Source organism: Panicum virgatum, chromosome 2N (assembly GCF_016808335.1).
Source record: "Panicum virgatum strain AP13 chromosome 2N, P.virgatum_v5, whole genome shotgun sequence".
NCBI classification, from domain to species: Eukaryota; Viridiplantae; Streptophyta; class Magnoliopsida; order Poales; family Poaceae; genus Panicum; species Panicum virgatum.
Window position 1 is genome coordinate 38,943,165 of NC_053146.1, and position 60,948 is coordinate 39,004,112.

At 42.1% G+C, this 60,948-nt stretch overlaps 2 protein-coding genes and 1 long non-coding RNA gene across 9 annotated transcripts in view; all 3 read right to left on the reverse strand.

The window, feature by feature from the left end:
- The window catches only part of LOC120662591 (UDP-glycosyltransferase 90A1-like), a 2,596-nt gene extending 2,159 nt beyond the window's left edge, over window positions 1-437 (reverse strand). The window contains exon 1 of the mRNA XM_039941707.1: window positions 121-437. Within this exon, the coding sequence (XP_039797641.1) occupies window positions 121-354 (234 nt within the window). The 5' untranslated portion in view covers window positions 355-437. The remainder of the gene's footprint in view (window positions 1-120) is intronic.
- A 25,924-nt stretch (window positions 438-26,361) lies between these two features.
- Window positions 26,362-40,537, reverse strand: LOC120660397 (pre-mRNA-processing protein 40A-like). Of its 7 annotated transcripts, none has more exons than XM_039938916.1 (30): window positions 40,378-40,522; window positions 39,540-39,592; window positions 39,388-39,456; window positions 38,997-39,305; window positions 38,761-38,886; window positions 38,557-38,618; window positions 38,361-38,430; window positions 37,883-37,935; window positions 37,735-37,792; window positions 37,346-37,653; window positions 37,175-37,247; window positions 35,491-35,589; window positions 35,334-35,402; window positions 35,191-35,268; window positions 34,992-35,078; window positions 34,881-34,915; window positions 34,649-34,754; window positions 33,872-33,952; window positions 33,699-33,791; window positions 33,568-33,621; window positions 33,363-33,479; window positions 33,180-33,278; window positions 32,344-32,391; window positions 32,164-32,256; window positions 31,980-32,087; window positions 30,883-30,947; window positions 30,237-30,339; window positions 29,069-29,380; window positions 28,071-28,225; window positions 26,362-26,502 (listed from the first exon to the last, which is right to left on the reverse strand). In XM_039938916.1, the coding sequence occupies exons 2-29, from the start codon at window positions 39,573-39,575 to the stop codon at window positions 28,094-28,096; spliced, it is 2,943 nt and encodes a 980-aa protein (XP_039794850.1). In that variant the 5' UTR covers window positions 39,576-39,592; window positions 40,378-40,522; the 3' UTR covers window positions 26,362-26,502; window positions 28,071-28,093. The 7 variants fall into 7 exon arrangements, with proteins under 7 accessions (XP_039794850.1, XP_039794845.1, XP_039794849.1 ...); XM_039938911.1 differs by lacking the exon at window positions 26,362-26,502 and adding an exon at window positions 26,525-26,944 and having other exon boundaries at window positions 39,540-39,642; window positions 40,378-40,537; XM_039938915.1 differs by lacking the exon at window positions 26,362-26,502 and adding an exon at window positions 26,525-26,778.
- Window positions 40,538-51,406: 10,869 nt separating this feature from the next.
- On the reverse strand, window positions 51,407-51,726 carry LOC120658824. Its single transcript, XR_005668859.1, has 3 exons — window positions 51,656-51,726; window positions 51,508-51,565; window positions 51,407-51,425 (listed from the first exon to the last, which is right to left on the reverse strand). It is a non-coding gene; the product is annotated as an uncharacterized LOC120658824 (long non-coding RNA).
- Between the last annotated feature and the right edge of the window lie 9,222 nt (window positions 51,727-60,948).

A 60,948-nucleotide genomic window follows, 5' to 3' on the forward strand; every position in this document is an offset into this window, starting at 1 on the left:
CATACGCACGTTAGTGCCGGTCAGAGTAGCCGGCACTAACGTCTGTCACGTTAGTGCCGGCCATTTAGTGCCGGCCACAGGGACCGGCACTAACACGTCCTGTGACCGGCACTAATAAGCCGTTCTCCAACAGTGCTGGGAAGGTGAGCTGGCGGCGTCCGTGCCGGACAGCCCCTCCCGGACGAAGGAGGCGTTGCCGGGCGTGGTGAAGAAGGTGAAGGCGGCGAGGCCGTGGCGGTGGAGGTAGTGCGCGAGGTGGATCATCGGGATCGTGTGGCCCTTGGCCAGGAACGGGAAGATGGCGATGTGAGGGAGCGCGGCGTGGGTCTCTGGAGTCGAAGAGGCAGCAGCCATTGCTAGCTAACACGACGGAGTCAGAAAGTTTTTGCTGTTGCAATGTAAGCTGATATGATACCACCAGTGTGCTACTATACTTATAGCTGGTGCAGGTACATGTAGGAAGAAGCTCACATTTCAATTGGCTCTAACTAAGTAAACAAACTAAACAATGCCTTGCGTGGTGCAAGAAACAAAACTACTTAAATCAGCCATGGATAGCACCGAGAGCTGATCGATATATATAATGAATTGGAAGGCATCTGATCTGACTATTTCTAAAATAGGACCATTTTAATGGTAGCTTATCGATAAAAAAGTGGTAAGCATAGAGACATCGTACCTGCTTTTCAAGAGAGGCAGACGTGGAAATTGAGAGTCGGGACTTTGTTAACTCGGGGGGAAGACCATGAAGATAGACACGCAGGGGACTACATATTAGAGGTTCATTGAGATGTTGCTGTTCTGCTGGTGAGATTCCTTTTATTTCTTCATTAGCCATTTTTTTTCTTAAGATGGACAATGATTGATTCACGACTACAGATCACGCCATTTAAACTCCCCATTGCCTCCGGTTCGTTGCAACCGATCACCGCCGGTTAGCTTTAATGCCTTAGTATTAATAATCGTCTGATCTCACTGAATTTTAGTTTCGCTGTCGTGGTTGAGTTTTTTTTAACGCTTGGAATATGAAAGGATAAGTAGTTGACTTATCGACAAGAGTGCAAGTAGTCAGTGCATATATGATTCAATGGCACAAGTAATTGTTCTCCAGTCTCCAACCCCACAAAGTTACTGTCACTAACATGAGACAAACAAATCTTATTGTTACTAAGGCTCGTTACATTTATATCTACAAGACTCGCTAGAGAAAAACATATAAACCAAGAAAACAAAATTCAGAAACAACCTGCCATCAAATCCGGTAGTTCTAATAATCATCATAGTCATTTGACCTATTGTGTTCTCTAAAATATTACTCACATCACTACTACAGAAACGCTAATTTATCCCGGTTGGGAAACCCTTGTTGTCCCGGTTTCCCAACCGGGAACGCCAGGCCGGGACAAAAGGGGGGGTCCTTTTGTCCCGGGTCTGGCAACCGGTACAAAAGGTGCTGCCAGCGCCACGTGGCTGGCGCACCCTTTTGTCCCGGTTGGTAACACAAAAGGTCCTTTTTTTCTGTTTTTCTTTTCTCAATTATTTTTCTATTTCAATTATACTTTTGCATTTCAATTAAACTTATGTATTGGAATTCAGTGTGTATGATCTCCACTAATATATACATATATATATATAGTTACTTATATAATATTTGTCCTAGATAGTTTTCATATATAAATTAATTCACTTATATATATATGTATACACATATCTATACATGTGAATTCCTTTACATATGAAAATGTCTAGGACCAATATTATATAAAAATATATATACACACATATATATTATTGGAGTGCTTATATATATAATACATACATACTCATAAATAGAAATTTAATACATACACACACATATATATATTTACATAGGTATATTCGTTCTCAATTACATATATACGCGTATATTATCATATTTGCTGCGATTGTCAATATTAGATAGTCCATCATAGTAGCATTAGCCTTTTGGATCGAGGACTTGCTCAACAATAAATCCGGACAATTGTTCTTGAATCGCCATAATCTTTTCCTCCGGTATGAGTTTATCGCGCATCTCCTCGACCTATGGAAAAAGCGGATAATTAATTTCGACTAATTAAAATACGAGTTGAAATATTAACAAGTTTTTTACTTACTTCCTCCCAATCTGTCCAGGCCCTTGGAGGACCTACCAGACCATGGATGTTCTCGCATACATAGTATGCGCATAAATTAGTGCCTTGTTTCTGCCTCATACACTTTAAGAGAGAAGAAATTATCAGGTATTTACATGAATATATAATAAAACTAATGAATCGTGCAACGAATCATCCAAGTGCGTACCGCAAAATCTGTGTTGATCTTCAATTCCTTGTCAAATTTGCCTGAATGATTTTTAGCGAATTGTTTCCAAATCCTGTGCATGATTAAAACAATTATAGTCAAGTAACAAAGTGATTCAAATTATCGGTCATCGACGGAGTAGTGGTAGAATTACTTTTTCATCATGTTAAGAAGATTTTCGTATTGTTCTGGATTTCTCCTCAATGAGTCCATAACCACGAGTAGGCTCTTCTCGGGAATTATGACAATTAGGACCCAGTGTTCACTACAAGATTATACGGAGGCAGTTCTTGGTAGTTAAGGTTTAAACAATTCGATTACAGAATAGAAAGAGTTAGACGGAAGGAATCACTCACGCAATGTTGTAAGGAACAATAGCATTTGCTTGTTGTGATGAACGCTTATGTACTTGAACAAGTTTTGGTATAGCTCATTGGAAGTGTCGCGTAGAATCCTCCAATAACAAGTAATTGGGTCGATGAAGCCGAGGTGAGAGTATCCCTTTCTCCTGCAAGTTTGTATCTCCATTCTACATGATACCGAATAAATCAAGGGATCAGTATGTTGAGATCATGCAAAACAATACGTAAGGAAAGTAAAATACTTACAGAACCCACAAGCCGACCATAGAGATGTCGAGGTCCTCCTGATGGAATAGTTGGTAAATTTCTTCCCAGTTTATCCATATAATGGCCTCCCCCCATAAGAAATCATCATCTTTAATCTTTGCGCCCTGCATGAAGATGCAATCAGCCATCGCACGCATGTAGTGCTGGTGCAGCTTATACATTTGCGTTGGAAGCACGGACACTACTTCGGGGGGTACAGGAGATTTGCCCAGCTCATACGTCCATTTGACGACCACATTGGCCTTTGGAATATCTTCTCCCCCTGCAATCTGAGCCGCCGTCAGGTTTGATTCTTTCAAAAATGTAACAAAGTCTTGTTGTTGCGTCGTCTGTCCCACTACGAGAGGCTCTATTGATTGTTTCTTTTGGGCTCTGAGCTGTGGAACGTCGGATGACAACGACTTTGATTGTCTCTTCTTTTTCTCTGTAGTTTTGATAATTGTGTGTTCGTAGTCTGAAGGGGGATCTCTCGGAATGAATTTTCTCTTATTTGCTTCGCACATTCCCTTAAAAAATTTCAAATCTATCGGATTTATCACTTTCTCGGGCTCCGGCTTCGGCTTCGGCTTGAAGTGCTCTTTAACTCTTTCTTGAGTTATCCGATCGCATTCTTCAAGGCTCATGTCCCAGGGTTTAATAGGAGCCTCCTTGGTTTTCTTCTCCTTTTCCTTCTTCTTTGGAGGCTCCTTAGCCGGTGCAGCTACCTTCTTTCCCGGCGGCTGTTTCTGCTTCTTTGCCGGCGGCGGAGGGGGTGACCATGGAGGCGACGGTGATGCTTGAGTGTTCATCGGCGCATGAGATGATGGTGATGGAGAATGTGCCGGTGAACCTTGCCGAGATAGTGCTGCCCTTGGGGAGTTCTGCGGAGATGCCGGCCTTGGAGAGGCATGCTGAGATGCCAGTCTTGGTGTTTGATCATCCGACTTTAGGACAATGTAGCGCTTATCCCATAGGATGTAGCCATGAATGGCTTCTGCTAGTGTCCTCTCCCCATCGCCTCCAGGAATATCAAGCTCGAGCGTCTCCCAACCCTGGCACACCTGCTCCACGCCAACTCTTGTGTATCCTGGCAGAATTTGCTGCCCGTGGTACACATCGCCTGGTTGGGTTGGCATGGCGGTACCGTACGCAATAGTGAACATTAAGTTCTTAATGGCAGTTTGCAGGTCACAAGGTGTCCGCTGGGTGATCTCATCCACTGGAAATTGCTGCGGGGTCGTCGCTTCAACTGTGGCCTGGATCCCCGTTGGCTCGACGGCGGCGACGTCTGTGGAAGCGCAGCTGCTTTTCCGCTGAGACAGATGATCGGCTGCGACATTAGGCTCTGGAGGCACTGTTTGCGCTTGCTGTTGCTGGCTCATTGCTATGGCCACTTGACATTGAACCTCTTCCTCCAGTCATTGATCGTGTGACATGAGCCGTTCCACTAGGCTTCGCAAGTGCTCCCGCTCATCATTCTTTCTTCTTTGCCGGCTTCTATATGATTCAATGTAATATCTGAACCCATACTTCCACGGAACCACGCCTTTGCCTCTTGTGCGGCCCGGATGCTTTGGATTCCCAAGGGCGTAAGTCAGCTCGTCTCTCTCTCTCTCTATCCGGCTGGAATGTTCCCTCGGCCGCTGCTTGTATGGCCTCCTGTAGTCTCTAGGCTGCTCGCTGGATGTTTGGCCCATAGATGCAGTCACCAGTCAATGGGTCCAAGCTTCCCTCGTGACCATAAAACCAGGTCCTTGACCTTTCAGGCCAGTTCATGGTCGCAGGTTGGATGCCTCTGTCAAGCAAATCCTGCTCCATCTTCTCCCATTTGGGTATTGCAAGCTTGTAGCCTCCTTGGCCTAGAGTGTGATGGTACACTTTCTTCGAGGCATTGTCTTTGGCCTTCTGCACCTTCTGAAGTCCAAGCTCTGAAGACTTGTATTCCACAAATGCATCCCAGTGACCCCTGAGCTTTTCGAGCTCGCCGGTAAATACGGGTGTGGTCCCGGTCTTGATATATTTCTTCGTCAAAATTTTCTTGAATGATTGCAGCTGTTTGTCCATCTTACTCAGGGTCCAGCGATTGCATATCTCTTTGGATTCAGCTAGAACCGTGAAGTTTTAGATCGCTAATGATTCGGTCGGTATCGGTAACGATCGGAAACTATCGGAAACGATTCTGTCGGTATCGGTAACGATCGGAAACTATCGGAAATGATTCGGTCGGTATCGGTAACGATCGGAAACTATCGGAAACAATTCGGTCGGTATCGGTAACGATCGGAAACTATCGGAAATGATTCGGTCGGGATCGGTAATGATCGGAAACTATCGGAAACTATCAGAAACGATTGTGTGTTAGCGCGAGTTTGTGAGCTCGAGAAGTAATATAAATGACATAATTAAATAATAAATAGATGATAAATTAAAGGCTTCAAATGATATAATTAAATAATAAATACATGATAAATTAAAGGCTTCGAATGACATAATTAAATAATAAATACATGATAAATTAAAGTCTTTGAATGACATAATTAAATAATAAATACATCATAAAAGAAATTCTCTCTAATTCTCTATTTCCTTCTCTATTTCTCTATAAATTCTCTCTAATTCTCACTATATCTCGATAAATAAAGAAAACACTATATCCATAATTGCATTCTAATAATGTCTCTATAAATCAAATCTACTTAATATATAATAAATAAAACACTATATCCATAATATAATTCTAAAAACATCTATATGCATAATTGAATTCTAGTTAATATAAAACATAATTACATAAACATAAAATTTGAAAAGAAAAAAGAAAATGCCGGCGGCCACACTCACACAGGGCCGGGAAACCTAGGGCGGCGGCCCTGGACGACGAGGCGAGGAGCTGGCGGCGCGGTGGCGCGCAGCGGAGAGGGTGGCGGCGCGGCGGCGTGCAGTGGAGGCCGCCGGGGGCGGCGAAGACGAGGGCGCGCGCGGAGTGGAGGCCGGGGCGGCGAAGACGAGGTGGCACGAGGCTAGGGACGGCAGCGTACCGGTGAGCGGCCTGGCGGGGTCGTCATCCATGGCGGTCGGGCGTGGAGGCGGCGGAGCACGGGCGGCACTCGGGGACGGCGGCGGAGCAGGAGGCGCGGATGGGAGACGACGGCGGCGCGGCGCAGATCAGGAATGCCCAAGTTTGGAGGAAGGCGGAGGTTAATGGACATATAAAGGGGGCCTCCCTTTTGTCCCGGGTGAAGCCACGACCCGGGACAAAAGGCCCTTTTGTCCCGGGTCGTGGCTTCACCCGGGACAAAAGGGAGGGCCTTTTGTCCCGGATTAATCCACCACCCGGGACAAAAGGGCCTTTTGTCCCGGGTCGTGGCTCCACCCGGGACAAAAGGTATTTTTGGGCGGGCCGGGAAAATTCCTAGCCCGCGTCCCACCTTTAGTCCCCGGTGGATCTACCACCCGGGACAAAAGGGGCCCGTTTTCCCTCGTCCCCGCCAAATCTCATGTTTGTTTTTGTTTCTTTTTACTTTTCTTTTAAAATAGGCTTTCATTTGTTAATTCAGTTAATAAACTTATGATTCCAAAAATTATGGAACAAAATTTCTTATCTCTATATAAACTTGATACACGCAACAAAAACAATTAATTTTCATTCAAGTGATTGGGTCAACGAAATATCTAACTTTTTTGAAATCATATTTGTTATTTTGACCATGCAAAAATATATTAGGTGAACAATTTTTTTCAAACTGTTGCTTTTCGACAAAAAGTGGATTCTATCACGATATTAATGTTTAAAAAGTGAATTTTACATAAAATTAAGTAATTTCATGATATTAATGAATAGTGTGTGAGTTTGAGAGATAGTGTGTGTGTGTGTTAGTGAGATTGTGTGTGTTAGTGAGAGAGTATAGTGTGTTAATGTGAATGTAATTTCATGAAATAAATAAAATTAGTTGAGTAATCCATTATTGAATGAAAATTATAATTGAGTCTGGTAATTAAGTGAAAAATATAAAAAATGATATATATAACACATAAAGTATAATTGTACAAAACATATATAATAAAAGTATTCGAATTGCGATTAAATTTTTATACAATAATATAAAATGATTCAAGTACATGAAGGATTAGCGGTAATAGACTTTCTCTTCACAAATGTCCCTTGATTATGATCACGGCGCAAGTATGGAGCATCATCATTGGCTAGCAGGATGCATGGATCAGCATTTACTTCGAAAGGTTGAATGGCAATAAAATTATTATATTCTTCTGACAAGTCTGTCTTGTCCTCCACTCCAACGATGTTTATATTTCCTGATAGAACTATGTGTCACTTAGGCTCATCCTTTTGCTTGTTTATCCTCTTCTTTGGCTTGATGGACATGTCCTTAATGTAGAAAACCTGAGCGACATCCTGGGCTAGGAAAAATGGCTCGTCTCTATACCCAAGATTGTTGAGATCAACTATTGTCATCTCATACTCATCTTTTGTTACCCCTCCACCAGATAGCTTAACCCATTGGCAACGAAATAGAGGCACCTTGAAATTGGGACCGTAATCCAGCTCCCATATCTCTTCAATGTAGCCATAATATGTGTCCTTTTTTCCAATATTGTCCGTGGCATCCATACGAACACCGCTATTTTGGTTGGTACTCTTTTTATCTTGGGCTATCGTATAAAATGTGTTTCCATTTATCTCGTACCCTTGGTATGTTAAGATATTCCAAGATGGTCCCCTAACCAATAAGAACAGTTGTTCACTTATATCCATGTTATGCATTAGATGCTTCCGCAACTAGCTGTAGAAAGTGTTCATGTGCTCACGTGTAATCCATGCCTCAGACTTTTCCGGGAAATTGGAGAGCAGAATTTTCTTGTGTTCCTCGATATATGGGTCAACCAAGGATGATTGTTGAAGAACCGTATAATGCGCTTTCTTGAATGAGAAATTATCTGTGCAGACATAAGAGTTCTTTCCTAATGTACCCTTTCCAGTTAGTCTCCCCTCATATCGCGATTCAGGGACTCCAATCGGTTTAAGGTCATCAATAAAGTCAACACAAAAGTCAATGACCTCCTCAGTTCCGTAGGCACTGGCGATGCTTCCTTCTGGACGAGCTCGATTACGAACACATTTCTTGAGTACCCCTATGAACCTTTCGAATGGGAACATGTTGTGTAGAAATACTGGTCCGAGGATATCAATCTCTTTCACAAGGTGCACTAGAAGATGTGTCATGATGTTGAAGAAAGATGGTGGAAATATCAGCTCAAAGCCAACAAGACATTGCACCACATCGTTTTCCAGCTTTATCAAATTCTCCGGGTCAATTATCTTCTGAGAAACTGCGTTGAGAAAGGCACATAGCTTCACGATGGTTAATCGGATGTTATCAGGCAGAATCCCCCGCAGCACAACCAGAAGAAGTTCGGCCATAAGCACATGGAAGTCATGGGACTTAAGATTTGTAAATTTCTTCTCTGCCAAATTTAAGATTCCTTTTATATTGGATGAGTATCCAGATGGAACCTTTATACTGCTCAAGCAGTCAAACATGGTTTCTTTCTCTTCCTTGCTAAGAGTATAGCTGGCAGGACTTAAGTATTGTCATCCATTATCTCGCTGTTGTGGATGTAAGGCATCTCGTTCTTCCATACGTTGCAATTCTTGACGTGCTTCTACTGTATCTTTAGTCTTTCCGTACACTCCCAAGAATGCTATCAGGTTGACGCAAAAATTCTTTGTGAGGTGCATCACCTCAATTGCATGACGAACATCTAAGACTTCCCAATATGGTAGCTCCCAAAATATAGATTTCTTCTTCCACATGGGCCCCATTCCGTTTTCGTTCGGAACAGGTTGGCTACCAGATCCCTTTCCAAAAATAACTTCTAGATCTTTTACCATGTTGAAGACGTCTTTACCACTACGGTGCATTGGTTTTGTTCGGTGGTCCGCTTGGCCTTTGAAATGCTTGCCCTTCTTTCGTACCGCATGCCTGATGGGAAGAAACCGTCGATGACCCATGTATACAACCTTCTTACAGTGAGTCAACCATATATTATCGGTATCATCTAAACAGTGTGTGCATGCTTTGTTTCCCTTGTTCGAATGTCCTGACAAGTTACTAAGAGCAGGCCAGTCATTGATCGTTACGAACAGCAATGCTCGTAGGTTGAAGTTTTCCTGTTTGTATTCATCCCACATCCGTACACCTTCATCGCCCCAGAGCAATAAGAGTTCTTCGACCAATGGTCTTAGGTACACATCAATGTCATTTCCGGGCTGCTTTGGACCCGGGATAAGCACTGGCATCATTATGAACTTTCGTTTCATGCAGAGCCATGGTGGAAGATTGTACATACAAAGAGTCACAGGCCAAGTGCTATGGCCACTGCTCATCTCACCAAAAGGATTCATGCCATCGGTACTCAAACCGAACCTTATGTTTCTCGCATCCAAATCAAATTCAGGGTACGTTCTATCTATTTTTCTCCACTGCGACCCATCAGCGGGGTGTCTCAACATCGAGTCTTTCTTGCGTTCCTCTTTGTGCCATCGCATCAACTTAGCATTATCTTTATTTCTAAACAGACACTTCAAACTTGGTATTATAGGCGAATACCACATGACCTTTGCAGGAACTCTCTTTCGGGGAGGCTCCCCCTTGACATCTCCAGGATCATCTTTTCTAATCTTGTAATGCAATGCACTGCATACGGGACATGCATCCAAATTCTCGTACTCGCCTCGGTAGAGGATGCAGTCGTTGGGGCATGCATGTATCTTTTTCACTTCCAATCCTAAAAGGCAAACAAGTTGTTTGGCTTCATACGTTGTGGTAGGCAATTCGTTATCCTTAGGAAGCATTTTTTTTAACAAGTTTGAGTAATTCACCAAATCCCTTGTCGGATACACCATTTGTCGCCTTCCATTGCAGCAACTCCAAGGTGATGCCAAGTTTCTTCAATCCATTTTGACAATCTGGGTACAATAACTTACGGTGGTCCTCTAACAACTTCTAGAACTTCAACCTCTCCGTTTCACTCTCTCACAGTCTGCCTGCACATTGTGCAATGCCTGCCCCAGATCATCGCTGGGATCATTTTCTGCTACATCTACTTCGGGCTCTTCCATGGGAATATCATCATCGAATGCACCGATTCCAGCATTCCCGGGAAAGTGGTCGTCAAAATCTTCTTCTTCATTGTCTTCCATGGTAACCCCCTGTTCTCCGTGCTTCGTCCAACAAACATACTTCTCCATGAAACCATTTGCGAAAATGTGGCTGTGTAGGATTCTTGAAGATGAGTAATCCTTGTTATTGTTGCAATGCACACACGAGCAGCACATAAAACCATTCTGCTTGTTTGCCTCAGCCACAGACAAAAAATAATGCAGGCCATCAATGAATTCTTTCGAACGTCGGACAGTATTGTACATCCATTGCCGGTCCATCTGCATTTTAAATAAATCGATTTGAATTCTTTACACGTATCGAATAAATAAAATATATCAAACCTAAATTAAACTAAATGTAACATAACATGAATAATTAAAAGATCTGCAATATCCATCATACATCTTGATTAATTAAAAGGAGTACTTAATCCATTACAGAACTTAACAAAGGAGTACTATACATGAAACTTAAAAATTCGGACAACAACACATAGGTTTTCAACCGTCCTTGCGTTGGAACGCAGAATGCTCTAACGGATTTCTTGCTAGCGCAGAAGAAGATGGCGGAGTTGAAACCTCCGAGTTTGGTGGTGACGAACCGTAACGCCGCAATAAATCCTCAAGATCAAACAGAGGTTCCACGCCCCTTGCCATGCATTCTCTATATTCTTTTTCCAAATAACGGAGCGCTGCCCTATGAAAAGCACTAGGTTTTTTGGACCGACGACCTACTTGAGTTGTGCCCTTCTCTCCAGAAGGACAACGATCACCCCCACCGGCGCCACTCCCTCCAGCTGCTGAAGCCATATTTTACTGAAAAATACCTTTATTTTCCACAAAATTATAAATTCTTACCATTACAATGCAAATATTATTTACTATTACAATTACAATGATCAGATTAATAACTCTTGCAAATAACAATGAAATCATATAAAAAATACGAAATGTATCATTAATTGAAAGAAATCTCTAATTAATTGAAAGAAATCTCTATAACTTCTAATTACTTTGACACCCTTCAGTTCCAGGAGTACACTCTTTTCAATATCCAGAAACCCTCTAGAAGAAAAAAAACATTTATTTCTGAAAATGTATATGTCAGTAACCTCAACCCTGCGGTGATGACACTGCCTTTCGGGGGGGGACACGGTGCGGTACAAGAATGTCACCAATCGGCCAGTCGCAGCACCAACATTTACGATTAATAGGCACAGCACTTGGCACAGGCAGCGTGCTCGTTGATATGCTCTCAGTACAACAACGGCCATGCTGACTGCGTCAAATTGTAACATCCCAGTTTTCATCACTATTGAAGGAAATGCAAGGCAACCCTCTAGAACATTCTCCACTAAGCAAGAGTGAGATATTTTCCATGGAGTACTCTAGAATTGGTAATAAGTAAAATTTTGAAAATGTTAGAATATTTTGGAATTCTCTAGAAGGGGGACACTTGTCCTAATACCATGGCTCCCCTTGGCCTATAAATAGAGCCCCCCTCCTTGCCATGGCATCCATCCATGAGCAAGGTAGATGAGTTGTGGTAGGGCTAGAAGGGTGAGTGCTAGGCTAGCCACTTAAAGGTGTGTGTTCCTTTGTAACTTTGTTGCTCCAATAAGGTAAGTGTCTTAATAAGTGTTAGTCTCCCGGTTAAATTTAAGTACTTAGTGTATAAGTTGTGATCCATCGAAGGTTGGCTCTGCCACCCGGGACCACAAAAGGGTCTGGGCTTCATCGAAGGTTGGCTCTGTCACCCGGAAGCCAGCTTCATCTGTTGGTAGGCTCTGCCTCCTGGAAGCAAAAGGTGGCTCTGCCATCAAAAGAACCTGGTACACTAAGTAACTAGAAGCTGACCGACTTTGAAGTGAGTTGGTGTGTCATAAGGGTAGATTCTCAACTTAGTAGGTATTAGGGCCACCTCAATTTCCAACAATCACTAAAATAAAACTTATGTTGCAATTAAACTAGTAACGTAAAATAATACTAATGTTATATGAGGTATTACATAACTACTAGGCAAACTATTTTATACTCTTTCCTTGCGTTAGTACATTCATTCCCTTCAGTAACCAGCATGCGCATGCTTGCACCTACGACAAAAATCATCTCGTGGTGGTAGACTGGCAGGTGAGTGCTACCGTGATGGTAGGCTCGAGTTGATATGTTGAGGAATGGTTGCTGCCCTGGTGAACCATAAGGACCGAGTTATTTTGACATCTCACCTAGCTTACTTTAGTACGACCACAGGTTCCGGTATGGGCCGGACTTAGCCTAATCCCACTGGTTAGCCTGACGGTTGCAGGGATGGTTTACGGGTATAGACCATTGGGGTCAGGGCCCGAGGGTTTGTGCGGCCGGGCTGGGGCGTGACCACGGCTGGCTGTCGGCTATGTCGGTTGTTCGTTCGGGCAGTCGAGCGTGTGGGTACAGTGTATGACCTCTGCAGTGTGTATAATCCATTCGAATGGTCCGTGTCCACGGTATGGACAGGCTATGGTGTGGTCCTGACAACTAGTGAGCTACCTACTGTGGGTTGTGTCGGGAAGAGTTGCATACCATGAGTTGCATTGCTAATGCATGGTGCTTAATGTGCGTCGTGCATGTCATTCCCATCCCGTAGGGTGAGGTGGAACTTGCTGAGTACTCTTGTACTCAACCCTTGTTGATTTTTCTCCAGAGGATCCTGACTTTGTGCCAGAAGACTGCGAGTAGATCGTGTCCACACCCAACCTGATCGAGTGGAGCCATGATGGATGAAGAGGTAGTCCTCCATACCGTCATGCTAGTCGTTATCCTATGGTTGTTCTGTGTCGCTCTGTGTTGTCGCTTTATCCCGCGTGTACATGTTGAATAAAGCTCTATATGACTCTGGACTCCACTTGATGTAACATGTATTATGCCAGAGACCCTATTCGGTAATTAATACATGGTTTAGCCTTGATCTTTGGGTTGGGGCACTTCAGGTGGTATCAGAGCCATGTTTGGCTGTAGGACACGAACTGGTAGTAACGATGACCGTAGGAGCCCTAGAATGGTCAATCCTTGAAACCCTATTACTCCTTAAAACTTTATCCTTATTATGCGGTACCTGTGCCAGATGTTTGAATGGAACTTGGGTTCCACTCCCATGAAGTACTTTCCACCGTTGGATCGTAGCCGTCCTGCTTGGGCGGCGAGGATCCGCAACTTGGAAAGCCCCGCAGGGACAGAGAAGAACCCCACAGTTGTCGCTATGTCTGGCTATTTACTTAGCCTCGACAATTTGTGCGACCAACTGCATCAGCGTGTGAGAGATTTAATCCAGCGTGCTGAGGGAGCGGAGTCCCGTTGGCGTAGGGCTAAACTGGCCGTAGCCCAGGCAGAAGCCCGAGCAGTCGAAGCTGAAAGCCGCCTTGCCATGGCCGAAGAGAACCTTAGGGAGCAGGCAGATCGCCACAGTCAGCTCCTTAGGGGTGTCTACCTAGTGGACCGTGCCAAGCGCAAGGAGCGCCATCCCAGGACTGCCGCAGAGCCGCCAATCCTAGAGGGAATCCCGCTGTGCTCCTCGTCCCAACCACGCAGGAGGATTTGTGAATCAGTGCCGCCCACGCCTCCCACATCTCCCCGAGATCCCGGAAATAGTGACCCCGAAGACCGTGTTGTAGGGTTCAGTAGTCGAGTCATCCCGGCCGACCCTTAAAAGTCGAGCCGTGTTATTGTAATCCGTCATGTCATGTATCCCTGCTTGTTTGAATGAATGTTTGTGTGGTGCTTGAATGATTTGTTTGTGTTGTGTGCTATTATATATATACAAATCTACCCCAGTAATAAATTAGGAGAGCCACCTAATCTTACCTTATCCCTCCTTGACCGCAGATGTCCCGTCGTTCGAGCCGAGTCCAGGGACTCCATGCTCAGGAAGACGGTGACGAGGTCAACCCGAGAAACCAAGCCCCTCTGAATGTAGCCCCAGAAGCACCAGAAAATGGACACCTACCGCCGCCACCTCCCCGTGCTCCATCACCCATTGATCTGGCAGCCATACTGCAGCAGCAGAACCAACTCCTTCAAGTTCTTGTGACCACTCTCACAGCTCAAGCTCAAGGCAATCTTGGCAACAATAGACTTGCAATGCATCATAATGGCAATGGCAGCAGAATTGCAGATTTCAACCGCTTGCAGCCACCTAAGTTTGGAGGATCTGATTGCAGGTGGTATGAATGTGACGGAGTATCTTCATAAGTTCACGGAGTTGTCTCGTTATGCACCAGAGGATATCAATGATGATGAAAAGAAGCAAAAAGCTTTTCTTGGTGGGCTTAACCCTGAAATCAGGACCTTGGTTGAAGTCACCACCCACAGTGACTTTAATGCCATGATCAACAGGGCTATCACCACTGAGAGAAATAGGAAGTCAGAACTCAGTGAGCGCAAATGACGGTTTGAAAGCAAGAAGCCCAGCAGATGGAGAAGTTTCAGAGGACTCAGTATCCGGCTCACTCAGGCCAGAGGAGCTAGGGTGCCTTCTCATTCAAAATGCACCCCGGTTCTTTCTAGAAGCCAGCCCAGTCAGCTCCTGTTATGAAGACCCAGAATACCTTCCGCACCCAACCGACTAGTGGAAGTCAAGTGACCAATGTGAAGACATGTTTCCACTGCCGCGAAGCCGGACACTACAAGACCAACTGTCTGTATCTCAATCAACCCGCCCCTTCTATTTTCTCCAACTCTGTTCAAGGACCAAAGCAGTCGACGGGAGCCGACCGTATAGCACCAGCTAGGAGCCAGCAGCAGTCCTTCGGCAAGGCAAAGGTGAACCATGTGTATGCTGAAGAAGCAGAGGATGCACCAGGAGTGATTTTTGGTGAGTTTCTGGTCCAATCAGCTCTAGCCTCAGTGCTCTTTGATTCTGGAGCATCGCATTCCTTTATATCCTCCCACTTTGTGGAAAAGCATGATATACCTACAATAGCCCTTAAGAGGCCGCTAATGACACGTTCGCCTGGAGGTCATATACCTTGCCACTTAGGTGTCTTAGATATCCCTATAAACCTAAATGGGGTAGTATTCCTTGCCAACCTAGTAGTCCTTACTTCCAAAGGGATAGATGTCATACTCGGTATGGACTGGCTCACCAAGCACCGAGGAAACATAGCCTGTACTGAGAGAGCAGTGACAGTCACCAACCACCAAGGGTTAACAGTCACATGCCTAATCCAGTCTAGCCTATCAGACTCCATGGTGAACCACATTCAAGCAGAATCCCCAGAAGATGTGCCAGTAGTTCAGGAATTCGCAGATGTGTTTCCAGATGAATTACCCGGTATGCCTCTAGAAAGAGATGTAGAGTTCACTATTGACTTAGTCCCTGGAACCAAGCCTATAGCAAAGAATGCCTATCGGTTAGCAGCCCCAGAGCTTGCCAAATTGAAGAAGCAGCTTGAGGAGCTTCAACAAAAGGGATTTATTAGACCTGCTGCATCTCCGTGCGGAGCCCCAGTGCTCTTTGTGATGAAGAAAGATGGAAGCATGAGACTTTGTGTGGACTACGATGACCTGAAAGCAGTTACCGTCAAGTACAAGTACCCTCTGCCTCAGATTGATGACCTGTTTGATCAGCTGAAGGGAGCTAAGTTTTTCTCCAAGATAGATATAAGGTCAGGTTATCATCAGCTCAGAGTGCGACAAGAGGACATCTCTAAGACAGCCTTCAGGACCCGTTATGGCCAGTATGAGTTCACAGTGATGCCTTTTGGTCTAACTAATGCCCCTGTCTTTTTCATGACCCTCATGAATAAGGTGTTTATGGAGGAGTTAGATCGGTTTGTCGTGGTATTCATAGACGACATACTGGTCTACTCTAAGAGTGCTGAGGAGCATGGACAACATCTTAGAGTTGTGCTGGGAAAGCTCAGAAAACACCAGTTGTATGCCAAGTTTAGTAAGTGTGAATTCTGGTTGCAGAGAGTGAGTTTTCTGGGTCATGTCTTAATAGCTGAAGGTGTTGAAGTGGACCCAGAAAAGATCAAGACAGTATCAGAATGGAAGCAACCAACCTCAACCTCGAAGATCAGGAGTTTCTTGGGATTAGCCGGCTATTACCGAAGATTCATAGAAGGTTTCTCTAAGATAGCCCGGCCTATGACCGAGTTGCTCCGGAAGGACACGAAGTTTGTCTGGTCTGAAGCTTGCGAGAGAAGTTTTCAAGAGTTGAAGAGGCGACTAACTTCTGCCCCGATGCTAGTCTTGCCAGATAATCAGAAGAGCTTTGTCGTTTATTGCGACGCATCCCGACAAGGATTGGGTTGTGTGCTTATGCAAGAAGGAAGAGTTGTAGCTTACGCCTCAAGACAGTTGAGAACACATGAGCAGAACTACCCCACCCATGATTTGGAGTTAGCCGCAGTGGTGCATTCCCTCAAGATTTGGAGACATTATCTAATCGGGAACAAGTGTGAAATCTACATGGATCATAAGATCCTGAAGTACATTTTCACCCAGTCAGATCTCAACCTTAGACAGAGAAGATGGTTGGAGTTGATCAAAGACTATGATTTGGAAATTCATTACCACCCTGGAAAAGCTAATGTGGTGGTTGATGTGCTCAGTCGTAAAGCGTATTGCCATCACCTAGTTACGCAAGCCCCAGAGCTGAGTGAAGAAATGAGGAAGTTGAACCTAAGGGTTATACGCCGCTCCTGCAACCACAATCTTAGTGTTCATCCCATCCTGGATGACCAGATCAAGGAAGCTCAGATGGAGGATGAAAGATTGGTATGGATTAAAGATCGCAACAGTGAAGGCAAAGCCCCAGATTTCAGGATAGATAAGGATGGAGTCTTGTAGTTCAAGAAAAGATTATGTGTGCCTAAGCAAGGTCATTTTTGCAGGACCATCTTGGATGAAGCCCATAACTCCACTTATTTCATTCACCCCGGCACTACGAAAATGTACCTGGACCTTAAGGAGAAGTATTGGTGGAATGGTATGAAGGGGGATATCGCTCGATTCGTCGCTCATTGTGATGTGTGCAAAAGGGTTAAGGCAGAGCACCAGAAGCCCAGTGGATTACTTCAGCAGTTGCCAATTCCAGTATGGAAGTGGGATGAAGTTAGTATGGATTTTATCACCGGTCTACCAAGAACCCAGAGCGGCCATGACTCAGTTTGGGTAATTGTCGATCGACTCACTAAAGTGGCACACTTCATCCCAGTGCGTACCAATTATGGAGGTGATAAATTAGCCAAGTTATATATTGAGCGTATTGTGAAGTTGCATGGAGTACCTAAGAGGATTGTGTCAGATAGAGGCACCCAGTTCACTTCGAGATTCTGGAGCAGGTTACATGAAGCACTTGGTACAAAGTTGGACTTCAGTTCAGCCTATCATCCTCAAACTGATGGCCAGACCGAAAGAATTAATTAGATCCTTGAAGACATGCTAAGAGCCTGTGTTCTTACTTATGGCAAAAATTGGGAAGACAGTTTGCCATATGTGGAGTTCTCTTACAACAACAGCTACCAGTCCAGTTTGAAGATGTCGCCGTTTGAAGCCCTCTATGGGAGTAAGTGTCGCACACCTCTCATGTGGACCGAAGTCGGTGACCGCATTATTGAGGGCCCAGATTTTACTAAAGAAGCAGAAGACAAGATAGCAGAAATCAGAGAGAATCTAAAGGCAGCTCAATCCTGCCAGAAAAGTTATGCCGATAAAAGAAGACGTACTCTCAGCCTCGAAGTTGGAGACTATGTGTACCTTAAAGTTTCCCCAATTCGCGGCACGCGCAGATTCCAGGTACGAGGAAAGTTGGCTCCACGTTACATTGGACCTTTCCCAATTATCAAGAAAGTGGGAGCGGTAGCCTATAAACTTCAGTTGCCAACAGAGATGTCAGATGTGCACGATATATTCCATGTGTCCCAACTCAGAAAGTGTCTGCGAGTACCAGAAGAACAAGTGGCGCCAGAAACAATCGACCTGCAGGATGATCTCAGATACCAAGAAGTACCAGTAAAAATTCTAGATACTGTGACGCGAAGAACCCGCAACTCAGCAGTCAAAATTTGTCGAGTCCAGTGGAGTAGACATTCGGAAGCAGAAGCAACTTGGGAGAGAGAAGACGCGCTCCGAGCCGAGTTCCCCAGTCTCTTTAGTAGTGAAGCTGAATCTCGGGGACGAGATTCAACCTAAGTGGGGTAGGTTTGTAACATCCTAGTTTTCATCACTATTGAAGGAAATGCAAGGCAACCCTCTAGAACTTTCTCCACTAAGCAAGAGTGAGATATTTTCCATGGAGTACTTTAGAATTGGTAATAAGTAAAATTTTGAAAATGTTAGAATATTTTGGAATTCTCTAGAAGGGGGACACTTGTCATAATACCATGGCTCCCCTTGGCCTATAAATAGAGCCCCCCCTCCTTGCCATGGCATCCATCCATGAGCAAGGTAGATGAGTTGTGGTAGGGCTAGAAGGGTGAGTGCTAGGCTAGCCACTTAAAGGTGTGTGTTCCTTTGTAACTTTGTTGCTCCAATAAGGTAAGTGTCTTTATAAGTGTTAGTCTCCCGGTTAAATTTAAGTATTTAGTGTATAAGTTGTGATCCATCGAAGGTTGGCTCTGCCACCCGGGATCACAAAAGGGTCTGGGCATCATCGAAGGTTGGCTCTGTCACCCGGAAGCCAGCTTCATCTGTTGGTAGGCTCTGCCTCCCGGAAGCAAAAGGCGGCTCTGCCGTCAAAAGGACCCGGTACACTAAGTAACTAGAAGCTGACCGACTCTGAAGTGAGTTGGTGTGTCATAGGGGTAGATTCTCAACTTAGTGGGTTTTAGGGCCACCTCAATTTCCAACAATCACTAAAATAAAACTTATGTTGTAATTAAACTAGTAATGTAAAATAATACTAACGTTATATGAGGTATTACATAACTACTAGGCAAACTATTTTATACTCTTGCCTTGCGTTAGTACATTCGTTCCCTTCAGTAACCAGCATACCATGCTTGCACCTATGACAAAAATCATCTCGTCTCTTTCCATAGAAGCCTCTCGAGTCACCGTACCACGCCATAATTCCCAGACAATCATGACAGCGCCTACCTCCTTCGCCATAACTTCATCATCCCCTGGAAGCCACAGAGTACCCACACCATTGACCTTGAAATGACCCGTCATGGCAGCACTCACTCCATTTCCTGGAAGCCGGCAAGAGTGCTCACAATATTAAATAACCCGTCATGCAAATATGGCGGCACCCACCTCGCCATAAATCGGGGTCGTCGCGCACAGTGCCGGCCGAGATTTTTTTCTCCGCCGCGTGAACCGCCTCACCTCGTCTATAAAAGAAGCCGACGCCCCCTCCCTGCTATCCTCACCCGCGCTCGCTCTCGCTCGCGCACATGTGACACACCGGCCCCATGACGGGACCACGCACTGCCGTCGGCACCACGCCGTGCCACCCATCTCCGCATCCCCACCTCGCCCACGCCGCTGCAGCGTCCTCGCCGGCTTTGCCGTCTCGACGCTCGCGCCTTTAGCGCTACCACTGTTCGCGTTGACGACGAGCTGCCGTAGCCCACGCCGTCGCCGGTCCCTGCGCGACGCCGCTGCTGCTCTCCTCGCCTATAAAAGTAGCGAGGCCGTGACGAGCCCCATCATCAGCCCAAGCACACCGAGCCGCTTCGCTCCGCTAGCTGAACCACTCCTCACGAGCCCAGCTCACTCACGAGACGAAGCTCCAACAGTTGACCCTCTTCCTCGAGCTGTTCGGCGCCAAGGTGAGATGGTAGGCAGCTCCCCGACCATCAACTCCGCAATACTAATAAAGGCCCAAAACATCCATCAGGCCGTGAGCACTTAATCCAAATCATTCTATTTTCATAATTGAATACCAACCAATATTGTAAACTCAATATCTCCTTCATATCAACTCCTTTTCACGTAACTCTTTTTCCTAAACTCTCCTCATATCATATACTATCTATTCCTCCTATTTTCATCTCCATTTGAGCTTATTTTATAGCTTGCTTGTGTTTGTTTGCCAGTTGTGCCATTTTCGCCCGTAGATCACGGAGTGACCGAGGAGGAGCCTGCCAAGGAGTACGAAGGCCAGTACCGCGAGCCGGAGCCAGAAGACCCGTACCGCGAGCAGGAAGCCGCCGCCGCCGATGCGTACATAAGCGAAGGCAAGTTTCATCGACCCCTACGTGAGCGGTTGCATCCATGTGAGGACGTCTAGTTGTAGCCCTGGTTTAGGATCGATTACATATACCGGTACTTGAGTGATTGAGTGTGCTCATACATGCATATGAGTAGTTATGCATATCCAGAGTTGAGACTAGGATATGAAGGGATTTGGCTGAGGCTAGGGCAGCTGGGTATGCTGGAGCTGGCGCTACCGTGGTGGTAGACTGGCAGGTGAGTGCTACCGTGGTGGTAGGCTCGAGTTGATATGTTGAGGAATGGTTGCTGCCCTGGTGAACCATAAGGACCGAGTTATTTTGACATCTCACCTAGCTTACTTTAGTACGACCACAGGTTCCGGTATGGGCCGGACTTAGTCTAATCCCACTGGTTAGCCTGACGGTCGCAGGGATGGTTTACGGGTATAGACCATTGGGGTCAGGGCCCGAGGGTTTGTGCGGCCGGGCTGGGGCGTGACCACGGCTGGGTGTCGGCTATGTCGGTTGTCCGTTCGGGCAGTCGAGCGTGTGAGTACAGTGTACGACCTCTGCAGAGTGTATAATCCATTCGAATGGTCTGTGTCCACGGTATGGACAGGCTATGGTGTGGTCCTGACAACTAGTGAGCTACCTACTGTGGGTTGTGTCGGGAAGAGTTGCATACCATGAGTTGCATTGCTAATGCATGGTGCTTAATGTGCGTTGTGCATGTCATTCCCCTTCCGTAGGGTGAGGTGGAACTTGCTGAGTACTCTTGTACTCAACTCTTGTTGATTTTTCTCCAGAGGATCCTGACTTTGTGCCAGAAGACTGCGAGTAGATCGTGTCTGCACCCAATCTGATCGAGTGGAGCCGTGATGGATGAAGAGCTAGTCCTCCCTGCCGTCATGCTAGTCGTTATCCTATGGTTGTTCTGTGTCGCTCTGTGTTGTCGCTTTATCCCTCGTGTACATATTGAATAAAGCTCTGTATGACTCTGGACTCCACTTGATGTAACATGTATTATGCCGGAGACCCTATTCGGTAATTAATACATGGTTTAGCCTTGATCTTTGGGTCAGGGCGCTTCACAAATGTTGTCTTCTTATCAATCGGAAGTGCTGGTGATGCGACCAACCGATTCGCGACGTCCTTATAGCGCATCGTGTATCCCTGAAAGGTAGTGCCCTCACCGTTGGATGGAGATTAATGACGTATACTTGTTTCGAAATAAAGATTTTTTAGCTTCTAGATGGTTTCAATGTGAGCCTGAATAAATACATCACTAGAGTGTCAAAATAATCCATTCATAATACAAAAAAGTCTAATATACTCATTTCATTAATTCATTCTAAAAATTTCTACTATCCACATACTCATCTAAATCTAAAAGAAAATCACACCTACATATGCAATCTAAATGTCCAAGAAATGAGCTAGCTACACATTTTCTCTATTTCTAAAGCATGAAATGAGCTATACAAGCCAAGGAAGAAGAGAAAAACAAGCCCCAAACCTTTAGCGCCGATGGATGGACGGGGAATCAAAGATCTTCACAAATGTGGTGAAGAAATGAGAAAGAACTCCTCGCTCCTGAGCCAAGAACAGCAAGAACAAGTGAGCTGAATGGCTTGGGCGGGGGGAGAGGGAAGGGGATAAGGGGGCCAAGGAGTTTTGTCCCGATTGGAGACACCAACCGGGACAAAAGGATGGCTTTTTATCCCGGTTGTGGCTCCAACCGGGACAAAAGGCTGCGCGGGCCTTTTGTCCCGATTGGAGCCACCAACCGGATAAAAGGCCCCCCTTTTGTCCCGGTTGGTGTCTCCAACCGGGACAAAAGGCCCCTGTCCCCCCCCCCCCCACCAACCGGATAAAAGGCCCCCCTTTTGTCCCGATTGGAGACACCAACCGGGACAAAAGGAGGGCCTTTTATCCCGGTTGTGGCTCCAACCGGGACAAAAAGGCTGCGCGGGCCTTTTGTCCCGATTGGAGCCACCAACCGGATAAAAGGCCCCCCTTTTGTCCCGGTTGGTGTCTCCAACTGGGACAAAAAGGCCCCTGTCCCCCCCCCCCCTCCGCGGGCCCAGCTAGCCGTTGGACCCGGGACAAAAGCCACCTATTGTCCCGGGTCCAAAGGCTGCCGGGACAAATGGCCTGAAACAAAGGCCTGTTCTGTAGTAGTGCATCTGCCATATAAAAATAGTCTAAAGTAACCCCCAAATATATATCCAAATCACACACCTCTACCATTATAAAAAGCGACATAAAGTAATCCACTAACGTTAATCTAAATTACCTAAATATTCTATTGTAAAATAATAACTTTCTAAATTTTCATTTAACTTACCAAATTATATCATTGTTCAAAATTTAAGTTACCAAATTATATCATTATTCAAAATAATCTGAAGAAACTAGTAAAACTAAAACTAAATCTAAAAACATTTGTCATGATAAAAAAACATATCAAAGCACACCAATATATTATTCTAATTTACTTATTATTCTATCTTTATTAATTTAGAAAGTGCTAGCTCCGAGACATGCATGAAGTGTGCTAGCAGTACATAGATGTGGAAGTTGATGAGAATGCTGATTTCCATGTTAAACTCATAGCTCAAACTAAGGGTTGAATTAAACATGTGTCAAACACATATATATGTAGATGCAATGGAAAGAGAGGAAAACTGTGAACGTGAATAAAAAGTGTATAGATAATTAATTTTTAACAAAAATAAATAAAAATAAGATAAAGATAGGTACCCATCTATATGAGTATTGTGTTAGAGAATTTAACAAATGATATAGAGAACAAGAGATGGGAAACCCATATAAAAACATATGGAGGTTCAATGTAAAAAATATATCATTATGCATGAAAAGATGTAAGAGTAATTACTAACTAAAAGTATCACAACATGAGAAAGTTAAGTACGTATTTATATCAGTATTATGAGACAGCAATGGTAAATAATCCTAATTGCTCTTCAATTAACTCAAAGTTCGTTCTTTATCTTTAAAGAATTCTACCTTCCTTAAAATATCATTAACTGTTTTTTAGGTTGAGCATCCTTTTCAAGAACATAGAGAATAGTAGGAACATTTAAACAAGTTTGATTTTTATTGGATCATAGAAAACCACTTTTTGAAGATCAGCTATGCGACCTAAATTTTTCTACCTCTCAAAATTATTCATTGTATGGAAGTATGGGTTGATGGATTAGGGAAAATAATCATCATGCTAACAAAATAGATTTAAAATAAGAGAAATTTTACAATGATTGAAAAAATAGGAGCCGTCCATCTGATAAAATCCTATGGTGGTGAAGGTAGGAAGTAACTAGAATACTTCCAAAATGTGGGACCAAGTACCAAAAAGTGTAGTATCACATCTACCCAAAACATGTATCCTCCAATAGTTCATGCAACTTTCAAATTTCCAAAACTTTGGCTACTAATATACACATCCATTTTTTTCACATGAAACTGATTTGACAACACAAGTACTTCTATGTCATTACATCATTTGAATTTAAGATAAAAGAATTAATATGCATGTGCATTGCAATGGTGGATGCGGCAAAAAAACTCGAACTTCGAAACTGAGCTGAATCAAAGTAACTGGTTTTTTCGGTTTCCTGGTATCGTGTCCGGTTCAGATTTTCAATGTGATTGGTGTTCACAATAGTTTGGAGTTCACACAAAAAAAACCATACCATCGAAGAACCGATCGAAGCAACAAAACACCATCCACGCTGCAACCTAGGACAGAACGAGCGCACCATCACCGAGGGTGCAGGTCATCCATCCATTCGACCATTCAGCACGAAGCAACAAATGGTCCAAGACCCATACATATCCTCCGAGCAGAATGAATGAGAACCGTGAGGATCCTTAGCTTATCTGTAATTCTTTTCTCGTCGACTCTTATCTTGCACACCTCTGTAATTCTTTTATTGTGGACTCCCCCTCCTCTCTCTTTTGCTAATGATGGAGATCCATAGGTGCCATGTGAGACAAGGGAAAAGAGCGCTGAGATTGCTCCCCATTTCAGTTCAGCGTCTCGCTCGTTTTCCTCATCTATAAAGCAGTGGTCAAATAAATATATGAATAATGAATTGTTAACAGTATATGTTGATGTCGAAAGGGACAAACAAATCAGATTAGAGGTAGTGGTTATAGTACAGATCTATCAGGAAAGGCATTTAAGTCCCTATCACGGTTGGGCATCTAGGAAGCTGATTGTTTTGTACAAAGTTAGTTGGTATCATAGTTATTAATATGTAAGTGGTTGGTACGCACGTAGGTCCACGCTTTACTTTCCCTAATATATTCCAGCATGCCCATACATATTTTGCAAAAAATGCATTATTGCTTAATAAACTACCTCTGAGTCAGAATCAGCTTCGATCATTTGTAAAAGGGAAAAGTCTTAGTTTATACCCTTGAACAATTACAAAAGTCCGATTTTCAACATTCAACTACAAAATCGGGTAACAAGATCATCCAACTATCGGAACCAAACAAGTTTGACCCTTGGGTGGTTTCAAATTAAAAAAGTCCTATTTAGATCAAAAAATTAAAGCTAATTCATTTTAAATTACAAAATTATGTAATAGGTACCAAAAATTTTCTAAAAATGTATCCTATCTATTATTGATTTATTTGAGTCTTATTTATTCAAAAATAATAGGGATAACTATAACCAAATAAATACTATGAATATAAACAATTGGATCCAAATAACCGAGAAGTAGAGTGCAGCTGATAGGTTAATTTTTTAGAAAATTTGGTACTATTATCATTTTTTCCTAATTTAAAATGTACTACTTATAAATTTTTAGCTTAAATTTGAGTTTTTAATATTTAAAAAAAAAATTAAAAACCATCTTTGAAATCACCGTAAGAGCCAAACTTGCCGCCTTCGATAGTTGAATGGGCTTCATTATTCGGTTTTGTAGCTAAAGGTTGAAAATCGAACTTTTGTTATAGTTCGAAGGTGTAAACTAGATGGCAAGTTTTTAACTTCAAAATGCGGGTGAACATGTAAAGGAAAAAAAAAGCTTGTTCATACAAAAAAACAAAACAGAAAGTCTTTGGCCCCTCATCAAATCAAATGGAACTATTTCTCACACGACTCAGTCAAATGGAAAGTCATTCAATCAAGATGGTATTGTCAACGTGCAGTGAAAACGAACGCTTAACAGATCCATTTATTTGAATCAAATTCTGCCCAACCCCTTCTTCCGACCATGGGTAAGTTTGAGGGCATTGGCCGCAGTGAATCCCGTGCTTTTGGGCCTCATGGCTGTGGTTCATCTGATGCTACCCAATATGCATTTTCTACAGTTTGGTGGTGAAAATACCATGACATTGATTACTAATGTATGACTCTTTCATGTGGGTTAATGTTGCAGTCAGATGGTTGGAGTTCTTGATATACTCTTGGCATGTCTTGGGTGATGTACACCATAGGGTTTATGGTAGGACCGTACGAGCAAGCTGAAGCTTGAGAAGTGGCTCTTGGTCGTTCCGTACATGCATGGTACCCGTGTCGGATACATGTTCAAGACTTTTGTGTTTTTATTAAGGCGGATGGCCAAGGCCATGGAATACGTGTGCTTGTGTGCGTTTGCACTTTTGTCTTTTGAGAAGATGCTCGCGCAAGCTAACGGCACTCAAGCGATCGCTATAGTTTCTATTGGCATTCAAAATTCACTCGGGATTCTAACCCACCACTCTAGCCACGTGTTGGTGACCCTCATAACTCGAAGATCTCAAGCCAGTCTGCCCTGCGGTAGAAGAGTCCTAAACCTGCTATTAATCACTCCCTGCATTGCTCAGATGTCTGTACGCGAGTTACGATATGGTAAGTGTATGATTCCTTGAGGCGGGGTGTGACATATAATTGGAACGTAATATGACATGGGGATTCTTTCTTAAATCATAATATGACATATAATTGGAACATAATATTAAAAAGACAAGTCGCAGGCAATATTCAGCGAGTTCTCGACGTACAGAAAAAACCAACACCTAGGCTAAATAGCAATAATGCAATCACACAAGGAGGGAAAACATATGTTGAGAAACTCTTAAGCATCCCATCAGCCCAGCATTGACAATCTCATTCCACAAAATATGCACATGCAACGGGGCAGGGTGTTTAGGGTGAAAACAATTCACAAGGTCAGACCAACACTGTAAGGCGTTAAGCAAGGCTGCCGCATCCCCGTGGGCAATGCTGCATCTGACAGCATCGAGTAAATAAGTAAACCATACAAGTAAACGACAAAACTGGATAATAAGCTGCTAAGTGGAAAACATAATACAATGAACACACTGACTATTCCAAAATTAAAAATCCTAAATATTTCCAACAAGGAACAAAACCCCAGTAACATCAACTATACTGACAATTATGACAATCAAGTGCCCAACATTTTCGGGACAAGATCAACAGCCTCATCCGAAAGCCCATCCCATTAACATGCACCAGACTTGCTGAAAACTGAGGAAATTCAACCTGTTACCTCAGCACAGACCATGTTAGTTAAATACAAAAGGCACCGCAGGCTTAAAGAGGGAATGAAAAATTAGCCACATCAGATGTCCCAAAAGCTGCAACAGCAGGACCAAGAGAAGGTGCCATGCTTGGGCTGGTGCATTGCCATGTTCATGCCCTACAGCAGCTGTCACAGATGCAGCAGAGCAATATGTGAGCTAGGCTCCAGCGTAAGGCAACAGGCAACAGATGGCAACAAATCCATGTGTAACAAGACTAGAGATCAATGTTACAGGTAACATGACTCGACCAGCTTGCCTGCATCAATAACCAAACCAATCCAATCTACCCGTGTCTTCAAACCAAATGGAACTGAGCGAATTCCTCATATACAAACTGTGCTAGCTTGCCAATACACTAGCTAATCTATCAGAAGGGAAATATATCTTCAGGATTCGTACAAAATGATGCGTTGTGACTTTTCTACCGCTCCTGGACTTAGCTTGACGTGCTAATGACATTTTGTTTTGAAACGAAAGCTAACAACATTTTTTATATGCTAGAAGATCAGACTAAGTCGAACCAGTCCACTCTTAATTGCTAACCCGAACTAAACCAGCCCAGCAGGCTTCTCAGCCCGTTTACCACCAAACCGAAACAGCCCAAGAGGAAAACCAAACCATTTAACCCGGTTTTAACCCAGACCATTACCAGCTTGAAACATGACGGCGTTCAATCAAAATTGTTAGTAATAAACTTCATCAAGATACAAGCTTAATGTTGGAAATATGATAGACTAATGTTTTCCCTCTTTTCAAGAATAAGAGAAGTTACTGGTGATTTGGCCTATCTATAGTTGCATGTCCAGCCAAGACATCTAAAGGATATTTAAGAGACACACTTTTCAGCTCCCCTGTGACCCAAATACAAGAGTGCACATGGAAAGTTGGAAGGCAAATAGTTTGATGATGATACAAAATACACGACTACATTTTGCACATCCAGACAAAACAAGTTAATATTCACTCACGCTATCCCAAAGAAGGATATACCAACCACACGAACCAAACCATGTGCTGCATCATTTCAGAGAAATAATATGTGCAATTACCAAATATAAAGAAAGAATGCTGTTTATGCGAAAAGGAAGAAAACGACAGTATGCTATCACAGGAATGTCGAGTTTAAAGAAAATATTTCAGAACTGAACTTAATTATTATAGCACTAGTAGATTGTTAAGCAGAAGCACTACTTGCCAAAAGAAAGAAAATAGAAGCAATAGAGAACATGACTAAGGGCAGTAAGTACTAACAATCTCGGTAGCAAAAGGAGAGACTAATGGACCTCCCCGTCTTCTCCAAGTTCACCATCTTCCAGCTCATGTGCACCATTTCTTCGGGAACTATCTCGATCCTTTTTATGTCTTTTGTGCCGGTTTTCACTATCCGAGTCTGAAGCATGTGTATGCTGCATGAATGACAATTATGATCTTATTACAAGCTTAACCATATGAAAATAACCATGGTAAAATTCAGGTAATCTTTGAACAGAAAATAGGCAACACAACACAACACAACAATTACATATTGACTACATTTATAATCGGCAGTTCGGTTAATTTTGATAATGGTGTAGCCATTCTGGGTTTCAAATCCCAGTAACCGCAATATTTCCAGAACATCTGCCGGTAGCTAGCTATACTACACTACTTACAACTTTCTTTGAGTTTTCTTTTTTCAAAACATTCAACTTGCAATAAGGAGCACCAGTGTACACAGTCGTCACTGCAAGAACTGATTCACAGGATTGTCAGAACACATTTGAACCAAAGCTATAAGTAGCATAATATCACAACAAAATGCCAGGTTTCAATCACTTATAACTGTGCCAATAATGTTGTAGAATAAAAAAAATTGTAGAGTGAACAATGCTAGTGCTTCTTGGCAATAATTTCCAATAGCCATCTAACAGCAAATTTCCCTTTTCATTGTAGATTATTTGAATATTCAAACAAATAAAATTAGCAACAACAACTGCATCACAAAAGCCCCAGTAATTGTACAATTGAACATCAAAAGAAAAAGGTACACATGTTTCAAGTCAAATAACACAAACAGTAAACAGAAAAGTACTATAATTAGGAAAAGTTGTACCAAGCTCTGCTGATATACTGGCACTAAACATTTAGTGACAAATACACTAAAGCTGGTGTTTGTAGACTTAGCACCACAAGTTGTATGAGCAATATAACAAGTCTGAGCTACATCCCCAGTGTTTAGCTTGTTTTGCACGGAATAACAAATGCTATACCTTCCTAGATTTCTTGCGATCACTGCTATGCCTCCGAGATTTCTTAGCGTCATCTTTATCATCCCTCTCAGAGCTTACATCATCTGTGTCATGGTGGCGTCTCTTATGTTTCTTTTCTTTATCTCTTTTCTTATCTTTTGAACCATGGTTCTCCACATCAGCACCATCAATATCCATTTCATCTCTCCTTGATCGATCCTTTCCTTTTTCCTTCTCTCTTTCCTTCTCCCGGTCTTTTTCTTTGCGTTCTTTCTCCTTCCTTTCTTTCTCTTTCTTCTTCTCTCTCTCTTCACGCTCTTTCTCTCTTTTTGCCTAAGAGGAGTAAAAATTTCAGCAAAAACCAAGAGAGAATTGAACAGGAACTAACTTGCAAAAATTATTGTATGCTGCAACTGATACAGGTAGCGGATGAAGATAACTATGATGTTTGGTTAGAGGAATGGGGTGATCCATCATCTTCTCACTCACATTTTTGTTTGGTTCTCACTCACATTTTTGTTTGGTTTCAGAAATGGAACTGATCCATCACCAACTCCCCCTTGGCAAGCAAACAATTAGCATGGAGTCTATCCATTCATGGGATGAGCTCATGATGGGCCACCTCAACTAGGATAAGGTGATTTCTCAAACAATAAACCCATAAAGCGCTCGGTAGTTCAGTGAGTTTTCATGAAAATATTAACTGGACTTGAAATTTTGGTTTTGCACTATCTCAAACCATTTCAAAGTCTAATGCTTTGATTTGGTTTCCCATCAAAGCCATACCTAGCTTGCCTAGAAAATCATAACGTACAGATGTGAACTGCGCAACTTATATTAGCTAAAATAAAGAAACAACCTTAAAATACCAGGCTCTTGAATTTAACATTGTCAAGGATTGAATGTACATATATCTACAAACATGTTAAGTGGTTAAAAGACTTCCATTCCATAATAACTCAGCTCATCAGTTATACAGGCCACTCAGTTGAAGCCAGCCAATTACTAAAGCTGTCAGCTATTCTGGCTCAGTTAGGTTGGATCAATCATCTTTGCCCACCTATAGCACAATTGGAAAAATTGAATTTACTATTTTCATTAAGTAGCAGCTGTGCTTGGGGCCTTGTAATAATACAAAAGTATGTAAGAGCAGTTAGATGAAAGGAGACATAAAAATACAAACATTTACCTTTTCTTCCTCCCTCAAACGTTCTTTCTCTTTTAATCTTTCCTTCAGGTGGACAACACACTCTTCAAAAAGCTCTCTAGCATAAGTCTCACTGTCCAAGGCCCTAATGCAGTAAATCCAACGTAAGAAAATCAATCACTCCGCAACAATAACATGTAGGAAAATCTAATAGCATTCCCTATCATGCAGCACTTCAAACATCCAACACATAGTCATTCACCTCTGAAGCATAATGTCTTGCATGAAACATTTGTATAGACTTATTCATAGTCCAACCCAATCATTGTTCGAACATAATTTAAATGAATCATGTGTTTACATATTAGAGAAGATGTCCAGCAGTGGTCTGTAGTAGGGGCTCGAGGAGTTTCATCTCCTTGCCCTAGCTCCTACCTCCTAGCTGCTCTGGGCAGGTGGTGTGGTTTGGTCCCGTAGTAGTTTTTTGCATAAGAGAGAGAATCTAGTTTAGGGTGTGTTACAGACCCTTTATCCCTGTAACAATTTTTGTTTGGGGGGCTCTTTCCCCCCCTTTTATCTTCTTAATATATTGATGCGTAGCTCTCCTACGCGTTCGAGGAAAAAAAATGCAGGTAGTCTGGTAAACTGCTATTGTAATGTTGGGAGGAGGATTGGCATTTGCCAGTACCTAAACTCTTGGCTGTCCTCAAATAGCTGTTTAGAATCATCCCAGGTTGAAGAAGCTGATATTTCCTACAATGTTTCAAACAAATAAGTCACGTCAAACGTATGCTATATTCTGATATACAGATCAATACTGTAGCGATTTATCTGACCAGGTCGTTAGAAAAGATAATGCTGGACTAAAGATAAATGTTGTTGCAAGCAAAAAATATATATATATATATTCATAAAATATGGACTCATGAGAACATGCTTATAACGCTGGTAAATGGTAATACCCCCAGTTGTGAGGCTGCAAACAAGGGATCGGATCTGGTTGTCAATATAGAAAAAAGAATGCCTAGAGGGAGATGATATGGCTTCACCACTTCAGTACTATCAATGAAGGGTTTACTGACAGTGATTATGTTCATAACAAATAAAATTAAAAAGCATAGGCCATAGAATGTGAATATAAAAGAGCAGAAAACATTTTCCCCTGGTTCAGGCTAAACTCTAGAACCAAAGCATCTCAGATTAAGACTGATACTGAAAAAGAAATGCCAATGTAGTCAAGTAGCTGATGCAAAGTCAGTTACCAAGTAAGAAAGCTGCTCAAAAGATGCTAGAGAGAAGCAACCATAAGCTTTTGAATTTTTAAAGCACAAATTAATTTGTTCTAGGCATAAGAATTCAACAATTGTGTTCAAATACTTGTTTAAGCATTGAAAACTTTTAAATTTTTAAAGCACCCATAAGTTTATCAAAGCTTGTGTAAGCACTCAAAAATACTGTAAGCACCCATAAGTTTTTGTATTCAAATGCTTGTGTAAGCTCTGAAAACTAGTGTAAGCACCCATAAGCTTTTGAATTTCTAAAGCACCCATAAGCTTATCTTTTTGAATTTAGCACCAACTAGTTCAAACCAATCCATTGTATATATACAAAAGACTCATGGATTATTATATATGGAAACATATCAAGTTAATTAACCTGAAATGTAACAAATTAAAGTAGTTCTTCTAGACATTTCGTCACCGCAGTCTACCATACAGAATATATTAGAGCACTTAATTTGCATGTAAGCAAATAATGTAACATGCTTATAGTTAGCTGCAGTACCGTTATTGAATACAGAAGATCTGAAAAATTTTCACCCAATCGCTGACGCTTCTTAGCATCCTTCTGCTCTTTTTCCTTGAGCCTTTCAATCTGATCATCATAAATAAGCTGCAACCAATCCAGCAAAGTAAATCAGATTGATAACATACTTAGACACCAATTAAACTTCCAATCAATATAACACCTTGATGTTGATGGTCGATATTCCTTTAAGAGCATCATCATCCAGAATAGCGTTCTGGAATTCCTCCAATGTCCATGAGGTTGTCATTGGAATCTGGAAGAATTAAGAGGATTGAAAATTATAAAAAAGCAATTTACATGGTAAATGTGGATCATGACTGTATATAACAGAAAAGGGTACCTTTCCAGATTTCACCACTTCTTTGACTCGGGTCTTGTCATCTAGATACTGTAAGATAAAACATAGCAATAAACATAAGTGCACATAAACAAATATAAGATATATTTCATAATCAACTAAGTACAACAGATCTGGCATGTTTATCACACTAACAGTACCCCTGTTTATTTTCAAAATTTTGATATGAAAGGCAAATTCGAAATTGAATACATGGTTTTCTAAAGGAATTTTTTAACGTAGCAACATCTTGGATTCATCTTATGTTCACTAAAGGTGTTGACCTGTCACCAATCGTTTTGCATACTTCAAATAGTGAAAACATCTGCTAAATTAACATCAACCATGCAAGTGTTGAAAGTAGCGGGCACCCTAAAGGTAGATGCACATCATGCAAGCAACACAGATATAATGACAACAGTGAAATGAGTTTCACAATACCAAGAGATCTAATAGCAAGTGTTCATGCTAAGATGTTTTTTGTTTTACCATTACTAAATACTAATTACTAAAGATCTGCGAGTCCAATTGTTACCACAGGGTTCAATGAAGTTAATAAGTATAGTATGCCTGCATTTACACCATCTTATCAAATTGAATATGAGTCCATAACAGTGATTAGGCAGTGCATAGAAATATGCCTGCATTTACATCATTAACTAAATATTTGGTTCGTTACTTTCCAAGAAAATTTCAGTGCAGTCAATCAAGGTTTGTAAATTTATCATTGAAGGAAACATCTTCATACAATAGCAAGGAAAAAACAAAAAAACACATAAAAGCCATTGATATTTTGAATAAACAGTCACATGGATATATGCTGAATATCAGAAAATAACCTGTTTCTCAAGTTCTTCAATCACATCATCAAATAGCTCTTTCGGCGTGGAGCCAGAAGTGTTTGATGACACTGCCAAGTAAGCCTGTGAATCCTTTATCTGTGAATTTATATAATGTAAAAATCAGGACCGGAAAACTTGCTTATCATTTTATTTATCTATGAAAATCAATATTTCAAGAACCTGTGAGCAGTAATCGCGCCACCGAGTCTTTGCAGTAATTGTGCCATCAGTGACATGTTCTTCCAACATTTTACGAAACGCATCACGGTTTTTTCTCTCTTGTCTTCTTACTTGTTCCTGTATGTGCATGCTAGCTTAATTTTCATCTATAGGAGCAGAATAACAAAACAAGATTCATGATGAGGTAAGACTAAGAGAATAATACCTTTTGTACCCGCTTCTGTTCCTCCTCTTCTTTCTCCAGATGCCTTATGTACTCCTGAGATACACAAAAACATATTATAGAACTTGAACCACAGAACAGCAAAAATTGACTACGGCCAGGAAAATACTAACTTGGAAAATATTCAAGCGATCAATCTTTTCAAGTCGGGAACAGCGCTCATCATCTTCTAGCCGTTCTTGAACTTTTCTCCACTGAGTAGTTGCCTGCAGGCATGGAAAAATAACTGTTCATTTCTTGAGCTCTGTCTGAACTGATTGGCTATAGGAGAAATCAAAGAAATAACCTTGATGAAGTCGCATGATTCTAGAAAAGCTTTGTATTCTGCTAAATGTCTTCTGTGTTCTTCGACAGCCTTGGCTTTTTCCTACAGTATTGTACATATTATATCATGCACAGTATACAATACAACTGTGTCATCAATGGTAATCGATTCATGATCTATGTGACACTCAAGCAAAACCTCAATTGTAAAAATTAACAAGGTGCTTAAACGCAATCCTACTCTAAACTTTATCCTAGATTCAGAGGATGGAAGAGGTTGATCCTTCACCATTCAATACCTCTTGGCTATAATGCTGCAAAAGCACCAATGAATTGGGTCATGCTGCAAATAACATTTACGCTCGTAACAAGACCAGCCCATCCTATCCAAAATAAAAGGGCAGTCGATAAAGTGCCTATGATAAGTATGAAAGAATCAAACAGCTTCAAAAAATACAGAAGACAAAAGTAACTACAACTATAAAGCAGAGATGCTCAAGTTACCTATTTCAAATAAAGACTAATTATGATTCAAAAAATATTTCGATAAACTGAATAAATATTTTTTCCATTTAGCAATGGCGATAAGTATGTAGGCATAAACCATAAAGACATTGATAAATTGAAGCTATTTCTTCAGTTTTTTCACAAGTGTAGCGCTTGGATAGAAGAGAGTGAAACAAAGAGAGCACACAGAATTCAAAACAGTATCAAAGAAGTCATAAGAATGTTCAAGAACAACATTAAGAACTACCATAATGAAACGAGTCACAAGGTATAAAGTTTAATATCTAAGAACCTTCTTATGTAGTTCCACAAGATAGTTCTCAAATAAATCTTCACGCTCCCTTGGACGCTCAACTGCTTTGAACCTTTCATCATCTTCAAACATAAGAATTGCTTTGCTGCATGGTGAACAAGAAAAAATAAGTGCACCTCCAACCAAAAAAAAAGATTGAAATCAAGCAGGAACTTCAATTATCTGATGAAATTTGCTATATACAAAGAAAATACTGGAATTAGATGTATACCTCCACCTTGTCGATGATGTAAGCTCCTTGCACTCCTGAATTACAAAATAAAACATTCAGTATGGTACAGTAATAAAAAGGAGAAAGCTTCCTAACGCAGAGCAAGCTTACTTCCAGCATTGCAAGGAAATCATCACGTGCTTTCCTCTGTTTGATCCGTTTTTCTTCAGCTTCAAACTTTTTTCGCTGGTTCAAGTACTGCAGGAATAAAATCATCAGACCTGAACCTTAGAAACATTTACCATAAAGAGCCAGAAGAGTTGAGAATACCACTAAGAAGGGTTAGATCTTATGAGAAACAAACACTGACCTCATTGAAAGCTTGCTTTCTCTCTCCAAGAGTTTTCAAAGCTCCATACCTTTTGTCGTTTATGATGACTCTCATAGTCTGTAAATGTTAAAACAGTGTTACATGTTTCATCAGTTGATGTTAAGTAGACTAGAGTTCTGTACCTGATCCCATGTCCAATCAGACTCAACATTTACTGACTCGAGCAGGGACTTGAATGCATTTTTTGCCTCCTATATATCAAAAAATATATGGTACATAAATAGATGAGCACTTCATGAATATCCAAATCATTATTTGCTTCTTTCAAGTGATCCTCACCGCCTTAGTGGCATAGACTACAGGTTCTTCTTCACTTCTTTTCTCCTCCAGTGGACTAACATTAACCTTCCCTGCAACTGGCATGGTCTTTTTGGCCTCCTAGAGAATAGCATGAGGAAGCAGCGTTAACACATACAGTTTCAGAAAGAAGGAAAGAGTAAGCAGTTCTAGTCCACTAAGAAGTATAGAAAAAAATAATATAAGTGCAAAAATATGATTTCATCCACAAAAAAAAGACAGTCCAATTCAAATCACTCTAATTTCCATCTAAGTAAAAAATATTATATATATTGCTGAGAGCCTGAGACTATAGAGGATGTTCCTTCATTCCCTCCCTTCCAAGTATCCATGATTTTTTTATTGAACAAAAAGGAAGATACAGAGGTCTATCTTGAGCATGGTATCTTTCCTTAACAGTAATTTCTGCCCTCAAAAGAAAGTCAAAAAGTGACTCCTTAGTTCCTTCTACATATTGAGTCGCCGTCCTTTGTACTACAACGATTCTAGTATCCCTAAAACACTCATAGGAGACTTTCGCTAAGTGCTGACAAAGAAGAAAAATGCATGAGTACTAGATGCAACTGGATTATATGAGTAAAATCTACTTCACCAGTACAGGGAACATCCTTACCTACTAAACCCAGGTAAGGAAGTAGAATCGCCAAACAAAAAGAATGGAGCAAAGGACACAAGTCAATCATCAGTCATGATTAAACATCATTTGTTGAGAAGTTCAGTTTTACTACCCCCTCCGTTACAAAATGTAAGTTTGTTTTAGTTTTATCCTAAGTCAGTTCATAGAAAAATACACCAACATCTACAAAATCAAATCAGTTTCATTAAATTCACTATGAAATATTTCCAATAAACTTTGTACTGTAGGTGTTAATATATTTCCTATAAACTTGGTCAAAGTTAGAAGTTTTGACTTTGTGCAAAACTAAAATGCTATACTTTGGAACAGGAATAGAATGACAATTAGGTCCAAGTCAAGTATACAAGTTAATATATAGGAGTACAAAATTTACAAGTATTGTTTAGGCAGTGTGTTAGTCCTATCTACAATAAGAGGGGTGCCAATACATTTGTTTGAGGGAAGAGAAAACATCCAGTAATCCATACTTCTCTCTTCTTGACCTCCCATGTATCTATATTGTTCTGCTAAAGTCCTAATAAGACCCACTAAAATCTATTCTGCTCTTCAATTGCAATATATCTCTTCGTTGTTCTCTAAACTTCTTCTCCATCCATATCGCAACTTTTTACTATGTCCTTATCCCAAACACATAAAATCCAGATAATTGCTCCGCAATAATTGCAGCAGAGCATGTTTCCAAAAGGGAAAAAATATACACTGGGTGCAGAGTAGCTACTCAATTTTTGATGAATATATACTATAGAAACAATAATAGCAAAAGACTACCATCCATCAAGTAAGGAAAACAAATGAAATGCTAAACGGCACGTAAAAACAGGCTTGACAAGGATGTGGAAAAGGAGATTCACATGCAAATTAGAAATGCAACAGAAACCTCAAAGTTAATGACAACGAAAAGGCAACTAGAGACAAATTGTAACAATCTCCAGTCACGGAGTTGGACAACATTGAGCAAAGGATTCAAGTACCTCAATTAGGAAGCACGCCAATCTAATAAAATAAAATAGCACATATAAAGCACCATACCTCCAAATCTTCAGCAGATGTACCATCTTCTGTGTCAGCAGCAATTGTTACAGATGAATTTTCGGTATTGTTTCTGCAACGTTCAACAAATACATCATATATTAGCAGGCATTTGAACAGTGTCAAGTATAATAATTACAGGATTGAAAAATGGTAAATGTCTGTAAAAACCTGCTGGTTCCTGCGTCAGTTGCAACTAATTGAACTTCAGTGCTTGTTGTAACAGGAACAGAACTAATATTTGGACCACCATTTTGCTTGCCAGCAGTGGAAGAACTGGAGGTGTTGTCCACATTATGTGATGCGCCAGCACCAGGAGGAACAGAATTTGCTGATGCATCATGTGCGCTTGGAGCAATTAAACCAACTGCAGTTGAAGACTGATTAGCAGGTATAGTAGAAGGTTCGGAGGCAGCAGTTGTTCCTGTTTCTCGATCCGATTGTTGATTTGGTACTTTTTCTGCCAATTCACGTGCCGCCTGAATGAAAAATATTGTAGCAATAAAGTAATTATCATTTAAAGAAATATTGATGTCACAAAAGTAAAGCAAGAAGAAAACCTTTAACTCGTCAGGAATAGTCCATTTTGATTGCTTTGTCACTTTGTTGAAATAGTACCTTCAATGATAGAACAGTCAGAATATGGAAAGAAAATAGAGGATCATTAACAAATGGTAGGAGTGGCAATTAATTCCAGTATGGACTTACTTTCTTCCTTCTGGTGTAGTAAATTCTTTCCACTTGGTTGAGGCATCAGCCCTCTGTTAAATCACCAAAACATGTAAGTGCATTTGAATACAGAACAATGCATTTTGTTATTTTATATTAGAACTTAAGCTGCCCTCAAGACAAAAACAAATGAGGATGATTTCTTGGTCCCTATGTGCTACTCAACAAAATTCAAAGAGATAATATAAAGAAACTGAAACATAAATAAGGAAAAATGGCAAGAAATGTGCACGAAATACTGTACTTGCTGGGCGGTCATGCTCTCAGGAATGCAAAGCCAAGTAAGAATTGTTCTATTATGCTTACCAACTGTTTGGACTCCTTAACTTTAATAGTAATTAGTGAAAATAATATAAAGCAAGCACAAAACACAGAACAGAATTTGCATAGAAACAGCTAAATAGATGATTATCACATGGTTCAACTACATTGGCTCTAAGCACACCACACAACTTACCTCCATAGGTGTCATCAATTCAACTGGTTTCTCCCAACTTGATTGCCTTGTCTTCTTATTATAGTAGTACCTAGAAAAGAAAAGAAAAAGAGAAGGCAGGCCAAATAAGGGGAAAACCAAACCATGATACACTTAAATCACAAGAGCATCACAAAGTTAATAGCATAAAAGATTTTTATAAAAATAAAACACTTACTTTTTTCCTTCAGCCGCAGTGTGTTCTTGCCAATCTGAAGAGCTAGGTTCAGACGAGTTGACCTTGTCATTTGCAAACTCAGTTATTCCAAGGTAAATGATATAAATTTTTTGCACATTAGACAAAACAATTGTTGCAGCCGAGACCATTAAATTTGACAGAAGTCAAGTGACTAAGCAGGTTTGACCATTTGAGGATACTTACTGAAGGCAAAGTTGTAACTGGCACCGGCAGGTGTCCAGGCTGCACTAGGGGAGTCACATGAGGCACACTCTGTCCCGGAGCTGTGCCCCAGGGTTGCACTGCAGGAGGAATTGAAGTTGGTTGATACTGAAACGTAGAACTTAAAAGTTAGAAACTTAACAATAGCCAAGCCAAGTAACACTAACTCTTACATTAAAGGAAAAAAGATAAATTGCAAAGAGGGACAAATTCCTCACTGTATAAGACGGAGGCTGCATAGGGGCACCCATGGTGGGCAAATGGCCCCCAGGATATGCAGCTTGCTGCTGCGGCTGCATAGATGCTGATGACATTGGTCTAGCTGGCTGATATGCCATAGGAACCCCTTGTGATGCAGGTGGAACCTGACTTGAGTGAGACAAATGTTGCCCAGGTTGTGGAAAATGTGGCATCTGCCCTGGCATGCCAATGTTAGCTCCTGGCATAGGCTGACCAACCGGCCGAAACTGCTGCGCTGCTTGTGGCATGAACTGAGGAGGCTGTTGCGAAGGAACCACTGGCCTAAACTGAAATTGGAATGTGAAGTGAAACGTTAAAAACATAGCCTACAACTCTGTAGGGGACACAACCTCTTAAGTTTCAGTTTACCTGCATAGGCATTGGTGGTCCAAGATTTTGTGGCTGAGTGCTAGAACCCATCATGGGAGACCTGGGAGGCTGCTCATAAAACAATAAAGAAGATTACCACTATGTACGCTGCAGACAACAAAATTATATCTACACCATGAGACAGCAGTTACCTGAGGTGGCCCAGAAGGCTGCATATTACTAGCCATTAATCCACATCAAAATACTGACAAAAAAAAAAGTAGGTAAACTGGCCCCAGAGATCACAGCTGCAAACTATCCAAAGGAATGGAAAAAACAGACTGCTTAGAACATAGAAGTGGAAAGCAAATAAGCTATTGCATAAGAACTGCAACAGGCCAACAGCTACTTAAAACAGTCCTTGCCACATGATCGCCATCTACCAATACAAGCCCAGGAAACTCAAGGTTTTTGGTACTTTGCCTTCCCTTGCGTGATTCTCCCTTGAGCACGTGAGCACACCACCTCTCATTCTTCATTGAAGGAATTCAACCCCTTTTGTCGGAGTGTGAATTACAAGCACTGATTTAGGCACACTTCGACCAAATTACCTGTGTTCTCCCTCCATCCCAAATTGTAGCTCGTTTTAGCTTTGTACAAAGTGAGACTTGTCTAACTTTTACTGAGTTCATAGGAAAATATATTTGCATCCACAATCAAACTCCTTCTGAACTAAAACATCTAACTTCTCCCTACTCAAAAGTGTTCCCTCTTACTGCAGACGAGACTTAAGAGTAAAGACTGTGGTCGAGACGAGCATGGATTAGCTACAGGGGACAGGAAATTCGACGCCTGGATCCCTCGCCTCTCCATCCACAAAAGAAAACAAGCAAACAGCTGCTCCGCATCTTGCGCCCCCAATCTCGCGACGGAGCCAAGAGCCAGAAACCCTAGCCGCCGCAACGGGCGAGCGAATCAAAACCCTAGAACTGGGCAGCGGCGCGGCGAGGAGAGGAGATGGTACAACCGTACAAGGCGGGGGGCACTCACCAGGGTGCAGTGGAACGAGGCGGGGCGTCTGGGGTGGGAGAACCGGCGGCGAGGGTTGGAAGCTCCCGGTCCCGATGGGGTTTAGGGCAGTCGGGGAGGCGGCGATGCCCCCGCGAGGAACTTGGATGCTCTTGAAGTTCGTCACGGTGCCGTCGTTCGTGGACTCGGTTTATAGATGGCCATTCGGGCCGCCCGGCCCGGCCCTAGCACGAGCCCAGCCTGGCCCGCTTTTAGCCGTGTCGTGCCTGGCCCGGCCCAATATTAAGTCGGGCCGTGCCAGCCCACGGGCTCTACCAGCGGCCCAAGCACGGGCCCGCGGGCCTGTTTCGTGCCGGGCCAGCCCGCTGGAGCCCGGCACTACAGCCCAGGCCGGGCCGCCCGAAGCCCATAGTTTAAAATACATCTCACCATAATCCAAATTTAACAAGCAATTCAAAAAAAAGTCACAGATCACAGCTAGTCACACACACAGACACATATAGCAAAATATCACTTAACTGATAAGTGATAACACAATTATAGAACTGTTTTAACACTTGATTTGCTGCCTCATTAAAAACTTTCTTAGGTAAAACTCACCCTTGTGAGAACCCTAGGAAGGGAAAAAGAGTACAGCCCAACTCTATAATTGTTCAAAATTACATCACATTGTTCAAGTTCAGCAGACTCATTAGTACATTACAAACAGAAGATCAAATTGCAAAACACTACTGCTGACTTGGTGATGCTGCTGGCCTCTTGCCTAGGCCCAGCCTTGCCCCTTGCCTTCACTTCTCATGACTAGCCATTGGCAGGGACAGACCTAGCAAACATAGACAAGAGAAGAATCAATGCTCATGATTTATGAAACTGAACAATTCATAATAGCATAATCAAGCATGTTCATGTGAACTTGTGAAGTACTTACTCATTTCCAGCAGTCTGCCCTGCAGCATTGTCCTTGATGCCAAAATTTAACTCCAAATCTCGCGTCAACTTCTCGACATCATACTGCGCCCTTGCATCAGCAGCTTCATAGTCCTTGACGCAGGTCAAGTACTCCACATTATGAGGCGCCAAGCGTCGTCGACGCTCCTCAATCACCCTGCCAGTGAGACTAAAGCAAGATTCCGAAGAGACAGTAGAAACTGGAACAGACATAACATCTTTTGCTAGTATGGACAGAATGGGATATGTCAGTTTATGCTCATGCCACCAAATTATTATGTCAAAATCATCATCAAACCATGTGACAGTGTCGCTGTCCAAGTAGGAAGCCAACTCTGAAACAAGAGGCACAGATACAGCATGAGAAGATGTAGATGCAAGAGCAGAAGAAGAGGGACTTGTACCAGTAGCTCCATATATCTTACCCCAAGCATTTTTTTACCAGATGATCCTGATATGTTGGAGGGTCTTTGCAACCTAACTGCACCATACTTGTTTTCATACTTGTTATACAGTTTGTACAGTTCAGCTCTTACCTCAGTGAAGTAATTAGAATAATCAACACCAACAGCCTGAGAAAGAAGCTGGAGAATATTATGAAATCCTCTCATCTTGGCCCTTGGATCCAAAACAAAAGCAAAGGAATACAAAAGAGGGATGTTTTGCCAATACTTGAGAAACTTCAGTTTCACTAGAACATTGCGCGGCGTTGCCGCGCAGAAATATGCCCTCCAGTTCAGTTTTATTTTAAAAAATTGAACTACAAAAAGTCCGGGGGGATTTTCGTAAAATTGGTAGACTGCGGGGGTTATTTGGTAAATTTGGCGTCCACGGAGTACCGGTCGATTACTGAAAAGTTCAAAGGGTTTTTCATAAAATTGATGGACTTCAGAATCATTTTAACAAAATCCAGGGTTTTTTTATAAAATTCACGAAGTACGGCACGGTTACTAAAAGTTTAGGGGTTTTTTGTAAAGTAAGGCTCCACGAAGTCCGAGGGGTTTTCCATTAAATTGATGGACTCCGTGTTCATTTTAACAAAGCTCGGGGTTTTTTTTTTGCAAAATTTACGTCCCTATCTATTCCTGACCGTCGGATCGCGATCCGACGGCGAATATTTTCGGAGGTGACGTGGCCCATCTCCCTGGCCGCGAGCGCGACCATGGTTCAGTATAGAAAGATAGGAGTCCGAATGCTCATGAGCAAAGGATAAGTCTCTCTGGCATGCAAATGACAAGCAATTTCAAGGATATGATGAAGCATCAGAGGACTAGTTGGATAATAAACACCAGACAAAGCAATAGTTGATTCATAAAAAATTCCAAGAAACTCCATGATTTTCTCAGCAACAGCCCAATAACCTTCACTAAGTAGTGGTTCACCATTAACCAAACCATAATTAGCAGCAATAAAGATCGAGAAAGTGCCCTTGTATGGTATGAGATGCTTGAGCATGAGATAGGTAGAGTTCCATCTCACATCCATATCCAAACCAAACTTGCGAGGTTTAACCCCCTTAACAATGCAATAGTTATGAAATTCACCAATGCATTGGTTAGAAGAGTTCAAATAAGAGATTGCAGTTCTAAAAGCCTCAAGATAAGACTTGATCCTTTTCAAACCAGATTTGACAATGAGATTTATAATGTGACATGCACATCGCTGGTGCAAGAGTCCACGCAATGCATTGTCATTTTCTCTGTTAACATTGTCAAGTGGTGCAGGATCAAGGCCAAGATAACCAACAAACTTAGGAATGAGCTTTGACATAGCTCTGGAATTAGAAGAAGCATTATCAAGGGTCACAGCAAAGATTTTATCTGTCAAACCAAACTCATGAACAATAGATTCAACACGTTCAGCAATGTTAACACCATTATGTGAGCAATCAATGAGCCTAAGCCCAATGACTCTCTTCTCTAACTCCCAATCAGCAGAAACAAAATGAGCAACCACACTAAGATAGTCTTCCTTAGCATTGCCCGACCAAATGTCAGAAGTGAGGCAAACAGATGTAACAAAACGCAAGCTATCAATTAGAGAAGTACGACGCTCAAGAAAGTATTTTTCCAAATCTCTAGTAGTGGTCTGTCTAGAGACTCTAGAAAAACAAGGATTGTGAGCACACTGAATGTACTCCTCAAATGCTTCTTCATAACCAAAATCAAGAGGCAAATCAAGTCTAGAAATCAATCGGCACAGCTCTCTCCGAGCAACATCGGGTTTGTATTGCCAACCAGTGACTGAACCATCACCATTGAACTGAATGCGGGACTGCACTAAAGCAGCATGCTTAGCTTTCTTGACGCATTGCGCTTGGTGACGGAGCAGATGTCCAGTACCAGAAGCAGATCGAGCAGACAGAACATGATTACAGTGGCGGCACTTGGCAGCGATTCGTACCTGCTTGCCAGAGGGCAAGGTCTCAAAGATCGGCTCGAAGTCGTTCCAGGCACCAGACCTGGCACGCTTCAGCACGATGTTGTTGGCAGTAGAAGCAATAGGCATCGAGGCCGGCGTCTGAGTCGCCGACGCGCCGACGCCATCACCTCCAGCACTAGCGCCGGCATCATCAGGGGCATCGACATTGATCGGAGCAACACTGCTACCGAACAATGCCTCAGCGCCGGCAGTCAGGTCGTCGTCGTCGTCCGCGGGCAGGCCACATGCCCTGAGGTCATCGTTGATGGTGTACTCCTCCATGTCGTCCATCACGACGACCTCAGGGTGCAGCCCACCTTCGCATCAACCCTCGGCGGCTCCGTTCCTCAACGGTCGCGGCCCCGAGTGCACGAGACCTGCACAAGAGACAAGACGGAGATGAAAGACGAGAGTTAGGGGTAGGGAAAAGAATGGAGATGGAAGATGAGGGTTAGGGTTGCGGAATAGAGTACCTGTGCAGCCCGGAGCCGTAGAGAGAAGAGACAACGACGGCGAGACGGCAAAGACTACTGCGAACTCCGGCCAGGATTGGAGCGAGCCAGCGAGGTGCGTAGGAGTGCGAGATCTGCTCACCAGAGCGACGGAACCGGAGATCTACTCACAGGAGACGGAAGGGAAGACGAGAAGCCGGCGGCGGAAGCGGGTGCGGCCGTGCGGGTCGCCGCTCGCCGGCTGGAATGGCGGAGGCGGCCAGGCAGAGGCGCAATCTCTTGCGGTCGCGGAGCGGCGGCGGGAGCCAGGCGACGGGGGGCACGAGGGAATAGGGGCTAGGGTTACGGGCGGGGGGAGCCGCGGGCGGGCGGAGTGAGTTATATACTCCCTGCCCCCTCCCCTGGCCAGCTGGGCTGGGCCGGCCGGCCGCCCGTTGGAGTTAGCGGGCCACTACCGGGCCGGCCTGCTAACTCCGTGCCGGGCCGTGCCGGCCCACGGGCGGGGTGCCGGCCCAGGCACGGGCACGGCGGGGGTGCCGGCCCAGGCACGGGCACGGGACACGGGCAGTGCCAGCCCGGGCACGAAATGGACCGGGCCGGGCCAAAAAAACGGGCATTCGGGCGGGCCACCGGGTCGCGGGCTGCATGGCCAACTATAACTCGGTTCCATCCGCCGTCCGTGGGGATCAGATGGCCCTCCTCCCTTATACCTGCATCGTTGCGGCCCAAGCCCGGCCCAACGGCCCACGCGCGTCGAAGCCTGCACAAACCAAGCAACAAGAGAAAATTCCTATTTAAACCCGGAGAATCGTGGTTTTCACACAGAAAAGTTCTAAAATTATTTCTATCATAAGTTACTTAGAGAATTTCGAAAATTTTGTTTCTAAATGACTTTAAATTTTTAGAAAAACTTCAAAAATTTCTTTACTTATGATATGATCTAATTTCACAATTTTTGGAATGTATTTTTGTGCCTAAAAATTCAGATATTATACAAAAGTAGTCAATTTTGCTGATTTTTTTGTTTAATATATAAATATATAAATTCTACATATGTATCTTTATGCAAAATGGGCTCATGTTTTTTAGAAGGATGGGTTCATGAATACATATTATAAAACATGAGTTTTAATTCCAAATGATTTATTTCGGATATCCACGGGTGGAAACCAAAACCCGAAACCGAACCCGAAACTAGAAAACCGTGGGTGAAAAAACAACACCAAACCCGAAACCCACGGATACCCGCACCAAACCCGATCCGCTGCCATCTCTCGTCGCTTGCACATGATGTCGCAGATGGACACGATTGCCCCTAGCCTCGCCGCCTATTCCGCTCGGCTTAACTCAGCACATGATGTCGCAGATGGACACGATTGCCCCTAGCCTCGCCGCCTATTCCGCTCGGCTTAACTCAGCAATAATGCCGATGAAAAAAAGCGTGCCTAGAGGGACTCGAACGGTTGACTGCCAGCTTTGGGACGCAAAGGACCAACCAATTGAGCTACGTAGGATTGTTGTAACGGTATGACCCGCAGCGCTATTTAATAAGAGTAAAGTAGGAAAAATACCCTCTAATTAATCACTCCTTGCTAAGCACAATCCTGTCCTAAACGACGACTAATTCAGGTATGGAGGGAGTACATGACAAAATGGACAAAAGTGTCAAAATAAGGAATAAAAACTCAACCCATTATCTAATTAAAGAAGTTAATTTTTTCAATATCACAAAAGGAAGTCTCCATTTTCCATTGTCAAATAGGGAATTTCCAAAAGCAATAAATACAATCTGGCTTTTCTGTACTTGTCTCTGAAGATTGAACAACAAACAAAAATAGCAGAAACAATCTGCAATTTTTGAGCTACTGAAACTTGGATGTATATAGAGTATGTTTGATATACTGATATACGTTGTTTTAAGACTTTTGAATTGTCATGAATATTCAACTAACAACATCCTAGAAGCCCAAGGAACACTAATAATTGTTCAGCTTAAGGCACAGGATTGCTCAAAAACAGCAAGAACACAAGCTCTAGAATAGTTCTCCGGTAAAAGGATATATGACAACTTGCCGTTGTAAATTAAACACATAGGTAGGATTTTCTTTTCGATATTATCATTTCTAGATTTGCAAACTAACCATATGAACTCTACGATCAACATTTGAATGGAGCTATTATTAGCCTTGTGATAATCTTCAGCCTTTTGCATTAGCAGCATCATCGTCATCTGCAACTTGTGCTTGTGCACCACCACTACCTTACCAAAACGCCAAATTACCCCATGGATAGATACTATGACCATGTTTGGCATGGTTCTAGTTTCACATTTTTCTACTTAAATCCAAAACTCCAACGGGAGCTGGAGCTGTTTTGGATTGAGTGTTTGGCTAGAAGAGTTCCCAGCTCCAGAAAAGAGGGTTTTGAGGGTGGATTGTCATTTTTCCCCTCGTTTTTGATTGACTATACCATTGCCCATGAGCTTGGCATGACCAGACTGGATGGCGGTGGCGACTTGTGGAGGGTGGGGATGGCGGGCAGCCTATGGGGGAGGGAGGGGAGAGCAGGCCGGGTGATGATGGTGTTCTGCAAGGAGCTCTGGCGGCAGTAGCAGCCTGCAAGAGTCTCAAATTTTAGTCTAGATAATACAATTTTGAGCTAAAAATATATAAGAGTGAAGTTGGATCATGAAGAGAAGACCAGGGTCATGATCTATTGTCATCCTTGGACATGGACATAGATCTAGTCCAAACAACAAAGAGCAAAGACGCAAGGCACACCTAAATGTTGGCAACACGGGGTAGGGGGCAAGTCCCACCTGAATAGAGTCATTTCCACCCAATCGATTCACCAAGGTGAACCCATTTGTAGTCGGCCTCATATGCACGAGTGCGGCTACATATCGCTGGCGATAAAAAAAATCAATCCATCACCTGAAGCAACCGTCCACCATCTGCCAGCGACCATTCAGCCCAAGTTCTTGTATTTGCGCGTAATTGATCCAAAAATTTCAGCTAAAATAGAAAAATTCCGTGCATGCAAAAAAAAGATAGTCGTGACGACGTCACCCACATGCATGCTAATTCCAAACTAAAAAAACTATAAACAAAAAACCAAGCATCCGAACTAAATTTGGACTACACCATTATCTTTATTGGGAAAAGAGTTTCAAAATAAGATCATACGTGTCTATGTTTGCACAAAATAAATAAAAAACCAAGCATCCGATTATCTTTATTAGGAAAAGAGTTTCAAAATAAGATCATACGTGTCTGTGTTTGCACAATATTTTTAAAATATAATTTTGATACTAAAGTTAGTATTTTAATAAAATGAATAATTATTATTTTTATGAGCAAAATATTAAGTATAATGAATAAATAATAATGTACAACGAACAAAACATCAAACTTCACAAACATTTGATTTTATAGAGTAAACAATATAAATAAATATCGCCAACAAATGAGTCAACATGACCGAACAATTTAATCTATAAATCGGACAAATTAATTATACACCTTGAACAATTATTATATTATAAACATTGAATAAAATATTACTATCTTTAAAAATTAATGGATAAATTGAATAACTAGGAGTAACGAAAGAATATAAAAAAGGATAGGTACATAAAGAATAGGTAAAAAGAGTGGAATAAAAAAATTAAAGAATAACATAAAATGTTAGATAAGAAAAATGGGAAAATTATATTTGAAAAATACATCAATTATTAGTACATTTAAAACAAAGAAAGAAAATAGAGAATAAAATAAGAATAAACGAGAAGAAATGGAAGACATATTATATACTAGTGAAGAAATATTTACTAGAGCATTAGAAATAAGAAAACAGAAAATATAAAGAAAATTAATAAATAATAGAATAACGAGAAGATAAGGTACATCGCCTAGATGCGGAAGGAAATGAATAAACAATAAAACAAAACTAAGATAAGGTACAACTCCTTGCATGCATGCGGAAGGAAATGAAGAAACAATAAAATAAAGAGAAGATAACAAAATAAAAGGAAAGAAAAAAAAGGTATTTTCATATGGACCGAGCTAGCAGTCTACTGATCTAATCCAAACATTATTCGGCCCAACACAGCTAGTAGTTGCAAAAAGAAAATGACAAAACATGCTAAATAGACTATGAAGTGCAGCAGTAGAGCAGCCCATGTGTGCTGGTGCTCCATGCGTGGGCGACAAAGTTATTTTGTCGCACACGTGATGCATAGCTGCAGCGCATATTCATGCAGCAATTAACCAGCAGAACCAGCCATCACAAGTTGCCACATAGATAACATCCTTGATCGGGTCAGAGGCTGAACATATATCTCCCAAGGAGCGCGACACTTTCGATGAATGAAATCTAATATGGTGGTGAAGCGGAAAGAAATAATCTTGTCGAGATAATGAAGAACTACTTGAAACCCCCTACGCACTGAGCACAACACTTTCATCGCTCCAGGTGCTCAAGCCGGCCTTGTAATGTCGCACCCACCATGACGAACCCTCGGGGCCATAAGGTAGAGGCACCAAGCATAAGTAAAACGCTGCCGAGAGGTGGCTCTGCTCAGATTTACAACTAGTGGCGTGAGGAGGAGCGAAGGCACAGGGATGCATGCCAACGAAGCCCTCCCAGCTGCCCACCCCAACCAACCTCAGAATCACCGATGACGGGCCCTACCCTACGAGCTAGCATAGAGGGGTTGCCAACCCAATGAACGAGGAAGGGGAGCCCATGAGGCGCTCGGGTGAGCAGCTCAGCAGGTCGGACCTAGGAACGGGGAAAATATCGCTTCGGAGGAGCACAGTAAGAAACATGGTCCATTCGGCCATAGTTTGATTGGCCTAGTACAGTTTGTGAGTGCATATTTGTATGATTTAGGTCCTATGGATGTAGTCCGATCCATAGTCAAGATGTCCAAATTATAGCGAAAAACCTGAGAGAATATTTGAGAAGTGTACAAATGAAAGCCGAGATGAATTGGACTAGTGCCAGCAAGAATCAGTGGACCGGTTGAATCGACGATATCAAGAATATTCACACTATGTAAGAACCGCCCTACAGTGACGCGCACAAAGGTGACACGACTATGTTGCGCGTCACCCTAATATGAAAGGTGACATGCACAGATGAGGTGTGTCACCTTTCATTCTCCTAGGACCCCCGATTATACCCCTGCAAAAAGTGGCCCGTCACCTTTTCCGAGGAAGCCCGTCACCTATAATATAGGTGACGGGGTATATGTGTAGTCTGTCACTTGTATTCAAATCATAGCTGACGGGCGTTGTTCTCGTAGGTACAAGTGACGATCCTTAATGAAGCATGTCATCTTTTTAGAGCACACAGCTCACCTAAACCCTAAAATCTTAACCTATGGTCCTTGAAAGGTGACACATTACGTGTATGGTTTGTCACCAATGTATATGCCCTACCTTAGCAGTGCACATGTGCCCTGGAACTTAGCCATCTTTTTGTCGGACAATTCAGCATCGTCGTATGCAATCGTACACGTTCTAACAAAAGGATGAAAATTGTGAGCTAACAATGCTGAGATTAGTGCGAGATATGTAACAAGGCAGAAACCAGTTTATCACACACACACACACACACACACACACAAAGGGGCATGCATACAAACTACGATATTACATAGTCATGGCAGCCCCCTAATAACTTCTGTCACCCTGAAGATGGCGTACACATATCCGACCACATTCTGCACGAGTGGCTGGTTCAACGGAGGTCTCCCAAGGCGGACGAGGTAGTCGTTAACTCGTTGAACGAATCCTACAGGACGCGGATCGCCCAGTCGTCGTTGAAGCCGAAGGGGTGGTCCGGATCGTCAGCCGCCGGAGCAGGGGCTGGAGCAGAGGCCGGCGCAGGCACTGGGGCCACCACCGGAGCCGAGGCCGTAGAAGGGGCCGGCACAGGACCCAGGGCCGGAGCCGCAGGAGGAGGAGGTGAGGGAGGAAGAAGGCGAGGGCGAGGGCGGCGGCAGGGGTGGGGGGAGGAAGACGGTGGCGACAACGACGAGTTTCTGGGCACTCGGCGGCTGGAGCGGGAGCCGGAACCCGACATTGTCGACGACGATGATGAGAGCGTCGGTGCGAGAGGGCGTGAGGGGATGGCTACGGTGGCTACAATGAAGAAGATGGGAGCCGAGAGTGGTCGGGAGGCAGTATATAATGCGCGGGAGGGCGGGAGCCGAGACGGCCGGCGCGGTTGCCGAAAGGGCACTGGCGGGAGCTGAGAGGGTGGACGCAGTTGCCGAGAGGGAGGGAGGGAGCCGGGAGGGCGTGCGCGAGAGAGGGCACCGATGGTTGCGATTCCCAGTGCATCACATGACATAGGTGACGTGCTACATATATTGCGTGTCACTTATGTGGACTAAAAGGATCATGATCACGCGATGTCGTAGCTTAAAGAGGGGGATAGCGCGTCACCTATGTGAATTAAAAGGATTTTGATCACACGATGTCGTACCTTAGAGAGAGGGGGGTGTGAATAGGCTTTTCTTCGAATTTCAACACTTAACCCTGCTGGCTCTGTCTGGACCGATCAGACCAGTCCACCAGACCAGTCAGACCGATCTAAGCAGACAAGCAGTCACCAGCAGGGAAAAATCCCCTCTTTGAGTTTGAACCTGTACAAAACTTGGAGTGTATCTTCTACAGGTTATTTATAGCAATAAAAGTATTTCCCTACACACAAATAGAGCACACCCAAATAGATCGAGCAAAAGCACAATTCAAACTCAAAGATTATAATGCAAGGTAGGTAAATCTAATTGAAATAAAGATGACGCAAAAGAGACACAATGATTTGTTTTACCGAAGTTCGGATTCACCCCATGCACCCACGCGTGAATGCTAGTTTCCGTTGAGGAAGCTTATTCGCAAGGTCAAGCTATCTCTTCATTCCATTATATGATCATGCGTCCTCTTGACTCAAGATCAGTGCAGCAACAAACTTGCTGCTGCTCACCACAATTTTGAGAGATAGCCGGCGACGCCTAGCCGTCTAGGAGGTTTCACCTCCAAGAGTAACAAATGCTTTAGTCAAGTTGGTCACATTATGTGATGCGCCAGCACCAGGAGGAACAGAGTTTGCTGATGCATCATGTGCGCTTGGAGCAATTAAACCAACTGCAGTTGAAGACTGATTAGCAGGTATAGTAGAAGGTTCAGAGGCAGCAATTGTTCCTGTTTCTCGATCCGCTGCCAATTCACGTGCCGCCTGAATGAAAAAAAATTGTAGCAATAAAGTAATTATCATTTAAAGAAATATTGATGTCACAAAAGTAAAGCAAGAAGAAAACCTTTAACTCGTCAGGAATAGTCCATTTTGATTGCTTTGTCACTTTGTTGAAATAGTACCTTCAATGATAGAACAGTCAGAATATGGAAAGAAAATGGAGGATCATTAACAAATGGTAGGAGTGGCAATTAATTCCAGTATGGACTTACTTTCTTCCTTCTGGTGTAGTAAATTCTTTCCACTCGGTTGAGGCATCAGCCCTCTGTTAAATCACCAAAACATGTAAGTGCATTTGAATACAGAACAATGCATTTTTTATTTTATATTAGAACTTAAGCTGCCCTCAAGACAAAAAGAAATGAGGATGATTTCTTGGTCCCTATGTGCTACTCAACAAAATCCAAAGAGACAATATAAAGAAACTGAAACATAAATAAGGCAAAATGGCAAGAAATGTGCACGAAATACTGTACTTGCTGGGTGGTCATGCTCACAGGAATGCAGAGCCAAGTAAGAATTGTTCTATTATGCTTACCAACTGTTTGGACTCCTTAACTTTAATAGTGATTAGTGAAAATAATATAAAGCAAGCACAAAACACAGAATTTGCATAGGAACAGCTAAATAGATGATAATCACATGGTTAAACTACAAAGAGAAAAGGCGCAAGGCACACACCTAAATGTTGGCAACACAGGATAATCACTAGGGTCATGATCTATTATCATCCATCCATCCGGGCATAGATCTAGTCCAAACAACAAAGAGAAAAGACGCAAGGCACACACCTAAATGTTGGCAACACAGGATAGGGGGCTAGTCCCACCTGAATAAAGTCATTTCCACCCAATCGATTCACCAAAGTGAACCCAGCATTCGTAGTTGACCTCATATGCACGAGAGCGGCTACATATCGCTGGCGATTAAAAATCAATCTGTCAACTGCCAACGACCATTGCTATAATGAGCCATTTTGATTCAGCCCAAGTTCTTGTATTTGCACGTAATGTGACCCAAAAATTTCAGCTAAAATAGAATGATTCCGTGCATGCAAAAAAAGATATTTGTGATGATGTCACCCACATGCATGCTAATCCAAACTAAAAAAGCTATAAGTAATAAACCAAGCATCCAAATTAATTACACCATTATCTTTCGTAGGACAAGAGTTTCAAAATAATATCATACGTGTCTATATTTGCACAATTTTTTTTAAAAAATACCTTTTTAATACTAAAATTAGTATTTTGACAACATAAATAAATTATTACTTTTATGAGAAAAATATTAAACATAATGAACAAATAATAATGTACAACGAACAAAACATCAAACTTCACAAACATTTGATTGTATAGACTAAATAATAGAAAATAAATATCGCCAACAAATGAGTCAACGTGACTGAACAATTTAATCTACAAAGCGGAATAACTAGGAGTAACGCAAGAATATAAAAAAGGATAGGTACATAAATAATAGGTAAAAAGAGTGGAATATGAAATTAAATAATAAAAGAAAACTATTAGATTAGAAATAATGGGAAAATTATATTTGAAAATACATCAATTATTAGTACATTTAAAATAAAGAAAGAAAATAGAAAATGAAATAAGAATAAATGAGACGAAATGGAAGATATATTATATACTAGTGAAGAAATATTTACTAGAGCATTAGAAATAAGAAAAAAAAGAAAATATGAAGAAAATAAATAAATAATAGAACAACGAGAAGATAAGGTACATTGCCTACATGCGGAAGGAAATGCATAAACAATAAAACAAAACCAAGATAAGGTACAACTCCTTGCATGCATGGGGAAGGAAATGAATAAGCAATAAAACAAAGAGAAGATAACAAAATAAAAAGAAAGGAAAAATGTATTTTCGTATGGACTGAGCTAGCAGTCTACCGATCTAGTCCAAACATTATTTTGCCCAACACAGCCAGTAGTTGCAAAAAGAAAAGGACAAAACATGCTAAATAGACTATGAAGCGCAGCAATGGAACAGCCCATATGTGATGGTGCTCCATGCATGGGCTACAAAAGTTATTTTGTCGCACGCGCGATGCATAGCTGCAGTGCACATTCATGCAGCAACCAACATAACCAGCCAGCACAAGTTGCCACATAGATAACATCTTTTTTTAGATAAAGGATTTCCAATCCGGCCAGCATACACAGCCAAAAAATTCAACGTTTGCCAAAAAACATAAAAGAGCACACCAGTCTCTAGAAAGACAGAACTATTAGAAGCGATAGATTTGCTTCCACCCTCCTTTAACTAAATCAAGAGCAACTGTCTCAAGAAGTCTGCTCAAGCCGGAGAAAGCGTCCTTGGCATGCTCCTCGCGCTGCAACTGAGCACAGAAACGAAACCAGTATGTTTTCCTGAAGATGACCTGCAAAATCGAGTTAACTTTGATTTTATTAAAGATAATATCATTGCGACATCTCCAAATCGCCCAACATATAGCAGCAACCCCCATCCAGATGACAGTCCTAATCTTTTTAGATTGATTAGACAGCCAAGAATTAAACATATGACGAATTGATCTAGGTGGTGTTAATCCAGTAGCAAAAAAGATAATCCTCCAAACCATTCGAGCATAAGGACAGTGCAGGAAAAGATGTTCAATAGTCTCATTACTATTACATCCGCAATATTTTTGGCTTCCTGTCCAGTTCTTCTTAGCAAGATTGTCTTTAGTTAAAAGTATCCCCTTTGAAGAAACCAAAGGAAAATCTTAATCTTTAGAGGAATTTTCAATTTCCAGTCCATCTTATGTCTAAAAGGCGGTTGTCTATCTAAAAGGTGCAAATACAAAGATCGAACAGAAAATGACCCTGAATTGGTCAAATTCCATCTAAACGTGTCCGACCCATCCACCAATTGAACATGCGCGATCTGAGCTACAAGGTTTTGCCATTCAACCAGTTTGTTATCCACCAAAGCCCTCCTAAAATATAAATTGAGTGGCCTTGTAGCCAAAACCCTGGCCACAGTCGCATGAGGATCCCTCACAACCTTATAAAGTGATGGATATTTAACTTTGAATGACACTTGACCTTCCCACACGTCGTCCCAGAACCTAGTCTTGCTCCCATCTTTAATAGTGAAGGAGCCATTAACCAAAACCTCATCTTTGATCTTCATAAGACCTCTTCAGAAATAAGAGTCATAAGGCTTTGCCTGCATCTGCGTGAGAGACTTGGATCCTAGATATTTGTTCGTTAATAGGCTTTGCCATATACCATTGGTATTAAGCAAATTAACTAACCATTTTGCCAGCAGGCATTTATTCTGCAATTGCAGATTTAAGATACCAAGTCCTCCTTGATCCTTAGGACGACATAATATGTCCCATTTGACAAGTCGAAACTTATACTTTTTAAAAGACCCTTGCCAAAAGAATCTCGATCTAAAGTGGTCAAGATTTTTGAGTACCCCTTTTGGGATTTCAAAAAAGGACATCATAAACATGGTTAAGCTAATAAGTATCGAATTTAACAAGACCAACCGGCCCCCATAAGACAGGTACTTAGCTTTCCAACAAGAGAGTTTTTTCTCAAAATGTTCTTCAACTTTTCCCCACTCAGAATTGAGTAGCTTTCTATGGTGCATTGGAATTCCCAAATATCTAAAAAGGTATTCCCAGCATTATAACCAAAGAGATTAGTGTAGATATCTTGCATCTCTTTAGCTGCTCCGTAGCAAAAAAAATTCACTCTTTGTGGAAGTTGATCTTTAACCCGGATAACTGTTCGAAAGCACAAATCAACAGTTTAAGATTCTTAGCTTGCTCCAGGTCATGATCAATAAAGATGATGGTGTCATCAGCATACTATAGGATAGACAAACCATCATCCAAAAGGTTAGGTATGACACCTCTTATTTGACCATCGTCTTTTGCCCTCTTAATGATCAGAGCCAGCATATCCACAACGATGTTAAATAAAATGGGTGACATAGGATCTCCATGAAGGAGCCCTCTCTTAGTTTGGAAGTATGGACCAATTTTGTCATTAACTTTGATCCCCACACTTCCACCAGAAATCATCCCTTCAATCCATCTACACCACTTAGGAGAAAACCCTTTCATGCATAGCGTTTGTTGAAGGAAAGACCACTTTACTTTATCATAGGACTTTTCAAAGTTAATTTTGAAAATGACCTCATTCTATTTTTTTGTATGCAGTTCATGGATAGTTTCATGTAAGATGACTACTCCTTTCATGATATTCCTGCCTGACAAGAAGGCAGTCTGCATAGGACTCACCACTGTTTGGGCAACATTGTTCAACCTATTCGTAGAAACTTTAGTAAAAATTTTCAAGCTAACATTGAGGACGCAAATAGGTCTATCACTACTAGAAAACGGGCCAAAGGTACCAGTTGCTTTTGCAACCGGTACTGATGCCACGCATCAGTACCGGTTGCAAAAGCAACTGGTACCTTTGGCTAGCGGCGATCAAAGGTAAGGGGTTTGGTACCGGGTTAAAGCATTACCCGGTACCAAAACCCCAGTATAGGCACCGGTTGGTGCCACCAACTGGTACTGGTTGGTGGCACCAACTGGTGCCTAAAGGGCGGACAATGGCACCGGGTTTTGCCATGACCCGGTGCCGCCACGTGCCCACAACAAAGGCACCGGTTGGTAACTTCAACCGGTGCATATGCCTATTGTTTGGCACCGGTTGTTGAGCACCAACCGGTGCCTTTGATCCACGCCTATAAATACCCCAACCCCTCCCCCCTCCAAGCTGCCGTGAACTCACTGTTCATGGCAGCTGAGTGAGGGGAGGGGAGGCGAATTTTTGTTTTTTTAAAAAAAGGTTAGTTATTTTTCTCCATAACTTAGCAATTGGTCTTTAGAAGCAGTTATCACTTAATTTAGTTTATACATGTGATAATTATTTTTAGTTGTAGCATTTTATTGTAGTTATATGCGTTATCAATTTATTTGATATGTGAATACTATCAAATTATTGTATTTATATGTTGTATCAAATTATTTGATAAGTGAATAGTATCTATTTATTATAGTTATATGCATTATCAATTATATATTTGAATTCAAATTTTGTATGGAAATATTATCAATTACATATGCAAGGGTGCTTTATTTAGTTCCCTTCAAAATTCCAAAACTTTACAAGATTCCACATTCGAGATGCATGCTGCGCCAATTCGAGACCCGCAGCTCAGCTAGGCCAGAAGGCCACATGCGTCGTTTCTTGTAGAGAAACAAAGTTTTTACACAGTCATGCAGTCAGAAGGCCATATGCATCATTATAATTTTATAGTTTAGTTTTATTAATAGCGTATTCAATATTAGTTATAAATTGGTAGTATGAATGAACTATTTGTACACTACAATGATGTATATAAATGTATTGTGGACCCAGATGAGTCGGCAATGGATGTACATGGCCGACCGGCATTCAAAGGAGTTCATTGATGGTGTGCACGAATTCACAGAAGCGGCCGAGAAACACAAGTATGGCGGTTTCGTTCATTGTCCATGCAAATTCTATAAGAATGAGAAGGATTATTCATCATCAAGAACCATCCACAGTTACTTGTTCAATAGTGGTTTCATGCTGAACTACTATGTTTGGACCAAGCATGGCGAAAGAGGAATTATGCTGGATAATAATGTAGAAGAAGAGGACAGGATTCCTGACTTTGCAGCCAATTATAATGCATTTTTCAATGACACTGCAATGGATAATACGTTGTAGAAGATGATCTTGGTCAGATGCTGCGCGAAGCTAAGGAAGGTTGTGAAACAGAAAAGGAATCGAGAGATCTGAAGCGTATGTTGGAGGACTACAGAACATTGTTGTACCCCGATTGCAAACAAGACCAAAAGAAGTTGGGTACGACATTGGAATTGTTGCAATGGAAGGCATCAAATAGTTTGTCTGACAAGGGATTCGAGGAGTTGCTGAAACTTATAAAAAACTTACTCCCTGAGGGTAACACCTTGCCGGAGACAACATACGAGGCAAAAAAAGTTGTTTGTCCTTTAGGATTAGAGGCACAGAAGATACATGCTTGTCCTAATGACTACATCCTATATCGAGGTGAGTATGAAAATTTGGATTCATGCCCTGTATGCAACGCATGCCGGTATAAGATCCCTCGAGATGATCCAGGCGACGTTGAGGGGATGCGTGTCAAGAAGAGGGTGCCTTGCCAAGGTGATGTGGTATTTTCCTCTAATACCACATCTGAAATGTTTGTTCATGAACAAAACGAATGCTAAATTGATGCGATGGCACAAAGAAGAACGTAAGCAAGACAATATGTTGAGACACCCCACTGATGGGTCGCAGTGGAGAAAAGTGGACTGAACATTCCCAACATTTGCAAATGATGCGAGGAATATAAGGTTCGACTTAAGTACGGATGGCATGAATTCTTTCGGTGAGCAGAGCAGTGGCCATAGTACCTGGCCTGTGACACTCTGTATATACAACCTTCCTCCCTGGTTGTGTATGAAGCGGAAATTCATTATGATGCCGGTCCTTATCCCCGGCCCGAAGCAACCCGGTAACGATATAGATGTGCATCTGAAACCACTGATTGAGGATCTTCTATTGTTGTGGAAAGAGGAGGGTGTTCGTATGTGGGATGCGCACACAGAGGATCATTTTAACCTTCGTGCATTACTTTTCGTAACCACCAATGATTGGCCAGCACTAAGTAACCTCTCCGGACAATCCAATAAGGGTTATAGGGCATGCACCCATTGTTTAGAAGAAACCGACAGCACGTACCTCAAGCACTGTAGGAAGATCGTGTATATGGGTCATCGTCGATTTCTTCCGATCAAGCACCCATTAAGGAGGAGGCATGCTCACTACGATGGAAAGGCAGATCATCGTACCAAGCCTAAACATCGTTGTGGGAAAATAGTGTTTGAAATGGTCAAAGATATAAAAGTAGTATTCGGAAAAGGACCCGGCAGCAGATTAGTGTAGAGTGATGATGAACGTGCACCTATGTGGAAGAAGAAGAGTATTTTTTGGGAGTTACCTTATTCGGAAGTCTTAGACATCCGCCACGCAATTGATGTGATGCACCTAACAAAAAATCTTTGTGTGAACCTTCTAGACTTCCTTGGTGTCTACGGTAAGCCAAAGGATACATTGGAAGCGCGACAAGATCTTCAATGTATGAAACAATGGGATGCCCTACATCCAGAAAAAAGGGATAAAGGACGTCATTATCTAGGTCCTGCGTGCTACACTCTTAGTAAGAAAGAGAAGCAAAGTATGTTCGACTGTTTGAACAGTATCAAGGTCTCATTAGGCTACTCTTCGAATATAAAGAGGCTACTGAACTTTAAAGAGAAGAAATTTGCACACGTAAAGTCCCATGACTGTCATGTGTTGATGACGCAATTGATTCCAGTTGCACTTAGAGGTATTCTAACAGCTAATGTTCGAGCAACAATTATAAAGCTATGCGCCTTTCTCAACACAATTTCTCAGAAGGCAATCGATCCATCGAGTTTAAGCAGGCTACAAGAGGATGTTGTCCAAAGTTTAGTCAGTCTTGAAATGATATTTCCTCCATCATTCTTCAATATTATGACGCATCTTCTAGTTCACCTGGTCAAAGAGATTGGTATTCTCGGTACTGTTTTCCTTCATAATATATTCCCCTTTGAACGATACTTTGCAGTCCTAAAGAAATACGTTCGTAATCGGGCTCGTCCAGAAGGAAGCATTGCGAAGGGTTACATCACAGAGGAGGTCATTGAGTTTTGTGTTGACTATGTGGAAGAACTCTGCCCAATTGAGATTCCAGTATCACGTCATGAGGGGCGGCTGATTGGAAAGGGCACACTTGGAAGAAAATCAGTAAATGCCACAGATCATGCCACGTTGAGCAAAACACATCTCACAGTTCTGCAACAATCAGTCTTGGTGGCTCCATACATGGAGGAGCATATGCAAATTGTGCGAAGCATATACCCTTTGAAGTCTGAGACATGGATTACCAAACATCATAATGATACATTCACCACCTGGTTGCAGAAGGAAGTCATGGCTGACGATCAAATTCATGAGCAGCTAGCTTGGCTGGCCAGGGGTCCGGCAAATTCAATCCTGATGTACCAAGGATATGAAATTAATGGTTACACATTTTATACAAGAGCCCAAGATAACAAGAGCACCAATCAAAATAGTGGTGTCCATATAGATGCCACCGACTCTAGTGGCCAAACGAACTCATATTTTGATTACATAGAAGAGATCTGGGAACTCGACTATGGGCCATTGAAGATACCTCTATTTCGTTGTCAATGGGTTAAACTCACAGGAAAAGGTGTCGATATCGACGAGTACGGAATGACAACGGTAGTTCTCAAAGAGCTTGGCTATCGAGACGAACCATTTGTCCTAGCTAAAGATGCCACTCAAGTTTTCTATGTGCAAGACATGTCTAGCAAACCAAGAAAGGACAAGTCCAGGAATAAATCAAGTTATGCATTTAAAATGATTAGTTATGCACCTAAATGATTTATCATGTAGTAATTAGAATTATTGTGCATTTAAATGATTTATTATGGAATTATTTGATTTATTATGATTTATTATGCAATTAAAATAATTAGTTATGCACCTAAATGATTTATCATATAGTAATTAGAATTATTGTGCATTTAAATGATTTATTATGCAATTATTTGATTTATTATGTAATTAAAATAATTAGTTATGCACCTAAATGATTTATCATGTAGTAATTAGATTTATTATGCAATTATTTGATTTATTATGCAATTAAAATAATTAGTTATGCACCCAAATGAATTATCATGTAGTAATTAGAATTATTGTGCATTTAAATGATTTATTATGCAATTATTTGATTTATTATGTAATTAAAATAATTAGTTATGCACCTAAATGATTTATCATATAGTAATTAGAATTATTGTGCATTTAAATGATTTATTATGCAATTATTTGATTTATTATGCAATTAAAATAATTAGTTATGCACCTAAATGATTTATTATGTAGTAATTAAAAGAAAGCCTTAGGTACCGGTTAAAATTGTCAACCGGTTCCTAAGGTAGGCAATTCGAAAAAAAGAGGTTGGGCGCGGGTTCGAACCGTGGCCGCGACGCACAAATTACACAGAGTTACTATTGAGCTCATCGAGGGATTTCAGATCTCATCCCGTCAGAAATCTACAAAAGTAAATTTCAAAGACCCTAAGGCACCGATTTTCGTTCCCCACCCGGTGCCAAAGGGGAATTTCAGTTCCCGCCCGTTGGGCACCATAGGCACCGGGTGGGAGGTCACCCGGTACCTAAGGCTGCCTTAGGTACCGGGTGACTTTATCACCCGGTGCCAAAGGCTTCCACCATATAAGCGTCGTGCCTCCACTCCCTGCCGCCCTCCGATCCGCCGCCTCGACCTCCGTCGCCGCCGTGCCGCCGCCCCACGTCGACGCACCTCGCTCTGCAGCTC

What these genes read in the sequence shown, in the direction of transcription:
- LOC120660397 (XM_039938916.1), bottom strand. Translation starts at nt 39,575, where the DNA reads ATGGCTAGTAATATGCAGCCTTCTGGGCCACCTCAG. An exon ending in ACATCATCGACAAGGTGGAG is followed by an intron (nt 34,755 to 34,880) that starts GTATACATCTAA and finishes TTCACCATGCAG; the next exon opens with CAAAGCAATTCTTATGTTTG. An exon ending in TTGTGGAACTACATAAGAAG is followed by an intron (nt 33,953 to 34,648) that starts GTTCTTAGATAT and finishes ACAATACTGTAG; the next exon opens with GAAAAAGCCAAGGCTGTCGA.